This window comes from Anomaloglossus baeobatrachus, chromosome 12 (assembly GCF_048569485.1).
Source record: "Anomaloglossus baeobatrachus isolate aAnoBae1 chromosome 12, aAnoBae1.hap1, whole genome shotgun sequence".
Taxonomy (NCBI): domain Eukaryota; kingdom Metazoa; phylum Chordata; class Amphibia; order Anura; family Aromobatidae; genus Anomaloglossus; species Anomaloglossus baeobatrachus.
Window position 1 is genome coordinate 56,326,409 of NC_134364.1, and position 72,089 is coordinate 56,398,497.

A 72,089-nucleotide genomic window follows, 5' to 3' on the forward strand; every position below is an offset into this window, starting at 1 on the left:
TTTTCCCAATGCCAAGATCCTACCCTAATATGTAGCAGGTATATTAATACCTCCAGTTAGAAATGTAGTATAGTTCTCCTGATTAGCCATGTCTCTTACCTCATGTGCAGGGCATTGCAGCTTAGGTATCCATAGTTACAAACACAAGCATCTATCACTATGAGTGGATGTAACCATGGATTCCCAAGCTGCAATGCCCTGCACATGAGGTAAGAGACATGGCTATATCAGGAAGACTATATTACATTTCTAATTAGAGGTATTTGCTAATATTATTACTTTTATGCCTAGAACATATTGGGATACGATCTTGGATATGGGAATACCCCTTTAAGTCCAGATTTCAATCTGCTTGTTTTTGGTTTTCTTTCATCTTATCACCATCTTTATTGCCAATGTATGTAAAGCACTGTGGAATTAATAGCGCTATATAATGGAATAAATATTATTATATATATTATTATATTATCTTTATTAAAAATATAAATTTCACACTGTCCACTGGGTCTATTTTAGACTCTGACTTCTGGTTGTTTCAAGAAATGTACACGCACATTAGCCACATTGAACATCTATTGTAATGAAGCATCTAATGAGCGTGTGCAAGCATCATTGTAAAGGGAGAAGGGGCAGGGGCAGCTGTGATCTCGCCCACTGTGATTTGTAGACCCTGTGTTAGAGATGTTACCTGTCATTGTAATCCTGCCTCTGCTGATAATGAGGCTGCTGAAAACTTCCTGAAAGGACAGAAATTTAGAGCCTAAAATTGGTCAGTATAAGTAATGCAAGGTTCATAAAATCCTAAAGAAGAATTTACAGAAACCCCTTGATTCTGTTTAGCTCTATCTGGACGGTGTAGGATGGTAATGTTGTATATTTGGCACCGCGCTGATCCCAATAATTATATCTATGTAATGGGAATTAGTAGCCGGCTTCAAACTTGTAAATACACTACAGGGAGTGGCGACTATTAGTGATCTGTGATGTCCTTGAGATGAAAGGTACAAATGTGAAAAATGATCATTAACGCCGTCTGAACACTGACGAACAGGCTCCGAGCATTATAACATTGGGACGTTTTGTTCTCTAGTATTGTTTTTAATTTCCTGTCACCCAAACTACCAGCAAGAGCTGTATCTAATCCTGCATCCTTGCCCCCGGCTGTGCTGTAGCTAAGCCTGTGTGAATGTGGCTTTGGCTGGGTCCTGCCCATTCACTGATACAATAGGATAGTTACCAAGCGACTTGGGAGCGCAGATAAACACTGTACAGTCCGGTCTGGTGACCGTCCATGGAGCAGGTAAGGGATCCCACCCCCCGCACACATCCCGGCGATATACAGACAGCGACTGCAACTCAAATCTACTTTTATTTACACTTTTCAGTCTGAGTTCACACGTCCAGTAATCATCCGTAAGCACGGATCCGTTGGCAAAAAAGTTGTTCATACATAACTTTTTTGTCCGTTTTGAAAATATTGATTTTTGCAGCATCCGTTTTATTTTTCCTATGGAAAACGGATCCGTTACCTGATTGCTGTTAAGTCATCCGTTTTTCTTTTATTTATAAAGGATCCGTTTTTTCTTACAGGATCAGCTACGAAAGGAAGATAAATAGCGATCAGTTAACGGATCCGTTTTTTATAGAAAAAAAAACAGAATCTGCAAAAATCAATATTTTCAAAACAAAAAAGTTGTGCTTGCGGAACTTTTTTTGCCAACGGATCCGTTCTAAAGGATGACTCCTGGATGTGTGAACTTGGCCTCAGTTACATTTTCATAAATCAAATGTGATGAAATATCCTGCTTTTTATTTATTGTAGTATTAATATAAGGCTGCTTTCACACATCCGGTTTTTGCCGTCAGGCACAATCCGTTAAAAAAACTGATGCGACAGATCCAGCGAAAAAACTGATCCATCGCATCAGTTTTTTTCCATGCGTTCCTTCCGTTTTTTGACGGATTCGTTGTGATACTGAGCATGCACAGTTCAAAAAAACGGATCAGTCGTTGGATTCCGTCATATGCCGGATGACGACGGATCCGGCGCCCATAGGCTTCTATTATACAACATGCCGGACGGTGCCGGATCCGTTTTTTTGCCGGAGACAAAAAAAGTTACATGCTGCGTCCATTCCGGCCGCCAGATGAAGAAATTTCGACAGACACCGCATGCAACGCAAGACCATCCGGCACAATACAAGTCTATGGGGAATAAAATGCATCCGACGCTGGATCTGTTTTATCCGCAGTTCTCCGAATTGTGCCTAACGGCGAAAAACGGATGTGTGAAAGCAGCCTAATGGCGTTATACCTGGTACATGCTGATTGTGCTGCACGCCTAATACATGACCTTACAGCTGGCAGGCTGACACTTATGTAATATAATCTGCAAATATTTGTCACTTACATATAATATTACCCAATGGTTTCTTTTTACATAGATAAAAAATATCAGTGAATGAACAGGACCACATTCACACAGGCTTAGCTACAGCACAGCCGGGGGCATGGATACAGGATTAGATACAGCTCTTGCTGGTGGTTTGAGAAACAAGAAATTAAAAATAATACTAGAGAACAAAACGTCCCAATGTTACAATGTTAGAACCATAATCCTGTACGTCAGTGTTCGGACGGCGTTAATGATCATTTTCCACATTTGTTCCTTTCATCTCGGGGACATCACAGATCACCAGTAGTCACCACTCCCTGTAGTTTATTAGTTTATTTAGACATTTGATGCCAGCTACTAATTCCCATCACACAGATGTGATTATTGGGATCCGCGCGGAGCCAAATATACCACGTATGTAAGGAATAAATATTTGGATTGCATTAGATATTTGATTGTCATCCTGCCTGTCGTTAGGTCATTTATTAGGTGTGCAATGTCATTTACTAGGTATGTGTGTATATACAGTATATCTGCAGTATAAAGATACTGTATTTGTGTGAATGTGTATATGTAATATGTACATACAGTACCTTTCCTGGTCTTGGGGTCAGACTTGCATTGGTTAATGTCCCGTCCAATACTTTTTGCTGATTTACCCCTTTTCATAATACAATATGTTGGCCCCCCCCCAAAAAAACAGTAGAATGATTTGGCAAAAAAAAAACCACTTATGTTCAGTGTCACACAGGTTTTCATAAACTTCACCGACTGTCGTGGTGAGGTCAGATTGTGTTCAGATTACAGATCCTGACAGTGCCTGAGAAATTCTCTAGTGTCTGGGATCAACACAGGCAGACTTGGTTGTCGACCTGCTGTCTGCTGATTCATAGGCAGGATTGCAGGAGTTAATCTTTGGTAGTCTGCCTATTAGTTTCCTTTGATCACATGTAGGAGAGCCAATCACAACTGCTCCTCCTATTTATACTGGTTGAATCCTTCCAGCTATGCCAGCTATAGTTCATATTAGTTGGACTGGTGAGGTGTGGTGTTCCAGACTATCTGGTGGAAGTATTGCTTATTGCTCTGTGCGGTTGTGGAGTTGATCCCTGTTGTCTTTTGTAGCTACCTTCCTGCTCTTGTTTTCTTCCTAAATCTCTTATTGTCTAATCTTGTGTGAAGTGTGTCAGAGTTTTGGTTTTCCCTGTCTGTCTTTATCTGTGGTTAATATCACACTCCTGCCCATCCTTCCCTGGTGGGAGAGAGGGTATCAAATTAGGCCTGGTCAGGAACTGGACTGCTGCAGCAACGACACCGCTAGCTTCTAATTCTTGCTGCAATTTGTGCAGCTGGGCTGTGATTAATATTGCAACTAGTGATGAACGAGCACTACCATGTTCAGGACTCGTAACTAGTGATGAGCGAGCACTACCGTGCTCGGTACCCATAACTAGTGATGAGCGGGCACTACCATACTCGCGTTCTTGGTACTCATAACTAGTGATGAGCAAGCACTACTATGCTCAATACCCATAACTAGTGATGAGCGGGCACTACCATGCTCGGGTGCTCAGTACTCGTAACTAGTGATGATCAGGCACTATCATGCTCGGGTGCTCAGTACTCATAACTAGTGATGAGCGAGCACTACCATGCTGTGATACAATCTATCTAGGTGACAGACCAATGTCTGCCACCTAGATAGCTTCCAAGGAGCCCCGCTCCTGACCTCCTCTCACTTTTGCTTCTGTTATGTCCTGGTGGTGGATACTCTGGGCCGTGCACCGGACTCCTCCAGTGAGGCAACCTGGAGCTAACCCCTGTACAGGGACTGTCCAATCACCCCACCAGAGGGCCTAGATGCACGGTAGCCGGAGCACTAATGGTACAGGAACAGAGTCCTTCAGGAGACTGGGATGAAGATGTCTCTGGAACCACGGAGCTCCTGGAGGTGGTCCAGATGACGAGGCTCAGGTTCAGGTGCCGGGTAGAGACGTCAGGCGGGATCCAGGTCCAGCTGAACAAGAGGGCAGAGGTCAGCGGGTGAAGCCGAGGATCGGAGACGGGTTCAGGCTGAAGAAGATGGTGGGGTCACAGCCGACAGTCACCGAAAGACTTCCTGGGCGAACCGTGGTCAGGACCGGGTTAGAGTGGCAGGACGGGCTCTGCGAAAGACACAGGATTACTAGGAGACAAGGCAAGAGGGGACCTGAACACCTAGCTTAGGGAAACACGTTGAACAGGCACCGCCCACATGGAAGGAAGGTCCTAATATACCCTGTACCTGAATTTGGCAATATCCTGTTTTTGGAACGCTGACCCTTTAAGAGGAGTTCAATGACCGCGCGCGTGCCCTAATGCGCATGCGCGAAGCCCGAGTGCCGGAGACCAGAGCAGGATGCGGTGCAGAGGATGCAGGAGAGCCCAACAGTGTGTCCTGGGTCGCAAGTGAACGCCAGGAGCGGGGGACAGGAAGCATGGAGGACGCAGAGGGGGAAGAGTGAGCTGTGTGGCCGTGGGCAGGAGCACCGGGGACCGGAGCGGTGAGTGAGGAACGGCGTCGGGACCCGGGGAGCGTGACAGCTTCCCATGCTCAACTCTCTCCTTCTGAAACTCCTGACTTCCCCTCTCCAACCCCTCCTAGGTGGGTGACTCTATTCCACTCAGGCCGTCCACTGGTGTGTTTGGTGGGTGTGGTGCAGGGTGTATCTAGGGTTTGATTAGCTGATGTAGGCAACACCGTATGGTTAGGGACCCAAAACCAAGAAGGAGGTGGATACTGCACGGGAGGGCAGATTGTGCAATACCCTGTGAGGACCCGATACTCCAGGGGCGTCACACACTCATCACTAGTTACGAGTACTGAGCACCCGAGCATGGTAGTACCCACTCATCACTGGTTGTAACTATGTGCTTCAATTGATGGGGTACAGATCAATTGGTCATTTGGTACACACTTTTACAATTTTTCCAATAAGCTGCACCATTACCCACATGACAAGATCAAGGGAAAGACTTATCTTCCAATAATCGCAATTGACTTATCCTCCGTTTAATGACCAGGCAGAAGAAAATGTATTTCTCAGCTGACGAGTCTGCAGCATATGAGCAGCTAAAGACCGTGTTATGTTTATCCATCATTTTACCTATAGGTGACAAAAGTTCCTCCAGGAAAATGGTACTGGAAAGAGGAAACGAAAACACTTGAATTTACGAGGTATATATATATATATTTTTTATTATTTATTTTATGCAAGCAGTATGCTGGACAGGATCAAGTGTTCACTAAGGCTCTGTTCATTGCCCCAGGTAGTAACAGTGCACAACACAGCAGTGCCATCTTTTGGACCCCATCCAGTGGTAGTAATCTTCTAAATTCCCCCCAAAGGTACCACTGCTCCTAAAGTATTCATACCCTAACTTCCCCTTATAAAGTACAATTTCTCAGAATGCCATTTATCTATATATATAATTGCCTTATTCTGTCTGTCTGTCTGTCTGTCTTGCTCCAAAATTGTGTCCTTACGGTGACACAAAGCTGATTGGCCGCTGGGCTCGCCATGGCCCCGCCCCCCCGCACGGATTGGCCGCTCGCCCAAGCTCCGCCCAAACACGGATTAGCCGGCCGCTCGCCCAGGCTCCGCCCCCCACACGGATTGGCCTCTCGCCCCGGCACCCTGCACGTATTGGCAACTCGGCCACGCCCTGACCCCCTCACGCAATGCACGCTCGCTCTGGCCCCGCCCCCCCGCACGCATTCCCCGAAGCGACACCACGACTCCCAGGTGAGTGCTGTACCCCCGGGAGCCCACATCAGCGTACGCCGCCAACCCAGCCGACACATACCCTCGCATTGCTGGGGTTGCCGGCGTATGCTGGTGTGGGCTCCCGTGCGAGCGGGGGACGGGATATGCTGGTAACCATGGTAGCATAGTTACCAGCGCATCAAGGTCCTGCAGCGGCGGAACATACACATACGCACACACATAACAACAGACACACACACACATCAGATCACACTCACTCTCACACACACATCCCACACACATCACATCGCATCCACACACTCACAACATCCTGTGATATCGCTTGCTTCTCGGCGGCGATACTGTGCAGTGAGCTTCCAGGACCTGCCGGAGGATCACATGGCCAGAAGCATGTGGTATCTCCGGATGTTGTGCGTGTGAGCGCGTATGTGCAATATCGTCAGTGTGTGTGTGTGAGTGTATGCGATCGGGTGTGTGTGAGTGTATGCGATCGGGTGTGTGTGTGTGTGTTTGTGTGTGTGTGAGTGTATGCGATCGGATCTGTGAGTGTCGGCAGAGGAGCACGGCGTGCTGGAGGAGGCTGGGAGGAGAGAGGCTGATCCTGGGGAAGGCTGGGAGGGGGAGGCTGATGCTGGAGGAGGCTGGGAGGAGAGAGGCTGATGCTGGGGGAGGCTGATGCTGGGGGAGGGTGTAGGCTGATGCTGGGGGAGGTTGATGCTGGGGGAGGCTGGGAGGAGAGAGGCTGATGCTGGGGGAGGCTGGGAGGAGAGAGGCTGATGCTGGGGGAGGCTGGGAGGGGGAGGCTGATGCTGGGGGAGGCTGGGAGGAGAGAGGCTGATCCTGGGGAAGGCTGGGAGGGGGAGGCTGATGCTGGGGGAGGCTGGGAGGAGAGAGGCTGATGCTGGAGGAGGCTGGGAGGAGAGAGGCTGATGCTGGGGGAGGCTGGGAGGAGAGAGGCTGATGCTGGGGGAGGCTGGGAGGCAGAGGCTGATGCTGGGGGAGGCTGGGAGGCGGAGGCTGATGCTGGGGGAGGCTGGGAGGGGGAGGCTGATGCTGGGGGAGGAGGGAAGCTGAGAGAAGAGAGGCTGATGCCGGGGGAGGCTGAGGCTGGGGTAGGTTGGGAGGAGAGAGGCTGATGCTGGGGACAGAGAGACTGATGCTGGGGACAGAGAGGAGAGGCTGATGCTGGGAGGAGAAAGGCTGATGCTGGGAGGAGAGAGGCTGATGCTGGGGGCAGAGAGGCTGATGCTGGTGCAGCATGGGGGATGGAGCACGATGGGGGGTGCGCATCATGGGGGATGGAGCACGATGGGGAGTGCGCAGCATGGGGGATGGAGCACGTTTGGGAGTGCGCAGCATGGGGGATGGAGCACGATGGGGAATGCGCAGCATGGGGGATGGAGCACAATGGGGAGTGCGCAGCATGGGGGATGGAGCATGATGGGGGGTGCACAGCATGGGGGATGGAGCACGATGGGGGGTGCACAGCATGGGGGATGGAGCACGATGGGGGGTGCGCAGCATGGGGGATGGAGCACGTTTGGGAGTGCGCAGCTTGGGGGATGGAGCACGTTTGGGAGTGCGCAGCATGGGGGATAGAGCACGATGGGGAGTGCGCAGCATGGGGGATGGAGCACGATGGGGAGTGCGCAGCATGGGGGATGGAGCACGATAGGGAGTGCGCAGCATGGGGGATGGAGCACGTTTGGGATTGCGCAGCATGGGGGATGGAGCACGATGGGGAGTGCGCAGCATGGGGGATGGAGCACGTTTGGGAGTACGCAGCATGGGGGATGGAGCACGATGGGGAGTGCGCAGCATGGGGGATGGAGCACGATGGGGAGTGCGCAGCATGGCGGATGGAGCACGATGGGGAATGCGCAGCATGGGGGATGGAGCACAATGGGGAGTGCGCAGCATGGGAGATGGAGCACGATGGGGAATGCGCAGCATAGGGGATGGAGCACGATGGGGAGTGCGCAGCATGGGGGATGGAGCACGATGGGGGGTGCGCTGCATGGGGGATGGAGCACGATGGGAGGTGCACACCTCCCCCCAACACACACACACACGCGCGCACGCGCACTGCACACCACACACACACTGGGAACCACAAACACCGCCCTACACAGACACCCACACACACAGACAACGCTGCACACACACACAACACCCAACACACAAACACCGCGGCATACATAAATATACGCACATACCGCACAACACACACATTGCACAAAACATACCTCCCCCCAAAACACACACACACACCCCACACCCACACAAACCGCGCAACACACACACACACAACGCTACAGACACACAGCGCTCCACAAACAACGCAACACACGCAACACACATACAACACCGCTCTCACCCCCCGCCACACCCAGACAACACCTAGAACATGTACAGCGCCCTACACAAACACTTAGTAACTACACACAGCAACATCTATATATATATATATATATATAACAAAAATCATACATGAACTACACAATACGTAAATTCTAGAATACCCGATGCGTAGAATCGGGCCACCTTCTAGTAAAGTAATAAAGCCCTAAGTTCCCCATTGAAATTAATAATGTCCACTTAACCCCGAGAGTGCCCCCCTCACCCTACAAATAATATTGCCCCTAAAAAGTAATAGTGGCCCCTAAGAAAAGTCTAAGGTTCCAAGGATCCCCTTAATATTTAATAATTCCATAATTCCCCTCTGTGTGCCCCATTTTTAAAAAGTAATAGTGTCCCAAGTGGCTGCCTAAAATATTAATCTAACCCTCAGTCCATATGAGCCCACCAGCCAAGTTTTTTCTTTTACACAGCTAGAGATCATGTGCCCATGGCGTAATTTGTTGGTGTCATTGCCCTAGATGTAACAGCACGCTAATGTCCTCCATGGCCTCCACCCCATTTTGATGGCTGCATGCTTAATCTGACCTGAATCCTACTAGATGGTGTGAGACTGTGACCGGGGTTATCTATGACGGCCGGTATGTCTCGCCCAGGTTGTGCTCACTCCATGATAGAAAGTGAATCCACTATAGGGTTAATGCTGTTTCCCTACAGACTGAAGGAAGGGTTAAATAGAATCAGGAACGAGGGCAGGTGTGCCGGGGGTGAGGGAGTGAACAGAACTCCCTGAGTTTTCTGCTGGAGAGGACATGTATTGTGTTATGGACTTTTGTTTGGACATTAAAACCGTGTGCTGTGAACCTTAATGCCTGGATCCCGTGTCTTCTGCTGCGCAGCCGACCGTGCTACCTCACATATGGTGGAGAATGCGGGCATGACAGCCGGTGAGGTGTAGCATCCATCCCTGGTGACCCAGCTGCGCATGTCCTGGATTCGAGCGGCTATACTACAGCCCAAACCCGGCGACGCCATGGAGGACATACTAAAGCATTTGGCTCAGGCTAATGCACAGCAGCAACAGACCAATGCACACCTGCTCCAATCCTTGCAAGTGCAGGAAAAAAAACTCCAAGAACAGTTGGATCAGGCCAATGCACGTCAGCAGCAATCCTTGCAAGTGCAGGTCAAAATGCACCAAGAACAGATGGAGCAGGCCAATGCACGTCAGCAGCAATCCTTGCAAGTGCAGGACAAAAGGCACCAAGAACAGATGGAGCAGGCCAATGCATGTCAGCATCAAGCCTTGCAATTGCAGGAAAAAAGGCACCAAGAACAGATGGTTCTCCTGGCCAAGTCGATCCGTGCCGGACCGGCAGCAACAACCCCGGGACCGGGTGACGACGGCAGCGTCCGGAAAGCGGTGAGACAAGCGTTGCAAAAGATGACCCCGGGTGATGATGTGGAAGCGTTCCTGGCGGTGTTTGAGCGGGTGGCCGAGCGGGAAAAGCTGCCGACCCCGCAGTGGGCTGAGGTATTGTCGCCCTATCTGACGGGGGAACCCCAAAAAGCGTACCTGGACCTTTGTGCCGAGGACGCCATTGACTATGTGACCCTGAAAGCCGAAATACTGGCTCGGTTGGGGGTGAATACCTATGTACGGGCTCAGCGGGTAAATCAGTGGTTCTATGAGGAAGCCAAACCCGTACGCTCCCAGGCCTATGACTTGTTGCATCTTGTAAAAAAGTGGTTGCAGCCTGACACTCTGAGCCCGGCGCAAATGGTGGAAAGGGTAGTAGTGGATCGTTTTGTGCGCACTTTACCCGTCACCGTTCAACGGTGGGTCGGACAGGGTGACCCGAGTACCCTGGACCAATTAGTGTCCCTGGTAGAGCGGCATGTGGCTACGCAGGACTTGATACGGGACACTGAGACTTTGCGTACCGCCCGTCGGTCCGGCCCCTCCAAGCCTAGGGCCAAGGACCCACCGCTGACAACGGTACAGGAGTCCCCTACCATCCCGTCTGAGGCCGCGGCCGCCATTCATGAGGTCCGGAAGGTTCTGTACCCTAAACGACAACCCGTCAAGGGGGTTTCCGTCCCCATTAGATGTTGGCGGTGCCAGCGGGTGGGACATATGGAAGCCCAGTGTCCACTCACCACGGAGCCCATGGATTGTGGGGTTACCCGGCGGGGTTCAATGTATGCTCAGGTGGTGTGTACCGCTGACCTGGTCTCCCCAGAGACAGAGCCCCACTTGTGCCAAATACAGGTGAATGGATGTCCGGTTACAGGATTGTTGGATTCCGGAAGCTTAGTGACCCTTGTGCGATCCACCTTGAGAGCTAAAGTAAAGGCCACAGGACGCACCGTGGGGGTGGTTTGCATACATGGGGACCGCCGCGACTATCCCACGGGGATTGTCACCATCACAGCACCTTGCGGTCAGGTGCAACATGAGGTGGGACTTCTTAACACTCTTCCTTATGACGTGATCCTAGGAAGGGATCTGCCCTATTTTTGGACTTTATGGAGGGGACCCCCTAAGTCCCCTCAGATATTGGTCGGTCCGGGACCTGAGCCCTACAATCCTGAATCCGGGACACCTGCCGTAGGGGTCACCATGATAGGGACAGAGTGTGAACCCGATAGGTCGCCCCTAGAGGTATTGGCAGGAGAGGCTGAGACGGTCGAGCCCATCCCGGAGTTGGAGGCGTCCCCGGATACGTTTGGGACAGCCCAACTCCAGGACCCTACGTTAATACATGCCCGGAGTCGGGTGACAGTAGTTGACGGGGTGGCACAGTTGCCCGGTGCCCAGGTAAGGTACCCCCATTTCGCTCTTAAGCAGGATTTACTCTACCGGGTAGATGAAATACGGAGCGTAGGGGTAGAACAGTTGGTGGTGCCCCAGCCGCATCGCCGGCGGGTCCTCGACTTGGCTCATAAACACCTGATGAGTGGCCACCTAGGGGTCAAGAAAACGCAGGAGCGAATATTGCAAAGGTTCTATTGGCCCGGGGTCTTTGGGGAGGTAAAACGGTTCTGCGAAACCTGCCCGGAGTGTCAGCTTACTGCACCCCTGACCCATTTTCGCAGTCCGTTGGTACCGTTACCCATTATAGAAGTCCCTTTTGAACGGATAGGGATGGATCTGGTGGGGCCCCTCGTAAAGTCCGCTCGAGGGCACCAACACATCCTAGTGATCGTTGACTATGCCACCCGGTATCCCGAGGCGATACCTCTCAGACATACTGCAGCAAAGCTTATAGCTCGGGAGTTGTTTGCTGTGTTCTGCCGGGTGGGGTTGCCCAAGGAGATCCTTACGGATCAGGGGACCCCATTCATGTCTAAAGTGACCAAAGAGCTATGCCGGCTACTCCAGATCAAGCAGTTGCATACGTCTGTGTATCATCCTCAAACGGACGGTTTAGTCGAGCGTTTCAATAAAACCCTGAAAACCATGCTAAGAAGGGTGATTTCAAAAGACGGGAAAGACTGGGATATGATGCTTCCCTATTTGATGTTTGCCATACGAGAGGTGCCACAGGCATCCACGGGGTTTTCGCCTTTTGAATTGTTATACGGGCGACATCCCCGGGGATTGTTGGACCTGGCAAAGGAAACATGGGAACAAGAGCCCACCCCCCATAAAAGTGTGATTGAACACATTTTGGGTATGCAGAACCGCATAAGCGCGGTCATGCCAATTGTGAAGGAGCATTTACAGGAGGCTCAGGCCGCGCAAAGCGGCCGCTACAATAGACAAGCCACCGTGCGGACCTTTAAACCCGGGGATCGGGTGTTGGTATTGATTCCCACGGCGGAGAGCAAATTCCTGGCTCAGTGGCAAGGCCCCTACGAGATAAAGGAAAGAGTAGGGGTGGTTAACTATAAAGTATTGCAGCCCGGTAGGCGGAAACCTGAACAAATATACCATGTCAACCTATTAAAACCTTGGCAGGAACGGGAAAGCCTGATGGCTGTTTTTTCCCCACCTCCCTCCTCTTCGGGTCGTTCACATCCGGCTCCAGCGACCTCCGGAGAGGACGAACCGGAAGTAAGGATTGGAGAAGCCCTCACCAAGCAACAGAGGCGAGAGGCCAGACGGTTGGTTCAGCAGAACCCCGATGTCTTCTCCGAGCTGCCCGGTAGGACCAGTCTGATACGACATGATATTGTCACCGAACCCCACCAGGCGTATGCATCAGCGTACCTGGATGACATCATTATTTACAGCTCCGATTGGCAGACCCACTTGGAACAGGTACAAGCGGTGGTGGACGCGCTTCGAACAGCCGGATTGACAGCCAATCCCAAGAAATGTGCATTGGGACTCACGGAAGCCCGCTACTTGGGCTACGTGATAGGCCAAGGAGTGATTAAGCCCCAAATTAACAAGGTTGAGGCGATCCAGAAGTGGCCTAGACCCCTGACCACGAAGCAGGTTAGGGCCTTCCTGGGTATCGTGGGGTACTACAGGAGGTTTGTAAAGGATTTTGCGGGACTATCAGCCCCCTTGACTGACCTTCTCAAAGGCAAGAAGTCCGTCATGGTGCGCTGGACTCCGCAGGCCGAGGACTCCTTCCGGGCCCTGAAGGGGGTCCTGTGCGGACAGCCCGTTCTTGTCAACCCTGATTTCCGGAAGGAGTTCATAGTACAGACTGACGCCTCTGAGGTCGGCCTGGGGGCAGTGCTGTCTCAGGTGGTTCAGGGGGAAGAACACCCCGTCACCTTCTTAAGTAGGAAGCTCACCCCTCCCGAGCGGAATTATAGCGTAGTGGAGAAGGAGTGCCTGGCGATCAAGTGGGCCTTGGAGTCCCTACGCTATTACCTGCTGGGACGGCAGTTTCGCTTGGTGACGGATCACTCTCCACTGGTCTGGATGAGGTCCGCCAAGGAACGGAATGCCCGGGTTACCCGGTGGTTCCTTTCTCTGCAGAACTTCCGGTTTACGGTTGAACACCGGGCCGGTAGGTTGCAGGGCAACGCCGATGCCTTGTCCCGCGGCCCGTGTTTGATGGCTGGAGTTCAACCCCACACGCTTGAACTGAGGGGGGGGGTATGTGAGACTGTGACCGGGGTTATCTATGACGGCCGGTATGTCTCGCCCAGGTTGTGCTCACTCCATGATAGAAAGTGAATCCACTATAGGGTTAATGCTGTTTCCCTACAGACTGAAGGAAGGGTTAAATAGAATCAGGAACGAGGGCAGGTGTGCCGGGGGTGAGGGAGTGAACAGAACTCCCTGAGTTTTCTGCTGGAGAGGACATGTATTGTGTTATGGACTTTTGTTTGGACATTAAAACCGTGTGCTGTGAACCTTAATGCCTGGATCCCGTGTCTTCTGCTGCGCAGCCGACCGTGCTACCTCACAATGGAGAATGGTGGTACAGAGAGCCCATGACTCCCTCCTCTACCAGAGGTCTTGACTATGTCAGTGTTTGATATGCGAACAAATCAAACTATAAACATTGTCGACTGGTGTAAGGTTTCTAGATATTTATTTTTGATTCCGAACACTGGGACCACAATGTCAACCATGAATGCCAACATGTCCTGTGACATACAGAAGGAGAGCATTGTCCCCTCCCTTCATGTTCCAACATAACAACCCCGAACACCCCCAAGACAACCACTGCCTTGCTAAAGAAACTGAGGATAAAGGTGCTGGACTGGCCAAGCGTCTCCAGACCTAAACCGTATTGTGCATCTGTGGGGCCTCCTCAAATGGAAGGTGGAGCAACGCAAGGTCTCTAATATCCACCAGCTCAGTGATATCGTCATGGAGGAGGGAAGAGGATCCAGCGGCTCCTGTGAAGCTCTAGTGACCTCTATGCCCAAGAGAGATAAGACAGTGTGTGAAAATAATGGTGGCCACACAAAATATTCTCACTTTGAGCACAATTTGTCCATTTTCACTTAGGGGTATACTCACTTTTGTTGCCAACGGTTTAGACATTAATGGCTGTGTGCTGAGTTATTTAGAGGGCACCAAATTTACACGGTTATACAAGCTGCACACTGACACTGTACATTCTATCAAAGTGTCAGGTCTTCAGTGTTGTCCCACTGCCAGGACCCTCACCCATCATGAGATTGGGGAATTTTACGAGAGAATAAAATACTTATAAAATGGCACCATCTTGGGACTTCAGTTTGCACGTCGTGCCAAATAACGTTGTGCCCTTTTTTCCATTGTAGGTTATCTGATGAGTATAATATTGTATCACATAGACATTGTGGACCCAGCATTAGGGATCAGAAGTACACGATTTCTGCAGCTGAACAATGGCAGCCTTATATCAGCGCACGCTGCTTCTCGTTTGCTTTTTGCATAGCAAATAATCTTCTGGAACACATGTTCTGATCTGTCTTCTATTATCTATTCTGTTGCAATGACTGGAACATTGGAGAATTTACAGTATGATAATATCTTGGCACTGATGGATCATGGCCTGGCAGTGTTAGATTTCCAGCAGATTAGCCGGCTTTGTCAGACTACAATAGTCCATTTATAGCCCATCATCTGGCCGGACTTTACAATAGGCAATTGCTTGACGCTGACTGATATTTCGAGTACGAGGAGGAATCCTAGAGTGGTAGAGCTGGAAGAGACTTCAAGGGCCATCGGGTCCAACCCCCTGCAAGTGCAGGTTTTCCTAAATCATCCCAGCTATATGTTTATCCAGTTTCTGCTTGAAGATTTCCTTTGATGGAGAGTTCTCTACCTCTGGTAGATCATGGTAAACTTATCAGTTATCTCTGAGTTTATGGGCTTGATGGACTCCACCATGGAGTAGAGCAATCCTCCTCCCGTGGTCTGTAGAGCTGGGGGATAACCTCTATGTAAGCTGGAAGGATGACCTGTCGCGGATAGTATTTTTGGAAAGTAGAGAGAGGGACAGTGTTTCCATGTTGATTGATGAGTTTATATTTTAGCTGGTTGGGTAACGCTAGTGGTGCCAATTTTCCATGCACTCTCAACGACTTCCGGTTTGGTAAAAATAGACTAAATTAATTATTCTTTTTTTGCATTATTAATTTTGATGAACTACCAATCAGGGATTACATTATAGAATAGTGATTGACTGGAGCTCCATTGATTCGCTCAACCTTTTTTTGAAGAAAAAAAAGGGTAAATTCGGACATGTTGCCAATCCACATAAAGATTGAACATTAATAAGGATGATCGAATGCCTCAAATATTTGGCTTCACAAATATTTGCCAAACACGTCGCCGCTATTCGACTATTCGCGAATATTCGATGCGCAATGTAAGTCTATGGGAAACCCGAATATCAACTATTCGGAACTATTCGGGCTTCCCATAGACTTAAATTGCGCATCGAATATTCGCATAGTGGAGAGTTATTCGTCGAATATTCGCGAAGCCGAATAATTGAGGTATTCGATCATCCTTAAACATTAATATATCAAAGAAGACATATATGATGCCTGGGTGCAGAAGTTCCGGTCCATGAATAGCCATAGACATCTGAGAAGACACTAGTAACCAGTACCACATAACAGGTATAGGGGTCTTGTTTGTAGATTTTGCACTTGAGTCAAGGAACTTAAAATAATACTGATGATTCATCAGACCTGGGACGGACATACCATTGGTGCAATCTGTTCCATGAAGGAAGGGGCCCATTTCTACCTAAAAAGCAGGTGGAATTATGTATTATGATGAACTATTAAACTGCAAAGGGCCCATATATTGTTCTTGCACAGGGGCCTCTTTTATCTGTGTCTGCCACTGGGTTTACTCCATACGCGACAATATTTTTATGTAAAAAATTCATGAGGGGTATTTGGAAATGTTATGCCATAACCAAACCTTTTTCCAAACCATGCCCCTCCAAAACCATTTCTCGCTTCTCCAAACTCATTCTCTGCTTCTCCAAGCCCATTCCTTGGTTCTCCAAACCCATTCCTCAATTCTCAAAGCCCATTATCCACTTCTTCAAAACCCATTCCCCGCTTCTCTAAACCCTTTCTCGGCTTCTCCAAATCCATTCCTCGCTTCTCCAAACCCATTCCTTACTTCTCCAAACGCATTCCTCACTTCTCCAAAACCATTCCTCACTTCTCCAAACCCATTCCTCACTTCTCCAAAACCATTCTCTGCTTCTCCAAACCCATCCTTCGCTTCTCCAAACCCATTCCTTGCTTCTCCAAACACACTCCTTGCTTTTCCAAACCCACTCCTCACTTCTCCAAACCCATTCTTCGCTTCTCCAAACCCACTCCTTGCTTCTTCAAACCCACTCCTTGCTTCTCCAAACCCACTCCTTGCTTCTCCAAACCCATTGCTTGCTTCTCCAAACCCATTGCTCGCTTCTCCAAACCCATTCCTCGCTTCTGCAAACCCATTCCTCGCTTCTCCAAACCCATTCCTCGCTTCTTCAACCCCATTTTGCGCTTCTCCAAATCCATTCCTTGCTTCTCCAAATCCATTCCTTGCTTCTCCAAACCCATTCCTCACTTCTCCAAACCCATTCCCTGCTTCTCCAAACCCATTCCTCATTTGATTTTCCAAACCCCACTGCTTATCTCACTGATTGAAGAAACCACTTCTAATTGTGTCCATGAGGTTTCAGATAAGTTCAGCAGCGCCTGGTAGACTTTCTGATTCTTTCTGGAGAACAGGAGGTCAACCATTATTCTAGGAGCCTCCCTGATGTTCTGGAAGATTTGGAAATCATGATTTATTTATTGCATTAGAGGGAACCTGTGACGTGTAAAAACGTTATTATTATAATCTGCAGGTTAATAGTGTTTGAAACCTGCCCAGTGCCTGCACACTGAACCCCGCTGCCGGGAGGGAACAAACTTTATGCCTCCCTGCAGCTTTCCGGGTTCAGTCACGGGGGCAGTGCTGATGCAAGTTCAGTCACCGCTCTGTGTCTGGTGAGCAGCAGCTATAACTGCCCCCTGCACTGGCTGACAGCTGGGTCTACGGCTGACTGTGCCGCCCAGCTTCTTACTTCCCAGTTTAGACCAGCAGTACAGACATGCCACAGGTTTGAACCGTTCGCTTTTCCATGCCGTAAGCAGAGGCAGCTTTGCCTGTGTAGCATCAGAGAAGCACAGGGAATCGGAAGCTGTCAAGATCCAGCAATCCAAACAGCTTCAATGCAGCACTTGCAAATGGTATATTTGTAGGAGACCGGCAACACTAATAAGACTGCAGAGGTGGCCGGTAACCTAGGCACGGAGAGGATTTTTAATCAATTGCACAGTTGCTTGTTTTTACAAGCAGTTTTAACCATTTAGGAATGTGAGACAACCCCCTCAAGGCACATGCTTCATCAGCTTTCAGAACACAGTTGTCAACCGCATATTGTACATTGCAAACATTTACACAGATATAATGTCAGTGTAAGAAGCCATCTGAATTAGATCCTCTAGTCGTTGCTGGTAGGTCCACACAATTTGATCAAAATACTAAATACCTTAAAGTTAAATGAGCACAACATTAATGCAATTGAGAAAGCACTTGAATGTTCAATGTTTGGATATATAGTATCGCCTGCTGTATTTTATAATTTATTTCAAAATTGTGTGTCCTAATCCATTATTATTAAAGACGATCAGACTTCCGCTGGGGACCTGGATCCAAATCCCCCGAAAGAAGTACCACTGACAGAATGACTAAATCTCCCAAACATAAGAAGAAGCTTCATGAATTTGTGACTCTAGAGGACGTGAAGAGTAAGTGGTCATGCATCTTATATGTCTAAGATCTTCGAGGGATATGTATATGTAGATTGAAGCTTTGTTGTCCAACGGCCGGTAACCACCTGAGCTTTCTAGAGTTCCCGTTGGCTCAACGTGTAGATTAGACCAACCCTCGGTGAGTCCCAGGGAAAGAAGATGGACCCCTGTGAGAAGTAGGGTCGTATTGAAATAGCTGGGGTAGGTTAGACGGCCAAGGATGTGCCGACTCAAGAGAAGGGGGACTAGGCACCTAGTATGCCAATGGTGGACAGTGCCAAATGCAGTTAGAATTTCCAGGAGGGCACTGCCCAGGTAAGCAAGGTTATTGGTAGACAAGGTCCTGGAGGATTTGTTTAGGAGGTGCCCCATCCATGGTGCTGACATTGTGGTGGTACCCTGGACCTTGAGTCTGAGGAAGCCCAAAAAGGTCCTAAGCCACATATAAAGAGAAAACTTGAGAACACACTTTATGTATAAATCCACTGTTTTCCAGGAGTGGCATTACACTTGGTAGAAGAACAAGAACGACTTTACTTTACTTTTGGATTTTCCAACATTCTCAGGTACGTCTCTTTGTTAACTCCTTCTCCAGTCAGCAATAGACAGTACAGCACAGATGGTATTGAAAGTATCACAGGGTGTGACGGGATAACTGGAGACCATGGCTCCTAAACTGGCCCTCAGGTTAGGAGTGCCCTAGCTGTCCCTGATCCCAGGGATACGTCTGATGGTGATAATGTCTGAGCCACGTTCCTTGCCCTGCTCTTGTGTCTGCAGTAAGCCAGAAGAGTCAAGAATGGTCAGGCTCAAGAAAAGTGGGACTAGGCACCTAGAGAGCCAATGGTAAACAGTGCCAAGTGCATTGGGTAAGCAATTAGACTGGTGGGAGAGGGCCTAGAGGATATGTTCAGTAGGAGATCGTACACAAAAGTAAAATCAGCACCAGTAATGGACAAAGACCTTGAGGATATGTTCAGAAGGAAACAGTTAAAGATTGCGATAAGCGCCAGTAGTTGGTGAGGATCTAAAAATATGTTTAGGAATGGACAGTCAAAGAGTGCAATAAGCACCAATAATGGTTGAGAGTCTGGACGATATGTTCAGGAGGTGACCGTCCTGGAAGAGTGTCATAGTCACCAATAGTGGGTGAAGGTCTGGAGGATATGTTCAGAAGGTGACCGTCCAGGAAGAGTGTCATAGTCACCAATAGTTGGTGAGGATCTGGGGGATATGTTCAGGAGGTGACCGTCCAGGAAGAGTGTCATAGTCACCAATAGTGAATGAAGATCTGGAGGATATGTTCAGGAGGTGACCGTCCAGGAAGAGTGTCATAGTCACCAATAGTGAATGAGGATCTGGAGGATATGTTCAGGAGGTGACCGTCCACTTTGCAGATAAAAAAAATGAATAATTCTCATGTTTTTTTTTAACAATTATATATTCCATCCTTTTATATTTAGATCCCAACAACTTGATGATTTCCTCATGGCCCTGATTAACTACTTGTATTGTTTTTTGGTAAAACAGTCACGTAGTAAACAACCCAAATCTTTTCTTCCGTAAGTGTTGTTTTTTTTTATATGTATGATAGTTGTATGTACTGGTAAAAAAAAAGGTTGAAACATGTTCTACTAGGTTTTTGTAAATATGAGACATTTTTAAAAAGTTTGCAGTCTGAAACAACCAGTGTCACATTAGCTATCCCTGCAGAGCAAATGTAGTATACTCCCTGACAGAAGTTCTGTCGCTTATCCATGTTATGTAAATAAAAGCTTAGAACCTGACTTTAAATTCATCCATTGGTTTTATAAATTACTCTTTTGAAAGCTGAAACCCTCCCAAATTTGGTTTAGGTTGCTGCAAAGCTGAAATATTCATCATTTAATGAACACAGAAAGGTCAGATTTTAGCAAGACAAAAGTTTTGTCGCCTTGTCATATAATGCACCCAATCATAGTTTACATCCTCACCTGTGCTCACTAAATGATCGGTTAATTCGAGGGTGTGTATAAAAAGAAACCCAGCACCCTAGACCTTCAGTTGAACTGCAACTTGACCTCTGACAACATGCCAAAAATCCACCCTGCGACCAAAGCTTTGATTATCAAGAGGCTGAAGACCAGATCCACTGCAGAGGTGGCTGGCACCTTTAATGTATCTCAGCGTCAAGTACAAGGAATTAATAAAAGATTTGAAGAGACTGGGGATTTTTTTGACAAGCCCAGGTCCGGCAGACCCCACAAGACAACTGCTCAGGAGGAACGTTTGTTGGTCAGAAAATACAAAGCCAGCCCCTCTTCCACTGCAGCAGAGCTCCAACAGGCCTGGTCACCTCAAGTCCCTGTGTCAACTAGAACAGTTTGTAGGATTCTGTCTCGAAATGGCCTCCATGGTCGAATCAGTGCCCAAAAGCCAGCACTAAACAAAAGGCAATTAAAAACCGTGTGGCATTTGCCAAGTCCCACAGCCTGCTAAACAGATGGATGCTGGAAAAGTGGCAGAAGGTGGATTTCTCTGATGAATCTTCAGTTGAATTACACCCCAGCCGCCGCAAATACTGCACGAGACCTACTGGAGCCCGTATGGATCAAAAATACACACAGAAAACAGTTAAGTTTGGTGGTAGAAAGATCATGGTCTGGGGTTACATTCAGTATGGGGTGTGCAAAACATTTGCAAGGTGGAAGGCAATATCAATAGCCTAAAATATCAAGAAGTATTAGCTACCTCTTACATTCCCAATCATAAAAGGGGTCAAATTCTGCAGCAGGATGGTGCTCCATCTCATACATCCATCTCTACAACAAAGTTCCTCCTGGCAAAGCAGATCAAGGTGCTCAAGGACTGGCCAGCCCAGTCACCAGACATGAACATCATTGAGCATGTTTGGGGTAGGATGAAAGAGGCTTGGAAGACAAAACCAAAGAATCTAGATGAACTCTGGGAGGCATGTAAGACTGCATTCTTTGCTATTCCTTATGACTTCATCAATAAATTGAATTAATCATTGTTGAACCGCATGGATGCAGTCCTTCAAGCTCATTGAAGTCACACAAAATATTATATATGGCTCTAATAGCACCACAACTTCATTCGCCAATGTTATGCAACATATCTTTGTATTAGAAGTTAATTATTTGTTTGAATTTCACATTACTTTCTGTGGGCGACAAAACTTTTGTCTTGCCAAAATCTGACCTTTTTTTGTTCATTAAATGATCAATATTTCAGCTTTGCAGCAACTTTATTTTCATAACCTAAACCAAATTTGGGAGGGTTTCAGCTTTCAAAAGAGTAATTTATAAAACCAATGGATGAATTTAAAGTCAGGTTATAAGAGGTTATAAGCTTTTATTTACATAACGTGGATAAGCGACAGAACTTCTGTCAGGGACTGTATATGCTTCTCCACTTTTGCTTAATGTAGGGCTGTCCCAAGCAGGAGACCCTGTTATGTGTATCCACTTTACTTAATGTAGGGCTGTCCCAAGCAGGAGACAGTCCTATGTGATATTCACATGTCTTAAATCAGCTGAGAGGAGCTCAAAAAAGTATATATAATAGAGTTACATACTCCAGTGGGCTCACTGACAGATTCTCAATTAACTCATTCTGTAGCCAGCCATACACACTGCAGCACACAGAGGGTACATAAGGCAAATGATACCATTTTTTTAATGAAATCCAATTGCAAAAATGATTTTTAGCCCCAAATACATGCATTTAAGCAAGAAGCAAAATGTCCAAGCCGACAACCCCTTTAACTTTAACTGAGCTCTTATGATGCATAAATAGACTAATAATAAATTACAGAGCCTGTACAACAGTAAGGATAAATTGAAACAATAAATTACACTGCTTGTATAAAAGTTTCCAGAATTAAAACAATCAAAATATGGAATGTCCTGGGTGATTTCAGCTCTAAAGCTCTCAGAATTGTGAATGCAGCTCTGAAATATAATACAGGCTGTAAATCATCACCAGAAGATATGCAATGTAATGTATTTACAATAATTCTGCATTTATAGCATAGAATGGTTCTGGCACTACACCTGTATTAAAATATTTTTGCTCTTCCTAGGAGACCAAAAGTTCTAGAAGAAGAAGAAATGGCAGCCATTAACAAGACAATAGACGTTGCACTGAAGCACCTTGCTTTTAAGTACTCCATTCTTGTACTTGGAGAGGGAATGGACAAACAGCATCATTTGGCATGTGGAAAGTATGATACTCTGAGATAACAAATGTGCCATTATTTACTCCATACTATTATTTAAAGGAGAACATCAGAGCATTTCCTGGTGTGACTTATTAGCAGCCATACTATGTGTCTCTGCTGTGTACTGTGTAATGGCCGTGTCTGACCGTACAGGGACATGGTCTGATCATACCACATCTCCTGGGCCCGGGAGGATGTAAAATGGTATACAGATATTACAGCACGGGATCATAGCTGATTCTTTCTGTGAGGTAAAACATTTCCCTGACTGTTTTAAAAAAATGTTTTACCTCAAAGAAAGATTATTTGTGATCCCGTACTGTAATGCCTGTATACTCTTTTTTCTCTTCCTCCCTTGCCCAGGAGATGTGGTATGATCCGACCATGTCAGACACAACCATTACACAGTACAAAGCAGGGGAACAAAATGGATCTGAAGTAGGGGGCGTACATGAGCACATCTTGCTTAATAGCTTTCGGTCATGCAGCTGCTTCTCCCAACAACGCCCCATATATCATACATGCTCAATTCAAATGAGCGTACATGTGTTTTTAATGTGGAAAAGGGATTAAGTCACAGCAAGATACTTTGCTTCCCTTGAGGATAAAGGATTGGGCATGTTGAAATATAACATGCCCAGTCTTTGTTCCCAGTCATTTATCAAAAATACCTTAAAGTTTTTCTTAATATTGATGGCCAGGTATAGAGAGCAAACAATGAAGAAGCTCATCTTATCAGTGGCGGTGACAAGTGTCAGACCACCACCGATCTGATATTGATTACCACCATACACATGAGAGAGGTGTCAGTTGACGATCACTCAAGAGGCTGCTATATCTTCCTACTTCCCCATAGAAGCGAGCGCTTGACTCGGCCGAGCGTTCATGTGTATTCCACTGGAAGAGAGGAGGAGGTCGATGACAGACGTCTCTGGCAAGAACTTATATCCCCTGAATTAATAGGATCCGCCATTGAAATTCCAACAGCTCGATGCTTCTCATCTGTCAGAGAGGAGTCGGCGGCCCCCATGCTGGTTTACAAATCTAAATCGCTGGGTTCCTCCTCCTTTCCTCTTATGTCTATGGTGGTCTTTAGAATAGACCTAAAATATTGTGATCATTGAAACCCCCTTTAAGGCCCCCTTCACACGCACGTGCCTCCGGTACGTGCTAGGTCCGTTCCCGCATGTACCGGAGACACGGGCACATGTATACCCATTAAAATCAATGGGTCTATGTGCACGCACGTGTTCAGCCAGTGGCCCGTGCCTCCGTGTGGAGCAGACGTGAGCCCGTGTGCTCCATATGGAGGCATGTCCGTTTTTCTCCGGCAGCACGGGTGTCACGCGGCCCGCACCCGTACCACACGGATGTAGTGTGGATGCGGTCCCACGTGACACGTGCCGGAGAAACAGACGTGTCATTGTAAAATTAAAAAAAACACATACTCACCTCCACCAGCCCTGCAGTCTCTGCCGCGGCTGTCACCTGCATCGGACCCCCAGTGAATTTGAACAACGCATCTTCTTCACTGGGGGCCGGAAGCAGCATCAGCGGGGCGTGGCCTGTGCCGGACGCTGTCAATCAGCACCACAGACAGCTCCGGAAGAATCAGGTAAGGCGGGGCTTTCCATTCTCCGTGTGTTATTACGTATAACACACGGAAAACACGCATGTGCCACAAACACGGCACACGGGGAGCAAACCACCCCTTTAATACGTCCGTGAAAAAACGGTTTGTTTTTCTCACGTGCGTGTAAAGGGGGCCTAAGGCTGTAAAGTAGATACAGAGGGATGTTGTCTTTTATCTTTGTCATCATGCAAAACACAAACCCGATGACTCAATTTGGAACTACACAGCGTCTTTTGTCCATTTTGTGTAGTCCTTTTGCGTTCAGTCATCTGGATCTGTGTATTTTGCAGCATTGTCACTGTATAAAGCCCCTTTTCTTTGCGTTGGCACTGCTGTTTACAGCTTATTTTGCTGGCATTTTGTTCCCCAGTGTTTGTTAACTGTTTACATACTTGTGCACTGGCCAAACTGGGATGGTGCAAGGATGGGAGCCAGCAGCGTCTTTGTTCGTTGTAGCGAGGGGTTTACTTTTACTTGCACGGACAGTCAGGAAGACCATTTTAGAAAGGAGTGTCGGTTGGAGACGCTTATATAAGCTTTGTTTTTGCTGAGGAGTTTTTGCTCAGCAGTTTTGGAACAAGTCCTGACAGATCTGTTCATACGTCGTACATGTACTTCTGCATTCAGAAGAGTAACTTGAAGTTTCTGGGACTCAATCCAAATATTGTATCAAGTACCCCTCCTAAAACGGACCAGGTGTCTTTCTACGTGACAGAAGCAGTCTGCCTGTGCCCCCTGAAAGGCTGCTGTTTTAGGCAGCCTGTGTTATGCCTTTGTGACGCCCCTGACCTCATCAGGGTGTCACAGGGAACTACACGCCTTTCTCTTATGGTGCAGCACTCACCCTCCATGGTTCTGGGATCCTAACTATTGGTATTGCTTCTATCAGCACTCAAATCCTAGCCACACCTCCCACCACACCCTGCCAGGCACACCAGTGGGTGGTCTAGCTGGAAAAGGGCCACCCTCCTACGGGTCAGGCAGACTGGTGGGAGGGACATATTTAGTTTGAGAGTAGCCCTCAGAGAGTGAGGAGCTGAGGCAGTTGTAGCTCCCTGGGTGACTTTGGCTAGGTCGCAGAAGGTGGTCTGGGACCGGAGGAGTCGGAGACCCGGTCGCAGGGTATTGGAGAAGGGTGCCCAGACTTAGTTTTGGAGAACGGTCGGCACCGGAATATCTAGTAACCGGACCGGTACCGAGCACGGCGGGGTACAGGACCCTAGATCAGGGAGTAGCTTCATGCAACCTGATAATTAACCTGTGGAGGATAGTCTCTTTATGAACTTTCCCCAAGAGCTCAGAGATAGAAGTCACCAACACAACTAGGGGGATAGGGTTTTCCAGCTTATGCGGCCCACTGAAATCTCAAGTGTCAGCCATCAAGTGGACAGCTCCTCTATTTAACTATAGGGAGCGGGACCCCGACAGCTTCAGGCCGAAGAGTCACTCAGAAACGTCTAAACACTAGTGCATGGAGGCAGGCTCCAGACCGCCAGCAATACTAATAGGGACGGATTCCCGAACGAGCTCCCCAGAGTGGCAGCGGCACCCAGAGACTTGGTTTACTCCTGTATCAGAGTCTGCTTAATGGTCGCACCAACATCCACACAGTCTGAGTGAGTACACTGCTCTCCCCTGAGTTTGCCCGCCTGGCCTGCACCACGCTCCCCTACACCTCCACCATCCAGAGTCCCGGGGCCTCCCCTACCCGTGGAGGGAACGTTATCTGGCTGCCCCACTCCATCTCCACCGGGTACTCCCATGGGCAGCGGCGGTACTCCCCTTACCGCGAACCATGGGTGGCGTCACAAACACAAATCCCCTGTAAATAACCCCCTTTCATTTTCGAGTGGTCGCAAGCACCTGGGTCTGGAGACCCTCGAGCCACAGCAATCCCGGATCCGAGCAGTCCGACTGCTGCAGGGGCGGTACACCCTATTGTCACGCTCCCCGGGTCCCGACGTCGTATCTCACTCACCGCTCCTGTCCCCGGGTCCCCTGCCTCCAGCCACACGTCCTCCTCGGCACCGCTCCCTGCTCTGGCCTCCGGCACCCGGGCGTCACGCATGTGCATTAGGGCACGCGAGCGGTCACTGACTTCCTCTTAAAGGCCCTGCACTCCCTAACAGGATATTGCATCAGTCAGGGTCAGGTATATTAGGAGCTCCCTGCCTGGAGGGCGTCGCCTGTTCGTCAAGTTCTGCAAGCTAGGAGTCCAGGTCCCCATGTGCCTTGCCTGTGCTAACTCTGTCTCTTTCGTAGAGTCTGCTCTGCCTCCGTAACCGGCTCCTGAATCCGGGTTTGCCAAGAGGTCCTCCGGTGTCCGTCAGCGGGGAATCCCACCACCGTTACGTCTGCCTGTGCCTGTCTGTGATCCCCGGCTTCACCCGGCTGCCTCCCCCATCACATCCAGCTAACCCGGATCCCGTCTGAGCTTTCTAACCAGCACCCGTACCGGACTCCCGTAATTGTCTCCAAGAACTCTGTGGCTCTAAAGACTCCGTTCTACCCGTTCCCTGAGGGACGCTATCCCGGTCCCGCTAGTACTCCGGCTACCGTGTACCTAGGCCCTCTGGTGGGGTGACCGGACAGTCCCTGTATAGGGGTTAGCTCCAGGTTGCCTCACTGGGGGAGTCTGGTGCACGGCCCAGAGGATCCACCATCACCCGGACCTAACAGAACGAACAGGCCATGGATCCCGCCGAAGCACTAGCATCCCAACTGGCCGGATTGCAGCAGGAGCTGGTACGTCAGCGAGAGACCCAATCCCGTATGTTGGCCTTCATGACGTCAGTGGACACCCGCCTGAACACACTGCAATCCACAGCCACGTCCCTGTCCACTTCCGCCACATCCACGGCTTCCGTAGGGACAACTTCTGCGACCTCGCAACTGAGACTAGCCTCTCCGCCTCGGTTTGCCGGGGACCCCAAGAACTGCCGTGGGTTCTTGAACCAGTGCTCGCTGCACTTCAAACTGCTCCCACATCTCTTCGCTTCCGACCAAGCTGAGGTTGCCTTCGTCATGTCTCATCTGGAGGGTGAAGCACTGGCATGGATGAACCCCTTGTGGGAGAGGGAAGATCCAGTAACCACCAACATCCAGGACTTCCTGCACACCTTCCGCACCGCGTTCGATGAACCCGGACGTGCTTCTTCATCCGCCTCATCCCTCCTCAGGCTACGCCAAGGAACTTTGACAGTTGGTCAGTATGCCATCCGGTTCCGCACGCTGGCATCTGAGTTGGGTTGGAACAATGAAGCCTTGACTGCCGCCTTCTGGGAGGGGCTTACCAGTCGTATCAAGGACGAGCTGGCCGGCCGAGACGTCCCCTCCACCTTGGACTCCCTGATCGCCCTCGCAACCCGGATAGACCTCCGCTTTCAAGAAAGGTCTAAGGAAATGTCCCGCGAGCAGCGCCCTGTAAGGCACTCCGCTTCTCCACAGAGCCTATCCTCTCCTCATCCGGGCTCTCTGGCTCCTCCATCCATGAGCCCATGGAGTCCATGCAAGTGGACCAGCTACGGTCCTCCGAGCAGCGTCGAGCGGAACGAGCCGCCAAGGGTCTCTGCTTCTATTGTGGAGACGGCACACACCAAGTGCGTGCCTGCCCAGCGAAACCGGGAAACTCCAAAGCCTAGGGTTGGTAGGAGAGGCCACCCTAGGTACTGGGAAGCTCTCTGACCCAGTGACATGGACTGTACAGGTGACAACAGGAGAAACCCGCTTCACGGCAGAGGCATATCTCGACTCCGGGGCAGCGGGTAACTTCATCCACCAGGCCACAGTTGACAAGTACCAGTTACCTGTCACCCCGCTGCAGACACCGCTGGTGATAGCCTCTGTGGATGGGAAACCCCTCTCTGATCCCGTCCTGTTCGTCACTAAACCTGTGAAACTGCGTATCGGTGCGCTACACACCGAAGAAATCGCCTTCTATGTTCTGCCACGCATGTCTCATCCGCTTCTGCTGGGTTTACCCTGGTTACGGGTACATGAACCTACGGTCAGCTGGCGTACTGGAGAAATCATCCGCTGGGGCCTGTCTTGTCATGAGAACTGCCTCCAGTCAGTCCAGCCCGTCCGTCGTCCTCCGGCCCCGGACTCCTTACCTGGTCTTCCTCCAGCCTATTGGTCCTTCGCGGATGTGTTCGATAAAAAGGAGTCGGAGGTATTGCCTCCACATCGACCCTACGACTGTGCCATTGACCTTCTGCCGGGAACCACACCCCCTCGGGGACGGATATACCCTTTGTCCCCTGCTGAAACCCGGGCCATGTCTGAATACATCACCGAGAACCTGGCACGGGGGTTCATTCGAAGGTCCTCGTCCCCGGCTGGTGCGGGCTTCTTCTTCGTCAAGAAAAAAGAAGGCGACCTACGGCCCTGTATCGATTACCGGGGACTAAACCAGATCACAGTGAAAAACAAATACCCCCTGCCTCTCATCCCTGAACTCTTCGATCGGCTCCAGGGAGCCCGTATATTCACCAAATTGGATCTCCGTGGGGCCTACAACCTGGTTCGCATACGCTCCGGGGACGAGTGGAAGACCGCTTTCAACACCCGGGATGGGCACTATGAATATTGCGTGATGCCCTTCGGCCTTTGCAATGCTCCGGCAGTCTTCCAGGAGCTGGTGAACGACGTGTTCAGGGACCTCCTCTATGTCTGTGTAGTCGTATACCTGGACGACATCTTAATCTACTCCCCAGACCTACGTACCCACAGAGAGCACGTGCAAATCGTGCTACAGAGGCTGAGGAAGAATCGCTTATACGCCAAACACGAGAAGTGTGTGTTCGAACAATCATCCCTCCCCTTTTTGGGCTATGTAATATCGGACACCGGACTGCAGATGGATCCCGGGAAGGTCTCTGCTATCCTCGACTGGCCTCCTCCTTCGGGACTAAAAGCCATCCAACGTTTCCTCGGTTTTGCTAACTACTATCGCCAGTTCGTCCCTCACTTCTCGACCCTAACTGCTCCGCTCTCCGCCCTGACCAAGAAGGGGGCCAATCCGAAGGCTTGGACACCCGAGGCCGAAGCCGCCTTCTGCTCTCTGAAGCGGTCCTTTGCTTCTTCTCCCGTCCTTCACCGTCCTGAGTTGAACCGTCAATTCACCCTGGAGGTTGACGCCTCCTCCGCAGGGGCAGGAGCCGTACTTATGCAGAAATCCGCCACCGGGAAGATGGTCACCTGCGGCTTCTTCTCCAAGATCTTCTCAGCCCCAGAACGCAATTATACCATTGGTGATCGAGAGCTCCTGGCCGTTAAGATGGCGTTGGAGGAATGGCGATATCTCCTGGAGGGAGCGGTTTACCCGGTGATCATCTATACTGACCACAAAAACCTGGAGTATATACGCTCCGCTCAAAGGCTGAATCCGCGCCAAGCACGTTGGTCTCTCTTCTTCGCCAGGTTTGACTTTCAGCTACACTACCGGCCTGCGGACAAGAACGTACGGGCAGATGCCCTGTCTCGGTCCTTTGTTCCGGTAGACCAAGAGGAGGAGCCAAGCCAGCCCATCATCTGTCCTAGCAAGGTCATCCCGGTGGCTCCCGTCTCCCTGGCACAGATCCCTCCTGGGAAGACGTACGTCACGGAGACCGACCGACTCAAGGTCCTCCAATGGGGACACTCCTCGAAAGTGGCCGGACACGCCGGCCAGAAGAAAACCTGGGGCGTCATCGCCCGTCACTATTGGTGGCCGTCTCTTCGTACGGATGTCACCGCCTTCGTCTCTGCATGTTCCTCCTGTGCCCGGAACAAGACGCCTAAGCACCTGCCCTTTGGTCCTCTTCTCCCTCTGCCGACTCCTTCCATTCCATGGCAACACATAGCCATGGACTTTGTCACGGACTTGCCCTTGTCCTCCGGTCATACGGTCATCTGGGTCGTGGTGGACCGATTCTCGAAAATGGCTCATTTTGTTCCTATGGCTGGATTGCCCTCTGCTCAAGAGCTTGCGGACGCCTTCATACAGCACATCTTCCGGCTGCATGGCTTTCCTGCCCATATCGTGTCCGACAGAGGAACCCAATTCACCTCACGCTTCTGGAGGGCTCTCTGTGAACACCTGGGGGTGTCTCTGGACTTTTCCTCTGCCTACCACCCTCAGTCAAACGGACAAGTGGAACGAGTCAACCAGATCATGACCACCTTCCTTCGTCACTACGTCAATGTCCACCAGGACAACTGGTCCACGCTCCTTCCTTGGGCTGAATTCTCTCATAACCACCGGGTCAGCGAATCCACCTCCAGTTCTCCCTTCCATATTGTCTATGGTCTCCAGCCTTCTGTGCCGTTACCAGTCTCTCCAGCTTCCGATGTACCTGCAGCAGATGCCCTGGCCAGAGCCTTCTCCGCTATATGGGCCTCAGTCAAGACCTCCCTGGGACATGCTGCTGCTCGAATGAAGAAACATGCGGACAAGAGACGTCTTGATCCTCCTTGCTTCTCTCCTGGGGACTTGGTCTGGCTTGCCTTCAAGTACGTCCGACTCAAGATTCCTTCGTACAAGCTGGGTCCGCGGTACATCGGTCCCTTCAAGGTCCTCAGGAAGATCAACGAGGTGTCCTACAAGTTGCAGCTACCGCCCTCCATGCGGATACCCAACTCCTTCCATGTGTCCTTGCTGAAACCTGTTGTCCTCGGTCCCTTCTCCTCTGATGCCTGTCCTCCTCCTCCCATAGCCGATGATGACATCTATGCGGTAAGAAATATCGTGGCCATGAAGACCGTCAGGGGACGGAAGTACTTCCTGGTCGACTGGGCAGGTTATGGTCCCGAGGATAGGTCCTGGGAACCTCGGGAGAACGTGGGTATGTCGCGGGCGGGGAGGAGGGTGTCAGCACACCGCGCTCACCCCTTCTGCTCGGGTCCGGCAGTTGCTCCTGGTGGCTCGAGCTGCGGGCCGGATCCCGGGGTGTCTCGAGCGACACTCCTCGCCCGTGAGTGAAAGGGGGGTGTTTGTTGGGATTATAGTTCGTGACGCCACCCACGGTTGTGGTGATGGCACCACCGCTGCTTTGGATGGGGAGCCCGGGGATGGTGATGGGAGCAGCCAGGTGTTGTGTTGCCCCTCCGTGGGTAGGGGTTGGTGATCCCGGGGCCCGGTGAAGAGATGTGAAGTGTAGGGCCTGGAGGGCGCAGGGATGCGGGGGCAGCGCTGTGCCTTGCGGCACTGTGGTACTCACTCAGCCTGAGACACGGACACAGTTTGTACGGTAAACCAACGGCTGGTAGGACGGTCCCACAGACGGTTGCACCTGCACTCCCGGTAGTTAACGGTGTTGCCACTCTTCCCTGCACCTTGTGTTCTGATGGTGGTAGCGGTGGATTCCCTCCGGTTACCCGCTCCCCGACTGCAATCTGGGCCGGAGGAGCTCTACACTTTGCCCGCAGGCGCTGGCCCTGGGGAAACTGGTGCCTTGGCGGTGGCGGTGTCTCCCCGGTAATGGTCGGGCTGTTGCCGTCAATCGGGACTTTGTTGCTGGGAGATCTACGTCCCCTTCACTAACGGATTTAGCAGATCTGACGACTCCTAGCCCTGCTGGGGTCCGAAAGGCCCCTGTCCTGGTGCTGACTGTCCTTCGGAACACTGCTCCAGACCACCGGGCACACAGCCAACGGGGTCCTTCCAGGAACCTCCGAACCGTCCCACTCCGGACAGCCACCGTCGTTGTCAACCTTGCTGGTTCCGTCCGGACACACAGTCACGGACCTTCAGGCTTTTCTGTCACTTTCTACTTTCTCCTTTCTACTTTCACTTCTGGTTGTTCACTCTAGCCCTTCACTGGACTTCACTCTTGCCCTGCCTGGGCTTTCCGCCTGGTAACTTCCTGCCTCCAGATCTGTGAGCTCCTTGGTGGGCGGAGCCAACCGCCTGGCCCACCCCCTGGTGTGCATCAACAGACTGCTGGAAGAGGGCAACAAGGGTTTGTGTTTTGACTGTGGTGTTCCTACCTGGGATGTGGGGTGTGGGTGTTGTGTTCTGTGTCCCCTGGCTTGCCCAGGGCGACACATTCCCCCTTAGCAAAATGCAGACCGTCCGCGGGCTGCCGTCCTACACCGGTTTTATTTTTCTGTAAAAAGGGGATAACAGGGTTAAACAAAACATAAATACATTTTTAATCAATCTTCCCAAGACGGGAGGCACATTTTACTTTTAACGTTACAACGGTGTACGGTCACGGTTTCCGCTCTCTCCCACCCAAGCAACCTGGCCCTGATGCTGCCCCTAAAACCCAGGCAGCACCCCTTGACCCACAGTCCAGCACACGGTACCCGAGCGGGATCTGTCCTTCCCTCCAGAGGGTAGCCACCGGTCCTTTTGGTGGCTGGGCCCTGGCCTGCTCTGCTCAGGGCCCTCCCTCCAACCTGCCTCTCCGGAGGCGGCATTGCGGAAACGGTAACGGTACCCAACATATTTACAAGCCACTAACGTTTGTGGTTGCCCTGCAGAGTTCACGGGCTTGTCCATGGATAGTTCCCATGCATTTTTAAACTTTGAACGGTCCCCACGGGGACAACGGTGCCGGCTCCAGCCGGTTCAAATCACAATGGCAAATCAGGTGAAAACTCGGTAATCATTTTTCATTTTTCAAAACTTTCAACAAACTTTCAAACAAACAAAGTGCTGGTCCCTACGGGGACGGTGCTGCGGGCCTCCATTGCCCTACTCCGGTCCTGCTGCTGCTTCATCCGAGGGAGGGGGTGCAGAGCTCATCTTGCTCTCCGGGCTGCCCCTCAGCTTTACATCCAGGGCAAACCACCCCCTCTCTCCGCAGTGCCGAGTGTACCGCACCATGTCTCCCGGGATAAGATTGCGGCCAGGATGCTCTTCGGGCAGGTGATCATGCACATCCCGCCGGGCTACAAACACCTCGGCCTCCAGGCCCGGTTCGTATATGAACCCGTAGCCCCGGCGGATATCAAACCGCCTCACCTGCCCCTCGTAGAACGGGCCCCGGACACGGAAGGTCGCTCGCCGCAGGTTCTCCTTTTCCCGGATGGCTCGGGCTACCAGCTCGGCTTTCCTCCGCTCCCTCTCCGCGATCTCCAGGCCCAGCTTGGTCGGCTCCCTGTCCCAGTATGGCTCCGGCGCACGGGTTGAGCCCCGCGGGACTTCCAGTACGTTACCCACTGTCAGGAAGGTGGGCGGCGTATCCCGCGGTGTCATGGCCTTGGGCGCTGCCTTGCAGCAACAACCCGGCGCCACCTCAGCCGAGGTGTGGGGGATGGGCACAGGGGCTTTCCGCAGTTGGGCCTTCGGCTCGGAGCGGGTCATCGGCTCCGGCTCGGGAAACTGCTCGGGGACTGTCTCTGGCACAATCTTCGGGGCCCTCCATGGCAATGCCTCCGGTTTGCTTCGGGCTCCGGCTACAGGTCGGTCCGCTGGGGCGGACGGGCTGGGTATCGCTGCCGGTTGCGGTGGCAGCGGGCCTAGTGGCGGGGTCACGGCCTCCGAGACGGGTGGCGAGGGAGGCAACGGGGGGAAAGGGCTTGGACCGGGTCCCTCAGCCGCAGCGACCGGTCCCTCCGGGACATAGGGGCGTGGGTCACTCACCCTCCCTTCCTCCGCTTCCTCCTCGCGTCTCCGCACGGCTGCCAAAACGTCCGCCATGTCGGTCTCCCACTCCTCCAGGAGGAGCTGCATTTTGACCTGCAGCCTTAGATGGAGCTGCGCGGTCCGGATCTCCACCCACGCTGCGGTTCCCGGTGCGGGGGCCACGGTGTTTCGGGACGGCATCCACATGATGTCTTTGCTGTTTGTTTCCAGGAACGGTTTTCTGGCAAGGTCCTGGCGTCCTTGCTTTTATAACGGCGACTACATGCCGCCAGCCGCCATCGCGTCCCCCTTAGCTCTTTCCGGCCCCTCCTCTCTCGGGGCGGGGTTTTGGCCTTCGCGCCTCTACTGCTCGAGAAGACGCTCGAGCGGGAACTTTTCGCGCCAAAGATGGCGGCTTCTGAAATTTTTCTGCCGGATACCTCCGGCTGTAACAAGGCGCACCTCTACCTCACGGCAGAGCGGTAAGATCCTGTTCGTGACGCCAAGTTGTCGCGGGCGGGGAGGAGGGTGTCAGCACACCGCGCTCACCCCTTCTGCTCGGGTCCGGCAGTTGCTCCTGGTGGCTCGAGCTGCGGGCCGGATCCCGGGGTGTCTCGAGCGACACTCCTCGCCCGTGAGTGAAAGGGGGGTGTTTGTTGGGATTATAGTTCGTGACGCCACCCACGGTTGTGGTGATGGCACCACCGCTGCTTTGGATGGGGAGCCCGGGGATGGTGATGGGAGCAGCCAGGTGTTGTGTTGCCCCTCCGTGGGTAGGGGTTGGTGATCCCGGGGCCCGGTGAAGAGATGTGAAGTGTAGGGCCTGGAGGGCGCAGGGACGCGGGGGCAGCGCTGTGCCTTGCGGCACTGTGGTACTCACTCAGCCTGAGACACGGACACAGTTTGTACGGTAAACCAACGGCTGGTAGGACGGTCCCACAGACGGTTGCACCTGCACTCCCGGTAGTTAACGGTGTTGTCACTCTTCCCTGCACCTTGTGTTCTGATGGTGGTAGCGGTGGATTCCCTCCGGTTACCCGCTCCCCGACTGCAATCTGGGCCGGAGGAGCTCTACACTTTGCCCGCAGGCGCTGGCCCTGGGGAAACTGGTGCCTTGGCGGTGGCGGTGTCTCCCCGGTAATGGTCGGGCTGTTGCCGTCAATCGGGACTTTGTTGCTGGGAGATCTACGTCCCCTTCACTAACGGATTTAGCAGATCTGACGACTCCTAGCCCTGCTGGGGTCCGAAAGGCCCCTGTCCTGGTGCTGACTGTCCTTCGGAACACTGCTCCAGACCACCGGGCACACAGCCAACGGGGTCCTTCCAGGAACCTCCGAACCGTCCCACTCCGGACAGCCACCGTCGTTGTCAACCTTGCTGGTTCCGTCCGGACACACAGTCACGGACCTTCAGGCTTTTCTGTCACTTTCTACTTTCTCCTTTCTACTTTCACTTCTGGTTGTTCACTCTAGCCCTTCACTGGACTTCACTCTTGCCCTGCCTGGGCTTTCCGCCTGGTAACTTCCTGCCTCCAGATCTGTGAGCTCCTTGGTGGGCGGAGCCAACCGCCTGGCCCACCCCCTGGTGTGCATCAACAGACTGCTGGAAGAGGGCAACAAGGGTTTGTGTTTTGACTGTGGTGTTCCTACCTGGGATGTGGGGTGTGGGTGTTGTGTTCTGTGTCCCCTGGCTTGCCCAGGGCGACACATTCCCCCTTAGCAAAATGCAGACCGTCCGCGGGCTGCCGTCCTACACCGGTTTTATTTTTCTGTAAAAAGGGGATAACAGGGTTAAACAAAACATAAATACATTTTTAATCAATCTTCCCAAGACGGGAGGCACATTTTACTTTTAACGTTACAACGGTGTACGGTCACGGTTTCCGCTCTCTCCCACCCAAGCAACCTGGCCCTGATGCTGCCCCTAAAACCCAGGCAGCACCCCTTGACCCACAGTCCAGCACACGGTACCCGAGCGGGATCTGTCCTTCCCTCCAGAGGGTAGCCACCGGTCCTTTTGGTGGCTGGGCCCTGGCCTGCTCTGCTCAGGGCCCTCCCTCCAACCTGCCTCTCCGGAGGCGGCATTGCGGAAACGGTAACGGTACCCAACATATTTACAAGCCACTAACGTTTGTGGTTGCCCTGCAGAGTTCACGGGCTTGTCCATGGATAGTTCCCATGCATTTTTAAACTTTGAACGGTCCCCACGGGGACAACGGTGCCGGCTCCAGCCGGTTCAAATCACAATGGCAAATCAGGTGAAAACTCGGTAATCATTTTTCATTTTTCAAAACTTTCAACAAACTTTCAAACAAACAAAGTGCTGGTCCCTACGGGGACGGTGCTGCGGGCCTCCATTGCCCTACTCCGGTCCTGCTGCTGCTTCATCCGAGGGAGGGGGTGCAGAGCTCATCTTGCTCTCCGGGCTGCCCCTCAGCTTTACATCCAGGGCAAACCACCCCCTCTCTCCGCAGTGCCGAGTGTACCGCACCATGTCTCCTGGGATAAGATTGCGGCCAGGATGCTCTTCGGGCAGGTGATCATGCACATCCCGCCGGGCTACAAACACCTCGGCCTCCAGGCCCGGTTCGTATATGAACCCGTAGCCCCGGCGGATATCAAACCGCCTCACCTGCCCCTCGTAGAACGGGCCCCGGACACGGAAGGTCGCTCGCCGCAGGTTCTCCTTTTCCCGGATGGCTCGGGCTACCAGCTCGGCTTTCCTCCGCTCCCTCTCCGCGATCTCCAGGCCCAGCTTGGTCGGCTCCCTGTCCCAGTATGGCTCCGGCGCACGGGTTGAGCCCCGCGGGACTTCCAGTACGTTACCCACTGTCAGGAAGGTGGGCGGCGTATCCCGCGGTGTCATGGCCTTGGGCGCTGCCTTGCAGCAACAACCCGGCGCCACCTCAGCCGAGGTGTGGGGGATGGGCACAGGGGCTTTCCGCAGTTGGGCCTTCGGCTCGGAGCGGGTCATCGGCTCCGGCTCGGGAAACTGCTCGGGGACTGTCTCTGGCACAATCTTCGGGGCCCTCCATGGCAATGCCTCCGGTTTGCTTCGGGCTCCGGCTACAGGTCGGTCCGCTGGGGCGGACGGGCTGGGTATCGCTGCCGGTTGCGGTGGCAGCGGGCCTAGTGGCGGGGTCACGGCCTCCGAGACGGGTGGCGAGGGAGGCAACGGGGGGAAAGGGCTTGGACCGGGTCCCTCAGCCGCAGCGACCGGTCCCTCCGGGACATAGGGGCGTGGGTCACTCACCCTCCCTTCCTCCGCTTCCTCCTCGCGTCTCCGCACGGCTGCCAAAACGTCCGCCATGTCGGTCTCCCACTCCTCCAGGAGGAGCTGCATTTTGACCTGCAGCCTTAGATGGAGCTGCGCGGTCCGGATCTCCACCCACGCTGCGGTTCCCGGTGCGGGGGCCACGGTGTTTCGGGACGGCATCCACATGATGTCTTTGCTGTTTGTTTCCAGGAACGGTTTTCTGGCAAGGTCCTGGCGTCCTTGCTTTTATAACGGCGACTACATGCCGCCAGCCGCCATCGCGTCCCCCTTAGCTCTTTCCGGCCCCTCCTCTCTCGGGGCGGGGTTTTGGCCTTCGCGCCTCTACTGCTCGAGAAGACGCTCGAGCGGGAACTTTTCGCGCCAAAGATGGCGGCTTCTGAAATTTTTCTGCCGGATACCTCCGGCTGTAACAAGGCGCACCTCTACCTCACGGCAGAGCGGTAAGATCCTGTTCGTGACGCCAAGTTGTCGCGGGCGGGGAGGAGGGTGTCAGCACACCGCGCTCACCCCTTCTGCTCGGGTCCGGCAGTTGCTCCTGGTGGCTCGAGCTGCGGGCCGGATCCCGGGGTGTCTCGAGCGACACTCCTCGCCCGTGAGTGAAAGGGGGGTGTTTGTTGGGATTATAGTTCGTGACGCCACCCACGGTTGTGGTGATGGCACCACCGCTGCTTTGGATGGGGAGCCCGGGGATGGTGATGGGAGCAGCCAGGTGTTGTGTTGCCCCTCCGTGGGTAGGGGTTGGTGATCCCGGGGCCCGGTGAAGAGATGTGAAGTGTAGGGCCTGGAGGGCGCAGGGACGCGGGGGCAGCGCTGTGCCTTGCGGCACTGTGGTACTCACTCAGCCTGAGACACGGACACAGTTTGTACGGTAAACCAACGGCTGGTAGGACGGTCCCACAGACGGTTGCACCTGCACTCCCGGTAGTTAACGGTGTTGTCACTCTTCCCTGCACCTTGTGTTCTGATGGTGGTAGCGGTGGATTCCCTCCGGTTACCCGCTCCCCGACTGCAATCTGGGCCGGAGGAGCTCTACACTTTGCCCGCAGGCGCTGGCCCTGGGGAAACTGGTGCCTTGGCGGTGGCGGTGTCTCCCCGGTAATGGTCGGGCTGTTGCCGTCAATCGGGACTTTGTTGCTGGGAGATCTACGTCCCCTTCACTAACGGATTTAGCAGATCTGACGACTCCTAGCCCTGCTGGGGTCCGAAAGGCCCCTGTCCTGGTGCTGACTGTCCTTCGGAACACTGCTCCAGACCACCGGGCACACAGCCAACGGGGTCCTTCCAGGAACCTCCGAACCGTCCCACTCCGGACAGCCACCGTCGTTGTCAACCTTGCTGGTTCCGTCCGGACACACAGTCACGGACCTTCAGGCTTTTCTGTCACTTTCTACTTTCTCCTTTCTACTTTCACTTCTGGTTGTTCACTCTAGCCCTTCACTGGACTTCACTCTTGCCCTGCCTGGGCTTTCCGCCTGGTAACTTCCTGCCTCCAGATCTGTGAGCTCCTTGGTGGGCGGAGCCAACCGCCTGGCCCACCCCCTGGTGTGCATCAACAGACTGCTGGAAGAGGGCAACAAGGGTTTGTGTTTTGACTGTGGTGTTCCTACCTGGGATGTGGGGTGTGGGTGTTGTGTTCTGTGTCCCCTGGCTTGCCCAGGGCGACACAGGTACTCCTCTGATTCATGCCTTCATGTCCCGGTTGCGGGGAGGAGGGCCTGGGGGGGGGTACTGTCACACTCCCCGGGTCCCGACGTCGTTTCTCACTCACCGCTCCTGTCCCCGGGTCCCCTGCCTCCAGCCACATGTCCTCCTCGGCACCGCTCCCTGCTCTGGCCTCCGGCACCCGGGCGTCACGCATGTGCATTAGGGCGCGCGCGCGGTCACTGACTTCCTCTTAAAGGCCCTGCACTCCCTAACAGGATATTGCATCAGTCAGGGTCAGGTATATTAGGAGCTCCCTGCCTGGAGGGCGTCGCCTGTTCGTCAAGTTCTGCAAGCTAGGAGTCCAGGTCCCCATGTGCCTTGCCTGTGCTAACTCTGTCTCTTTCGTAGAGTCTGCTCTGCCTCCGTAACCGGCTCCTGAATCCGGGTTTGCCAAGAGGTCCTCCGGTGTCCGTCAGCGGGGAATCCCACCACCGTTACGTCTGCCTGTGCCTGTCTGTGATCCCCGGCTTCACCCGGCTGCCTCCCCGTCACATCCAGCTAACCCGGATCCCGTCTGAGCTTCCTAACCAGCACCCGTACCGGACTCCCGTAATTGTCTCCAAGAACTCTGTGGCTCTAAAGACTCCGTTCTACCCGTTCCTTGAGGGACGCTATCCCGGTCCCGCTAGTACTCCGGCTACCGTGTACCTAGGCCCTCTGGTGGGGTGACCCTACAGTCCCTGTATAGGGGTTAGCTCCAGGTTGCCTCACTGGGGGAGTCTGGTGCACGGCCCAGAGGATCCACCATCACCCGGACCTAACACCTATCAAAGCAATGCCAGTGTATAGTGGCGCAGGGCAGTAGTCGTGGGCGAGCGATTTATTCCGGACGCCCCAACACGCTACATAAAAGACATTGTCCTGGCTGGGTGTGGGGACTTGTGTTGTGTGGGCTGTATGCCCGTGTAGGCCGCATGTTGCAGTTGACGCCGGCTGGCCAAATGACAAATCGCTTCCGCAAGGAGACCACTTGTCTCAACAACAACTCTTTACTTTGATCATTTATCTTCATCAACTTCACACATCAAATAGCAGGCATATACAGTATCTTCCAGCACATTTCAGTTGTGCAGAGCATATTCAGACACATTATCAGTTCCCACTGGGTTGTTTCCGATCTTTCTGGTCTTGTGAGACCCAACACAACCCAGCCTAACACTGCAGTCCAATTTGTGAAGATCACTTTCCCTTTCTGCAGCTCCTCGTCTCTTCTTCTCGTAGAGGAAGGTGAAGGGGTTTGCCACAATGGCCTGAGTAGAGCCTTTTGCGCCCAGTCGCTTCCGTATCCACGTCTCTTTTTCTCATAGAGGAGGGGGTCAGGGCTTTTGCCCCTATGGCCAGAGTACAGCTTTGTGCTCCCAGACATTTCCGTATTCACATCTGTTCTGCTCATAGAGGAGGGGGGTCAGGGTTAGCCTGTAGTGACAGAGAAGAGTCTTGTGCTCTCAAACACTTCTGTATCCACTTCTCCTCTCCTCGTAGAGGAGGGGGTCAGGGCTTTTGCCACTATGGCCACTTTAGAATCCACATCTTTTATCCTCGTAAAGGAGAGAGGTAAGGGGCAGCCAGTAATTCCACAGAAGAGCTTTGCGCTCTTGCACGCTTGGGGACTTCACCTGGGAAAGCTGACTACACTCACAAACTAGATAATCCTGACTCGTTACCTTCTTGGCTTGGGGCCTTGTTGCTAAAGTCCCGTCCTCTAGACCCTTCTGCTAGGGGCCGTTCCATTTGAAGGCCAGTCTCCGTCTCAGTGTTGTCTTGCATTCTGTGACTCCGTCAACACTTTAGGATCACGCTATCTTGAATCTGGTCTCCTCTCTCTTTCTTCCGCCACATGTCACCCACTGCATGCAGCCTTGATGACCTACAGACTATACGTCCGTATCTATTACACACTGAGTCTTCACTAACTCTCTTGAAAGAACCGTCTCTTATCCTACAAACTAACCCCTCTCATTGTGGGCTAATCCCAACTTAAACTATCTCTTACCCTATAGTCTGGCAACTACATATAAAAGTGCTATACATTGTACGGGAACACATTACAAGACATCAAATTGCCATCTGAATGAGACAAGACATTTCACACTTTGCATTCCATCACATTTCACATATGACATTATATACAAAGATGCAGGACACAATTCACATGATAACGCGATTGGTATCCTCAGGGAAACAAAAGCGACAGCAATAGTCCACCTCCTTACACCCTCATACACTATTGTAGTGTTTTGGGGTTTTTTTTGTTTAAATTGACTCTGAATTTGGTAAAGTATCTGCATACACTTGCTTAAATTTTTGCCCCTACAGGACGTTAGCTGCCACCAGCGGGGTCTTTATGGACTTGTCTCTATCTTCCTAATGAAAGACATGCACACTCTGGAGGAGGCAGGAATAGGGGTCTGACTTAAAATTGTTTTACTGTAGGTTTTTTTTAGATAAACCATCCCATGTACAGTAGAATTTTTTGCTTGCTTTTTATATGCTTAGTCATAAAATCAAACTAAAAATATTTCACTAGTCCAAAATCTCATTGTAGCTCCCATATATCTGTATTACAGAGGCCGAGCGTCTTCTACACTGAGAGACCGCAGATTCTTTGAGGTACGCATATCTTCCCTGCTGTTACATGTCAGCTTCAGGCTGGGACATTCTTCGCCCTTTGAGACTGCGAGAAAAGGAAAATACTGTATAAACTGTATACTATAATCATTTCCCATTCGGCGCCATCCCAAATGAGGCATAATCCTATGTGTATGAGCAGAAGCTATAGTTCCTTGCTCTCCGCTTCTAGTTTTTGTTCCTCTATTCACATTTTGCAAGTCAAAAATTAGATTAGGATAGATAGATGAGAATATTGCTGATGTATGTAAAGCGCTGTGGAATTAATAGCGCTATATAAATGAATAAATATTATTATTATGAGAAGGCCACACGCCAATGAAAAATACAAAAAGTGGGTTTATTTATTAGCCCATCTTGCCTGGTGACATTTTAGTTATCAAAGATAAAGGTTTGATGTAACCCAAACGTCGCCATGCCAGATGAGGTACTAAATATGTCCACTTTGTGCATTTCTTTGGAGTTCTGCCTTCTATTATTTTTTGTATATATTGAAGAGTTGGATATTGTTTGGGAGGCTTTGCACCCATTGACTACTTGTTTTTGTGCCGCTCTATTATTTTTTTGTAGCTAGACAGATGTGGGATACATACAGTGCTGGCCAAAAGTATTGGCACCCCTGCAATTCTGGCAGATAATAATCAGTTTCTTCTTGAAAATGATTGCAATCACAAATTCTTTGGTATTATTAACTTCATTTAATTTGTCTTCAATGAAAAAGAAAAAAAAATTGTCATGAAGTCAAATTGGATATAATTCCACACCAAACATAAAAAAGGGGGTGGACAAAAGTATTGGCACTGTTTGAAAAATCATGTGATGCTTCTCTAATTTGTGTAATAACAGCCCCTGTAACTTACCTGTGGCACCTAACAGGTGTTGGCAATAACTAAATCACACTTGCAGCCAGTTGACATGGATTAAAGTTGACTCAACCTCTGTCCTGTGTCCTTGTGTGCACCACATTGAGCATGGAGAAAAGAAAGAAGACCAAAGAACTGTCTGAGGACGTGAGAATCCAAATTGTGAGGAACTATGAGCAATCTCAAGGCTACAAAGTCCATCTCCAAAGACCTGAAAGTTCCTGTGTCTACGGTGCGCAGTGTCATCAAGACGTTTAAAGCCCATGGCACTGTGGCTAGCCTCCCTAGATGTGGAAGGAAAAGAAAAACTGCCGAGAGATTTCAACGCAAGATTGTGCGGATGGTGGATAAAGAACCTCGACTAACATCCAAACAAGTTCAAGCAGCCCTGCAGTTTGAGGGTACAGCAGTGTCAACCCGTACTATCCATCAGCGTCTGAATGAAAAGGGACTGTATGGTAGGATACCCAGGAAGACCCCACTTCTTACCCCGAGACATAAAAAAGCCAGGCTGGAGTTTGCCAAAACTTACCTGAGAAAGCCTAAAACGTTTTGGAAGAATGTTCTCTAGTCAGATGAGACAAAGTAGAGCTTTTTGGGAAAAGCCATCAACATAGAGTTTACAGGAATAAAAAAGAGGCATTCAAAGAAAAGAACACGGTCCCTACAGTCAAACATGGCGGAGGTTCCCTGATGTTTTGGGGTTGCTTTGCTGCCTCTGGCATTGGGCTGCTTGACCGTGTGCATGGCATTATCAAGTCTGAAGACTACCAACAAATTTTGCAGCATAATGTACGGCCCAGTGTGAGAAAGCTGGGTCTTCCTCAGAAGTCATGGGTCTTCCAGCAGGACAATGACCCAAAACACACTTCAAAAAGCACTAGAAAATGGTTTGAGAGAAAGCACTGGACACTACTAAAGTGGCCAGCAATGAGTCCTGACCTGAATCCCATAGAACACCTGTGGAGAGATCTCAAAATGGCAGTTTGGAGAAGGCCCCCTTCAAATCTCAGGACCTGGAGCAGTTTGCCAAAGAAGAATGGTCTAAAATGCCAGCAGAGCATTGTAAGAAACTCATTGATGATTACCGGAAGCGGTTGTTCGCAGTTATTTTGGATAAAGGTTGTGCAACCAAGTATTAGGCTAAGGGGTACTTTGCACATTGCGACATCGCTAGCCGATTGTAGCGATGCCGAGCGCGATAGTTCCCGCCGCCGTCGCAGATGCGATATCTTGTGATTGCTGCCGTAGCGAACATTATCGCTACGGCAGCTTCACACGCACTTACCTGCCCTGCCACATCGCTCTGGCCAGCGACCCGCCTCCTTCCTAAGGGGGCGGGTCGTTCGGCATCACAGCGACGTCACATGGCAGGCGGCCAATAGAAGCGGAGGGGCGGAGATGAGCGGGACGTAAACATCCCGCCCACCTCCTTCCTTCCTCATTGCAGGCGGGACGCAGGTAGGAGATGTTCCTCGCTCCTGCGGCTTTATACACAGCGATGTGTGCTGCCGCAGGAACAAGGAACAACATCGTACCTGTCGCTGCAGCGAAATTATGGAAATGAACGCCGTGACACAGATCACCGATTTTTGATTGCTTCACGCTCGTTCATGTTCTCTCATAGGCTTTACACGTTGCGACGTCGTTACTGGTGCCGGATGTGCATCACTTTCGATTTGACCCCAACGATATCGCAGTAGCGATGTCGCAATGTGGAAAGCAGGGCCGGCTCCAGGTTTTTGTGGGCCCTGGGCGAAAGAGTCTCAGTGGGCCCCATCCACACATAGACATGCACAGATACATACAGGCATACGTACACATACTTATTTAAAGAGAAATTCACAAAAACACATAAATAGACATAAATCTAGACACAGTCATATACACTGACATACATAGATACACATCATCCATGCGCACACACACACACACACACACACACACACACACACACATTTTTATATATTTATCCTGTATATATATTTCTAATATTGGGAAGCCAGCAACAGCCTCACTCACCTCCCGGCTTGTCTAACAGACATGGCCGCACATAGAGCACACTAACACTGCTGTATATACATCACAAGAGAGGCTGGGGACAAACACATTACTGGGGGAATATATATTACTGAGGAAAGGGGTATACAGCAATGGGGGGCATACAGCTCTAGAGGAGGGCAGTGACTGAGGTGGGGGGGACAAACAGCTGTGAGGTGGGGGGTGACATGCAGCTCTGGGGGTATACAGCTCTGGGGTGGGGGGGGACATACAGCTCTGAGGGGGTATACAGCACCTGGGTGGAGGGAACATACAGCTCTGAGGGGGTATACAGCACCTCGGTGGAGGGGACATACAACTCTGGGGGTATAGTAGTTTGCAGCACCCATATTGTGTTATGAAGCCCCATTGTCCTCCATATAGTATTATGTAGCCCACATATGCACTATGCAGCCCCCATATAACATTAAGCAGCCCCCATATAGAACAATGCAGCCCCCATATAACATTAAGCAGCCCCCATATAGCACAATGCAGACCTAGATAGCATTAAGCACCTTCATGTAGTATACAGCCCACATATAGCACAATGCAGACACATATAGCATTAGGCACCTTCATGTAGTATATAGCTCACTTATAGCACAATGCAGACCCAGATAGCAATAGGCACCCTCATGTAGTATACAGCCCACATATAGCACAATGCAGACACATATAGCATTAGGCACCCTCATATAGTATACAGCCCCTAAATACCACAGTGCAGAGCCAGATAGCATTAAGCACCCTCATGTAGTGCAGAGCCCCTATATAGTACATTGCAGAGTCAGATAGCATTAGGCACCCTCATGTAGTATACAGCCCCTATATACCACAGTGCAGAGCCAGATAGCATTAGGCACCCTCATATAGTACACAGCACCTATATAGCACAGTGCAGAGCCAGATAGCATTAGGTATCCTCATGTAGTACACAGACCTATATAGTACAGTGCAGACCCAGACAGCACAGTGCAGAGCCAGATAGCATTAGGTACCCTCATGTAGCATACAGCTTGTATATAGCACAGCCTGTATATAGCTCAGTGCAGAGCCAGATAGCAATAGGCACCCTCATGTAGCATACAGCTTGTATATAGCACAGCCTGTATATAGCACAGTGCAGAGCCAGATAGCAATAGGCACCCTCATGTAGCATACAGCTTGTATATAGGCTATATACAAGCTGTATGCTACATGAGGGTGCCTATTGCTATCTGGCTCTGCACTGTGCTATATACAGGCTGTGCTATATAACATAGCACAGCCTGTATACAGCACAGTGCAGAGCCAGATAGCAGTAGGCACCCTCATGTAGAATACAGTGATTAATACTCAGTGGCGTAACTAGAGTTTGATGGGCCCAGGTGCAAAATTTGGACCGGGGCCCCCCTCCACGTACACCGAGACTTAGGGTACGGAATAATGACACTGACACTTGGGGTACAGGATAATGACGCTGACACTTGGCTCTTACCCTCAGCACCCAGGTTTCCCATGATCTGAAATCCCTCTATCAGTACCCTGCTTTCCCATGTTCTGATATCCATCTTGTCCTCAGCACCCAGCTTCCCCATGCTCTGCTATACATCTTTCCCTCAGCACCCAGCTTTCCCATATCAGAGCATGGGAAACCTGGGTGCTGAGAGATGTACAGCAGAGCATGGGAAAGCTGGGTGCTGAGGGAAAGAGCCTTTTTCCCTCAGGACAAAACATTTCCATCCCATACTTGTATCTTTGTCCCCCCTTGTATATAGATCTCCAAATACTATAATGGCCCCCACATAGCCTTCCGTATAATATAAAGGGTCCCACATAACCCTTGATATATTAGAATGCACCCCCATAGTTCTCCATGTATTACAATGCATTTCCCCATAGTTCTCCATGTATTATAATTCACCCTATAGTTCTCCATATATTATACTGCACCACATAGTCCTCCATATATTATACTGCACCACATAGGCCTCCAGTTTTATAACGCACACCCTTGTGTGTCCATGTATAAGGTAGCCTCCATATTCCTCCATATATTATAATGTAGCCCCCATAGTCCTATATGTATTATAATGTAGCGCCATAAATCATCATATTGTATTATGCAGCCCCATACTCCTCCATGTATAATGCACCCCTAGTCCATGTATAAGGTGTCCTTCATGTTTATTATGTAGTCCCATAGACCTCCATGTATCATGCAGCCAGCACCCCCAGGCCTCCATGTGTCATGCAGCCAGCAAAATAAAAAAACAAGTACCTCTCTTCTCCTTCCGACCCCTGCGACCGCGGTAGTTACTCCCCTGCCCCCATATCTCCCACACCCTGCTCCCCATACAGCCTGCACCCCCATATCACACACATTACACCCCCATATCTCACACACCCTGCTCCCCATACAGCCTGCACCCCCCAGATCACACACACTACACCCCCATATGTAACACACCCTGCTCCCCATACAGCCTGCACCCCCCAGATCACACACACTACACCCCCATATGTAACACAACCTTCTCCCCATACAGCCTGCACCCCCCAGATCACACACACTACACCCCCATATCTCACACACCCTGCCCACATATCTCACCCTGCCTGTACCCCAACTTACCCCTCTCAAACACTCTGCACCCCTTCACATCCTTCTGTCACAGTCTGCACCCCTCACATGCCACTCACCCTGCATCCCCCTTTCCCCTCATGTTTCCTCTTTTCTTATTACCAGTCATGTGTCCAAATCTCCTCTTGCTTTCTGCCCGGTATCCTGTGTCTCCTCCCACACAGTCACATGGGCGTGACATCATCGCAGGTCCTGCAGGATGGATTATTCCGTCTTCTGTGCAGGTCAGGACTAGCACTCCTGCAGCTCAGAAACGGCTGGTGGCCTCTCCAGTTCAGGGGCCCCTCTACTGACACTGGGCTCCCCTGACTCACAGGCCGGCCCCCTGACGGTTGCATTGTCGGCCACTACACAGCGGCACTACACATAGGGGCCCGGCAGCCGGCTCTGCAGAGCGGCTGCCGGGCCCCTATGTGTACTAGTGCCGCTGTGTAGTGGCCGGCCTGTGAGTCAGGGGAGCCCAGTGTCAGTAGAGGGGCGGCTCACTAGTTCCCCCACTAATCCGGTCTCCTCGGCGCGTTGTCCATTGCTGTCGCTCGCTCTGACCTCTCAGCAGGCGCGCAGTGATGACGTCACCGCGGTCCTCTGCAGAGCTGTCAGAAGAACGCCGACAGTCACAGCGGGGAGAATGATAATAGAGGGAGCGCGCCGCTCACTCTCTCATCATTGCTCTCAATTGTATCGGCACCTGCGATGCCGAAGCAATTGAAAGCGCGATCCTCGGCGGGGGGCGGTGACAGCGCGGCCACCGGGCCCCCCTGAGTAGCGGTGCGCCACTCCTGCCACCGCGAGTGGGCCCCCCCGGCAGCTCAGGGCCCCGGCATTTGACCGGGTTTGCCGGGTGCTGACGCCGGCCCTGGTGGAAAGTACCCCTAAGGGTGCCAATACTTTTGTCTGGCCCATTTTTGGAGTTTTGTGTGAAATGAACAATGATTTGATTTTTGTCCCATTCTCTTTTGTGTTTTTTCATTGCAAGCAAAATAAATGAAGTTAATAATATCAAAGAATTTGTGATTGCAATCATTTTCAAGAAGAAACTGAGTATTATCTGACAGAATTGCAGGGGTGCCAATACTTTTGGCCAGCACTGTATGGTAGAGATTAAATAGATAGTAAATTAGCAAAATATGTAGATAATAGATATAATAGACAAATTTATAGATATTAGGTAGATAATGATATACAGTATACATATTCTGTGTTTAAAAATATAACCCCCATTATAAAAATAAGCCATACTTGCGCATCATAATACTAATAGTATCCTGAAATAGGGCTTGGGCAGCCCTTACAGGATATGTAACTTTTATTGGTGTACGTTGCCCCGTTTGTGTTGCTGTAAGCCCTTGAGGTTTATAGTAACATGCCGGCTAGTTAATGGAATGAATATTCACCCCTCTTCCTGTCTTCAATCCCACCCACCCCTCTGCCGGTGTCAGTGATTGGAACTTGTGTTAAGAAAAAAAATGAATATTCACCTCCTTTCCCGGCCACCCCTCTGCGCGGCGTCAGTGATTCAGTCAGACTGCTGTATTACTGCCCGAGGATCACATCGCAATACTTGGACTGGCCGGTGGCTCTTCTGATCTGAGCATGTCGGCGTGTATTTTTATGCAGCTGTCATGCTCAGGTCAGGAGAGCCGCCGACCAGCATTACGCTGCCATCCTCGAGCAGTAATATGGCTGTCTGAGTGAACCACTGACACCCAGCATAGATTTGTGGGTGGGGGAAGGGGGTGAATATTCATTTTTCATTAATGAGCGACCCAATTACTGACGTCTATACAAAATATAAGACATCACCTAAAAATAAGCCATAGCGCATCTTTTTGAGCCAAAAATAAAATAAGTCACAGTCTAATTTTTGGGGAAACACAGTATATATTAGATAAACGCCAAATATATACTGTGTGTATATATATATATATATATATATATATATATATATATATATATATATATATGTATATATATAATATATGTATATATATATATTTTTTTTTTTATATATATATAGTTAGATAAATATATATTTTCTAGATAAATAAATAGATATAAATCAATTAATAAATATTAGATATAGATATATAGATAGATAGATGAATTACATAGGCCAGTTTTTATACAATTTCACCTACAGTTCAAGTTCCAAAAGAAAGTCTGAATTTCTGCAAGACTTTGTAATCAGGAGGAGATTTATATCTACAGTGGCCCTGGGGCAAAACATTTCATGAGGGCTCCTCCTTTTTTTAGACGGAAGGGTAGGGAGAGAGATAAGCTAAAAAAAATATACAGACCTAAGATAAAAATGTATCCAGTTACAATATATTATTAGATTACAAACAGAAACAGGATTACGGCAGAAAAAAACGTAACATTACATGATATCCCCATATTGTGTATGAATCCATACTATACCACTATAGTGCCCAAATAATACCGCAATGTGGACACCGCCAGACACTGTGCAATAATAAGGATATATAGTGTCTATATAATGATATCAATGTGGTATGCCGCCCAAATAACAAGAGAGTTTATAATTAGGGTGGTTCAGTGAAGCACGTTGGAGGCCCCTATATTTAAGGACTCCTGGCCAGTGCCTCCTTTGCCCTCCCAGCCTGATTGCGGCTCTCATATCACTGATGCCTGACTTATCGTAGTATCATGCCACTTTATATTGTCATTAGGAGTCACTCAGTTATGGTCTTTTGCATATAATTTATTCCTTACAAGTAGGGTAAAATTCCATTAGTCCGGAATCTGATAATCCACAAGAATCTATGATTCTGCCACTTATTTAAAGCTATGTCCTGGAGTGATGCAGAAGTTACATATAGAGGATAGGCTCCTTTCTTATGCCGGGTCTCCTATTTGTCTTGGCTGGTCTCCCATGTTGCCGTATCTGTTCCTTTCCAGTGCTTGTACAGCTTCTGCATTCAGGTTGGCTGGGTGGTGTTCAGACGCAAGAAACTGGAAGCAATTCAGGAAGAGGTTGGCAGAATATTGCGTACCGATAATTTTAATCCTGCCCTAAGGGTGAAAGATATTGTGCCAAGCAGAAATCTGTCTGGGAATAAGAAGAAGAAGATGGCTACATACGCTGATGAAAGGTACAAGAAACTATTACGCAAGACTCGCCAATGGGGTCAGCATATATTTACCGTGATGGTGGGAAACCAGGCACAGGTCTATATACTGGTCATTATATGACTTGTATGCTGCATTTTCCACCAGTTCCCCTCTGTACGATCTGTCTCTAGTTTCCAGCTCTCTCTGTTAGTGGATGCAGACGAGCAGTTACGTCTCCCATACACGGCACACTCAGACGTGAGGGATTTCTGCTCTGCTATATCTATGTAGCTCAGGGGTAGACAGATAGAAGAGAGTCCTGTGCAAGAACAATATATGGGCCATTTGCAGTCCAATAGTTCCTCATAATGCACAATGCAACCTGCTTTGGAGGTGGTAGTGAGTGACCCTTTACTACTTGGGCCCCTTGTCACGCACAACAGGAGGGGTACACCGGAGAAGATGTAAAGGAAGGCCCTGGCAATAGAGAGAGGAGAGAGAGGTCACCACCTCACACTCACCTGTTTGTTATCTCTGAGCTCCCTAACGTTCATAGATGGGTCCTTCCCCCATGTGCGATCATATGCCTAGACCCTGGACTTGCCCTGACTAGTGAGCAGGCCAGCAAGACACTAGTTTTACTACTAATGTAAAGACAACAAGAGGAAGAGGAGACAAACAAGAGAGACAGATACAACAAAAGAACTTACATTCTTCTGCAGAGAGGAAAATCCACCACATCCACTGGAAAGTTAAGCACAGCTTTCTGCAGAGACAACTTCTTCACAGGTCAGCATAGAATGAACTATCACTGGCAAATGGGTTTAGCCAGGAGGGAGTTTAATTAATGAACAAGAGGGGCATTAAGGTGGAGCAGCTGAGATTATAGCTAAATGGAATCTCAGCAGAATCGACAAGGAACCCTTAACCCCTTCAGCACCAAATGAAGTTAAATCCACTCATGTTAAAGAGAACCTGTGATCTGCAAATCACATGTGACCATCGAATTACACTTACTGCAACAGTCTCAGCAGAATGCGACACACTTATCACACCCTCACTAGCAGACACAGAAAAGGGCCCCTGTGAAAGAACAATATATAAGCCCTTTGCAGCCCAAGAGATCATAAAAATGCAAAATTGCACCTGCAGAAGGGGATAGAAATGGGCTCCCCCCCTTTTGCACCCCAGGTTGCACCAATGATATGGACACCCGTGTAATTGCACAGGTTGCACCGATGATATGCCCGCCATTATAGTAACACATTTTTAGAAACAGCAGCATAAAGGACATTATAGTCAGCTGTGTAGCTGTTAATCTGTTAGGGCCAGGTGGACGGGCAGACCCAGGAGGTGGATCCACTGGGCCGAACTCCTTGAGGATGGTAAGGGGTCCGGTAGCTGGAGCACTACAGGTAGCAGGGCAGTCCGTGCACAAGAGTATAAAGGAGAAGTCCCTGGGACCACGGAGTCACTGATGGTAGTCCGGGTGACGGAGCTCAGGTTCGGAAGCCGAGATGATGTCAGGCGGAGTCCGGAACCGTTGGAGCGAGATGACGGGTCACCACAGGGATCCGAGATGGTACGGACTGTCAGGATGGCAGATAAGCAGCGTTTGGGGTGCGGGATGCGGCAGGACCGGATGGCGAGGCAGGATCGGCTCTAGAAGAGAGATACGTAAGTATGGCAGAGAGACACAAGGAGACCTGACTCCTAGCTTGGGAAACACGAAGATCAGGCCCCACCCACTTGGACATTAAACCCCTTTATACCCTGTACCTGTGTGCTTCATTTCCTGTCAATGGACGCTGGCCCTTTAAGAAAGGGTCAATGACCGTGCGAGCGCCCTAATGCGCATGCGCGCGGCCCGGGTGCCAGAAGCCAGAGCAGGAAGCTGAGAGGAGGAAGCAGCAGAGCCAGGCTGGGGCTGAGACGCCGACGGGCGCCGGGAGCGGGGACCAGGACGCCTGGGAAGCGCCGGCAATGGATGCTGGAGCGCGGGGAGCGGTGGAGACCGGACTGAGGAACCGCGGAGAGAGGCAGGGGAGCCGGGGAGCGTGACAGGTGAGCCGGGGAGCAGCGCAGGGGACCCGGGGAGCGTGACATAATCCAGCACAGTGGTGAGATAAACATTTACTACAAAGCAGTAGCACTTCCTCCTCCTCACCTGTCCTAAGTTTAAATAGGCAGCGATAATAGGTTTCCCCAGGGAGCTGGAAGTTCGTCTTAATTTGACTAAAGATTGATTTTAGTAGTTCATCAGAGTGAATGGTGTATACAGAAAGCAAAGGGAGGAGGAGAAGTGGCTCATAAATGGAGAAATAAGCTTATTTCTCTAAGTTATACTGTATTACAGAGTTTCTTATATTCGTTTGCACTATTAATTGATGCAAAGTTTGGGTTGATCATGTATCTCTTCCCTTGTGATAACTGCGCTCCTCCGGCTGCCAGCTTTATCTTTTGACTACATTTGCATTCTGTATGCTAAATACAGGATAAAACCATGCCAGAGTGTATTGTAATGGAGACTTCCTGCATGTCTTCTACTACACACAGAACATGAGGTTTGCAGCTGTTGAAATAGCATGGGAGCCGCACCTTGAACTACAGCTATGATACCGCAGGGTGAGATATATGTGATTGATAACACACCCATCATATATTACTATCATATACTAGCATGATTTTAATGACAACCTGTCAGTAAGAATGTTCCCAGGAACAGTGCAGTAGAGAGCAGGGTAACAGTCTGAAATTAGGCTTATAAATGCATCAGGGAGCATATAAGTGCACTTGCAGTCCTTGCCTCTTCTTGTGGACACTGGTGACCCCTTCTGCTTCTTGGTTGACAGCAGGGAGAGAGGTGACTTTATGCGGTGGAGTCTCTGTCAATCAAGAAGTGAGGAGCGATAGGTGGATGAAGATGAGCTGAGGACTGCAAGTGCACCAATACTGCAAGTGCCCTCGGGACGAATTTGTATATGAATAAATTAATAAAATGGATTTAGCCTGGATACACAACTGATGAAACATGCCATATTGTATTACTACCTCGAACGTTATGGACTTCTGTATTTTATTTATAACAGATTTCTTTTTGGAACAGGAAAGCTCATGCCAGGAGGCCCCCCATAAAGAAAATGATCACCCAGCGCTCCCCCGTGCTTAGTTCCTTGATTCCAACTCCTAAGGAAAGATCTCTTTACCTGTTCCAGCAGCATGAGCTTCACCCCAAAGGCAGCGATCACCTGGACATGGAGGAGCTTCTGGATTACAACATCCCAGCCTGGTAAGTGAAACATCATGCAAGTTATTCTCCCATCTTGGCACCCTTCAATGTATTGGCAAGTTCTGTCTTGTAAAATTTCTGTCTTCTTGCAGCCACCACTAGGGGGAGCTAATAATAGACAGATGTATACAGAGTGTAACTTGTGCACTTCTGTATGCAATAAGCTCCCCCTAATGACAGCTACAGGTAATAAATGATTGACTAATCCAGAATTCCAAAATCACAGTATAAATTCTGTGTGATACGCTTTTCTGTGAAATGTGCACACCAGGGCTGAAAAATCACATTGGAAAATCCATGCATTTTTCCATACTTTTTTTGGTGATCTCAGTGGGGAGAAAGGCAGTAAAAAAATATGAAGATTTAAAAAAAAAAAAAACCAACCAAACAAACAAACAAAAACCCTCAATAAAATTGAAAAAAAAGAACAAAATAATGTGCTGTGTGAATGACATTTTAGAAATCGTATTTATTTTTGTGTAGCTGCAAAATATTGTGGTTTAGCTGAAAAAAAAAAGGATAGAAAATGCGCATTAAAAATTCGATGCGTAAACAAGGCTTAATTATTTAATTTAGCATTTCTTGACTCTACAATGGCCTGAATCAGTTACTGTTAGCGGAACATCCCTTAACCTATGATACCTTACAGGAGTAATCCAGTCCCCTGGCTGACAAATGAGCTTTACTCACCCTCCCTGGGTCCAACGCTGTCTCTGCCCCTGCTTCCTGTGTCTGTTACTTTTTCACGTTGAGAGCGCTGCAGACAATCAGTGAGCTCAGCGGCTTGTGCGGTCAACTTGAGCATAGCTGTTGAGCTCAGTGATCGGCTGCAGTGCTGATGTGATGTCGGCGCTGCAGACAATAACAGGTACTAGGAGCAGCAGCAGAGACTCAGTGCTCGACCTGGGGAGGATGAGTAAACACAGTTTGTGTTCTTAAAGCAAACTGCAGACAGGGAACAGGGGTTTTCTAAAATTGGAAAACCCCTTTAAGGTCCTGCTGCTTTTTATCTTATATCCACCCCCATCTTCATTTGGAGCACATATATTGCTACACTTACAAAGTGAGAGGGCGGCCGTATATTGGAACATAAGGGTAATATGGGAGGAGAGGTTTGTGTACAAGCTAAACATCAGAAAACAAGAGTAGACGTGAGCGCAGCTCTTCATCTCCCACTCTTCTGTCTCCTCAGTGTTGGGATAATCGGAGAACCTCTGAAGCAATTCTACTTCCATGACCTGACACCGTTTGGAGTTGATGAAGAAGAGGAGCCAGATCTGGAGAAACACCACTCATCATCCATGGACTTCCAAAGCTTTTCGGGTCATCACTCCCCAGTACGACCTGCTACCGGCCGCCAGAGCCAGGTTATATCGAGAGCCACCACGGAGGCCACATACTCTGATACCTACTGAGGACTAACTACCCAAGCTATGGACTACACGAGCTAAAGATTTACGGACTCATCATATTATGTCACATCCATCATTTACATTCTATTATTTAACATTAAAGCCATTCATCTTTTTCATGATCAAGTTACATCATTGTGTCGTGATAATGGTTGAAAAGTCCCTAACTACTGTCTCCTTCAAAGGCGGCCGCCGTGAGTGACCTGAAATCATAGAAATACTATCTGTGCCCAGTTTACGAGGTGGGGTAAAAGTAATTTGTGTAATTCATTAAAAAAACACAGTACCTGTATATGGGGTGTATTCTCAAGGGTCGGTAAAATCCAGCCATGGCAAAAATTCTGTAGGAAAATGCACATAGTTTACTGGGAATTTCTGCACTTTTTGCAATAAAGTGGAAACAAAGGTTTTAAATATGTTTCACCAGTAAAACAAAAATGTGCAGCCAACTACCGGATCATGGGAATAGAGCCGAGCCGTGCTGCTCTGTAATACGTCATTTTCGACACAGAACAGTATGGATGGATTAGATGGATGGATGGATGGATGGATGGAAAAATGCATTGAATGGATGGATGGATGGATTGGATGGATGGATAAATGCATTGGATGGATGGATGGATGGATAAATGCATTGGATGGATGGATGGAAGGATGGATGGATGGATAAATGCTGTCAGGGCAGGGAGGACTGGTAAGCCCAGGAGGTGGATCCACTGGACCGAGTACGCCACCAGGTGGCAGAGTACACGGCAGCCGGAGCACTGACGTGGCCGGGACGGTTATAACCGGGTCAGCAAGATCACGGAGTTCTATGGGATAATGCAGGAAACAGGCACAGGTACCCGGTAGCAACAGACAAACAGTCACAGGAGAGAGCACAAGGGGACCTGAGCATCTAGCTCTAAAGACAAGCTAAAGGACACGTTGATCAGGCCACGCCCCTATGGAAAGGCAAGTCTTATATACCCAGCACAGCCTCATGTCATTTCCTGCTGCAGGTGTGCTGGGCCTATAAGACCAGGAGAGTGGGCGCGGCCCGGTCCTATACAGAATCCTGAGGCCAATACTCAAAGTCAGACTCCTGAGACCAGGAGCAGGACTCAGGGGAGCAGGAGCGGGAGCGGCAGCCATGACTGGTGGACACATGGATTGGATCAGTGGGTAAGGAGTGGTGCTGGGACACGGGGAGCGTGACAGTACCCCCCCCCTCTAAGCCCCCCCCTCCGAGCACAGAACCCCAGGGGCACCCCGGATCGAGACACCGGATCGGGACCCAACGCAAAGGCGGGGAAGGACCGCTGACCCCGTACCGCCTTCTTAGCTGCACGGCGCTTAGCCGATCTCCCAGCAGTGGCAACGGGGGCAACGGGAAGAGGAGGACCGTCAGAAACAGGACTGGCAGCGTGGACAACCGGCCCGGGCGTCTCGGACCGGACACAGGACAGGGACTCATCCCCGGCAGCCGTTGGCATCAGAGTCTCAATCGTCAGAGACGGTGGAACGACGCTGGAGAGCGTCGTCACTTCCGGTTCTGGTGGCACCACAGGCACAAGTGCCAGGAGCTGTGGTACACCGCAGGACTGCGTAATATTCCCCTGTTCTTGTGCCATGATAGGGTCAGGTGCCAGGGGCTGTGGTACAACGCTGGATTGCGTCAGATTCTCCTCTTCTTGTGCCATGATAGGGTCAGGTGACAGGGACCGAGGAACAGGCTGTAGGCAGGTATCATGGCACGAGGGACTCCAGCGCGAGATTGCCCCAGAGCGCCAACTGATGTCAGGGTCATGTAGTCGCAGCCAGGGCAGACCCAGCAGGAGCGCAGGAGTCATTCTCGGGATGACGTAGAACGCAAGAGTCTCAGTGTGCTGGGTACCAATACAAAGTCTCACGGGTTCGGTGGTGTACCGGACAGGTTCGTATAATTGTTTTCCGTCCACGGAGGCGAACCAGAGGGGTTTTGCAAGCGGGATGACCGGTATCCGATAACGATCCACGGTAGCTTGTCGGATGAAATTAGCCGCTGCTCCCGAATCAATGTGAGCCTCCGCCGTGAACTGGGTCTTCTCGGTCGTGACCTGGACAGTCTGTGTAACCGGGACTGAAGGAATTCCGGTACCAAGGGTGGCGGTTCCCACCATCCCTTGGACTTGGGGTCTACCTGGTCTCTCCGGGCAAGAGCGGAGCAGATGAGAACCGCTTCCGCAGTAGAAACACAGGCCCCGGGCGAGTCGCTCTGCGCGGCGTTGCTCGGCTTGGCTCAGCCGGTCTATTTGCATGGGTTCCGGGAACATGTCACAGGAGGGCAGGGGCAAAGGAGCGGTAGGCCTCTGCGGGGACAAGGCGTGACGGGGTGGTAGCTTCTCCCGGAATACCTCTTTGGTTCGCTCCTGGAAACGGAGGTCAATCCGGGTGGCTAAAGATATTAAGGCGTCCAAGGTGCGTGGAACGTCACGGCCAGCAAGCTCGTCTTTGACGCGGCCAGAGAGTCCTTCCCAAAAGGCCGCCGTCAAGGCCTCATTGTTCCAGCCCAGCTCAGAGGCGAGCGTGCGGAACTGGATGGCGTATTGGCCGACGGTCAGGGTCCCTTGGCGTAGCCGGAGGAGCGAAGAAGTCACTGTGGTGGTACGTCCGGGTTCATCGAATGTACTTCGGAAAGCGTGCAAGAATTCCCGGATGTTAGTGGTCACTGGATCCTCATTCTCCCACAGGGGGTTAATCCAGGCTAGAGCTTCGCCTTCCAAGTGTGACATCAGGAATGCCACTTTAGCCTGGTCTGAGACAAACAAATGAGGAAGTAACTTGAAATGCAGGGAGCACTGGTTCAAAAACCCCCGGCAGTTCTTGGGGTCCCCAGCATAGCGAGGCGGAGCAGCGAGGCGAAGTTGCGAGGTTGCGGAGACAGCAGGTTCAGATCCGGACACCGTTTGCTGCGTGGACCGAGACGAGGCGGCAGTCTGTAATGTGTACAACCGGTGGTCCACAGACGTCAGGAACTTTAGTATGCGGTGTAAGGTGTCACGCTGTTGCACCAGTTCCTGGCGTAGTTCGGCCAGCTCAGAGGTTTGTGCTCCAGCGGGATCCATGGCCTGATCAATCTGTCAGGGCAGGGAGGACTGGTAAGCCCAGGAGGTGGATCCACTGGACCGAGTACGCCACCAGGTGGCAGAGTACACGGCAGCCGGAGCACTGACGTGGCCGGGACGGTTATAACCGGGTCAGCAAGATCACGGAGTTCTATGGGATAATGCAGGAAACAGGCACAGGTACCCGGTAGCAACAGACAAACAGTCACAGGAGAGAGCACAAGGGGACCTGAGCATCTAGCTCTAAAGACAAGCTAAAGGACACGTTGATCAGGCCACGCCCCTATGGAAAGGCAAGTCTTATATACCCAGCACAGCCTCATGTCATTTCCTGCTGCAGGTGTGCTGGGCCTATAAGACCAGGAGAGTGGGCGCGGCCCGGTCCTATACAGAATCCTGAGGCCAATACTCAAAGTCAGACTCCTGAGACCAGGAGCAGGACTCAGGGGAGCAGGAGCGGGAGCGGCAGCCATGACTGGTGGACACATGGATTGGATCAGTGGGTAAGGAGTGGTGCTGGGACACGGGGAGCGTGACAAATGCATTGGATGGATGGATGGATAAATGCATTGGATGGATGGATGGAAGGATGGATGGATGGATAAATGCATTGGATGGATGGATGGATGGATGGATAAATGCATTGGATGGATGGATGGAAGGATGGATGGATGGATAAATGCATTGGATGGATGGATGGATGGATGGATGGATAAATGCATTGGATGGATGGATGGAAGGATGGATTGGATGGATGGATAAATGCATTGGATGGATGGATGGAAGGATGTATTGGATGGATGGATAAATGCATTGGATGGATGGATGGATGGATGGATTGGACGAATGGATGGATGGATGGATTTGACAGATGGATTGGATGGATGGATGCATTGGATAGATGGATGGATCGGGTGAATGAATGAATGGATGGATTGTACATGTGGACGGATGAACTTGATGCATGGATTGGATGGATGAATGGATTGGATGAATGGATGAATTGGATGGATGGATTGGATGAATGGATGGATGGATTGGACAAATGGATGCATGGATGGATGGATGGATGAATGAATTGCATGGATGGATTGGATGAATTGATGAACTAGATGAATGGATGGATTTGATGGATGAAGGGATTGGATGGGATGAATTGGATGGATTGAGGTGAGAGTGATAGATAGATACATACATACATACATAAAAAAGGCATAGGCAACTCTCCATTTTTTCAATCGGAAAATATAGACTTTATTGAGCCCACTCACTGGGCTCAAAGTCCGTATTTTCCACTTAAAAAACTGGAGTGCTGCCTATGCCTTTTTTTTATTTATATATTACAACTTTTTGGATGGTTGTGGTAAGGCCTGGGATCTAGTATCTGCAATAGTGGTGCTGTTCTAAAAAATGTTTTGATAGATAGGTAAACAGAGAGACAGACAGACAGATAGATACAGAGGTGTATAAAAGGTTTTCACTTTTTCACATAGAGGCCTGTAGGTTTGAATTACTTTTTCCCTTAATAAAGACTTTCATTTATAAACGGCATTTTGTGTTTATCTGTCTTATCTTTGTAATGTTAATATTTACATTTGTTTGATCTGCAACATTTAGGTGTGACAAACACGCAAAAGAATAACAAAACAGGAAGGGAGCAAACACTTTCACACCACTGTAGATAGATAGATGATTAATTGAGTGATAGAAATATTGGGGAGGCTCCTGGAAAAAAGTGAGAACTCTTGGACTTTTGGAAGAGTAACCAAATCTCCTGGTTCGCCTTTAAAGAAAAGAATTGCAGAAAATATATTTCACACAAGTAATACCATATGCTTGACGGTTACAGGTCATGATGGAAGGCACAATATGCTTGATGGTTACTGATCATGATGGAAGGCACAATATGCTTGATGGTTACTGGTCATGATGGAAGGCACAATATGCTTGACGGTTACAGTTCATGATGGAAGGCACAATATGCTTGATAGTTACAGGTCATGATGGAAGACACAATATGCTTGATGGTTACTGGTCATGATGGAAGGCACAATATGCTTGATGGTTACAGGTCATGATGGAAGGCACAATATGCTTGATGGTTACAGGTCATGATGGAAGACACAATATGCTTGATGGTTACTGATCATGATGGAAGGCACAATATGCTTGATGGTTACTGGTCATGATGGAAGGCACAATATGCTTGACGGTTACAGTTCATGATGGAAGGCACAATATGCTTGATAGTTACAGGTCATGATGGAAGACACAATATGCTTGATGGTTACAGTTCATGATGGAAGGCACAATATGCTTGATGGTTACAGTTCATGATGGAAGGCACAATATGCTTGATGGTTACAGTTCATGATGGAAGGCACAATATGCTTGATAGTTACAGGTCATGATGGAAGACACAATATGCTTGATGGTTACTGATCATGATGGAAGGCACAATATGCTTGATGGTTACAGTTCATGATGGAAGGCACAATATGCTTGATAGTTACAGTTCATGATGGAAGGCACAATATGCTTGATGGTTACAGGTCATGATGGAAGGCACAATATGCTTGATGGTTACAGGTCATGATGGAAGGCACAATATGCTTGATGGTTACAGTTCATGATGGAAGGCACAATATGCTTGATAGTTACAGGTCATGATGGAAGACACAATATGCTTGATGGTTACAGTTCATGATGGAAGGCACAATATGCTTGATAGTTACAGGTCATGATGGAAGACACAATATGCTTGATAGTTACAGGTCATGATGGAAGACACAATATGCTTGATAGTTACAGTTCATGATGGAAGACACAATATGCTTGATAGTTACAGGTCATGATGGAAGACACAATATGCTTGATGGTTACAGTTCATGATGGAAGGCACAATATGCTTGATAGTTACAGGTCATGATGGAAGACACAATATGCTTGATGGTTACTGGTCATGATGGAAGACACAATATGCTTGATGGTTACAGGTCATGATGGAAGGCACAATATGCTTGATGGTTACTGATCATGATGGAAGGTACAATATGCTTGATGGTTACTGATCATGATGGAAGGCACAATATGCTTGATGGTTACTGGTCATGATGGAAGGCACAATATGCTTGATGGTTACTGGTCATGATGGAAGGCACAATATGCTTGATGGTTACAGGTCATGATGGAAGGCACAATATGCTTGATGGTTACTGGTCATGATGGAAGGCACAATATGCTTGATGGTTACAGGTCATGATGGAAGGTACAATATGCATATGCTTGATGGTTACAGGTCATGATGGAAGGCACAATATGCTTGATGGTTACTGATCATGATGGAAGGTACAATATGCTTGATGGTTACTGGTCATGATGGAAGGCACAATATGCTTGATGGTTACTGGTCATGATGGAAGGCACAATATGCTTGATGGTTACAGGTCATGATGGAAGACACAATATGCTTGATGGTTACTGATCATGATGGAAGGTACAATATGCTTGATGGTTACAGGTCATGATGGAAGGCACAATATGCTTGATGGTTACTGATCATGATGGAAGGTACAATATGCTTGATGGTTACAGGTCATGATGGAAGGCACAATATGCTTGATGGTTACTGGTCATGATGGAAGGCACAATATGCTTGATGGTTACTGATCATGATGGAAGGCACAATATGCTTGATGGTTACTGGTCATGATGGAAGGCACAATATGCTTGATGGTTACTGATCATGATGGAAGGCACAATATGCTTGATGGTTACAGGTCATGATGGAAGGCACAATATGCTTGATGGTTACAGGTCATGATGGAAGGCACAATATGCTTGATGGTTACTGGTCATGATGGAAGGCACAATATGCTTGATGGTTACTGATCATGATGGAAGGCACAATATGCTTGATGGTTACAGGTCATGATGGAAGGCACAATATGCTTGATGGTTACTGATCATGATGTAAGGCACAATATGCTTGATGATTACAGGTCATGATGGAAGGCACAATATGCTTGATGGTTACAGGTCATGATGGAAGGCACAATATGCTTGATGGTTACAGGTCATGATGGAAGGTACAATATGCTTGATGGTTACAGGTCATGATGGAAGGCACAATATGCTTGATGGTTACTGGTCATGATGGAAGGCACAATATGCTTGATGGTTACTGGTCATGATGGAAGGTACAATATGCTTGATGGTTACTGGTCATGATGGAAGGCACAATATGCTTGATGGTTACTGATCATGATGGAAGGCACAATATGCTTGATGGTTACAGGTCATGATGGAAGGCACAATATGCTTGATGGTTACTGATCATGATGGAAGGCACAATATGCTTGATGGTTACAGGTCATGATGGAAGGCACAATATGCTTGATGGTTACAGGTCATGATGGAAGGTACAATATGCTTGATGGTTACAGGTCATGATGGAAGGCACAATATGCTTGATGGTTACTGGTCATGATGGAAGGCACAATATGCTTGATGGTTACAGGTCATGATGGAAGACACAATATGCTTGATGGTTACAGGTCATGATGGAAGGTACAATATGCTTGATGGTTACAGGTCATGATGGAAGACACAATATGCTTGATGGTTACTGGTCATGATGGAAGACACAATATGCTTGATGGTTACAGGTCATGATGGAAGGCACAATATGCTTGATGGTTACTGGTCACGATCGCTGGTACAGAACACCTGAACATTCTAGTACTGTAGGACTAAAAATGACACAAAACCTGATAAATCTTATGAGGTCGACTTGCCACATAGACTAAGTGATGGCACATCCCCCTTCATAACACAACACATCTCCAGACAGGACTCACCATTGTCCTATAGATGACTTTTCCATTGTTGAGGACGCAGTCAGTCCTCCCCCTATACTGACCGTCCAGACAGACTTTGCTAAGCTGTTCTCTCCCACACCGGAGGTACTTTCAGCGCAATACCCTCTTTATTCTATCCATTTTTCTGTGACTTTCTAGACCTTCTTACACAGTTTGGTGATAGCCCTTCCAGGACTCCACAGAGCTGTAGATAATCCAGAGAGCAGGGTTTTCTCATGCACATTGTCACTGTCGCTGGCCACCGGCTCACCAAATCTAACCCAGGACTAATGTACAAAGGCCGATAACAGGATCACCAGGTCATCAGATCAGGGCTGCACCAAGAAATCCCTACCAATCCCTAGGAGGAATGGACGGCTCAGAAACCGCTTTCTAGTGATCCTTGGGTCTCAGCCATGTGGGCTTCAGAGATCTGTTGATTATCTGTGTAGAGGCAAGAAATGTCGATTGTGTAGACACAGCATTAAAATCCCAGGACATGTTCTGTTATTGTGATCATTCATATTCCTTGTCTTCTCTGCTGCTTCATTCAGACATCAGTCATTTTTCTTGTACCTGAAAAAAAAATTGAATTGGCTTCATTCAATTTTCAGTTTTTACCATCGATATTTCATCAGTTATTCCTGTATACAATATATATATATATATATATATATATATATATATATATATATCCTCCACAATATATGGAATAAAGCTAGGATACCATGAATGATAAAGATCATATAATGAGCAGCAGTATTCAATGTCAAGTAGCATCTGCAAAAGCCAACAAAGTTTTAGGGTGTATAAAAAGAGACATTGGATCCCTTGATCCCAACATATTATTACCCCTCTATAAATTTCTTTTAAGGCCACACACACACACACACACACACGTACACACACACACACACACGTACACACACACGTACACACACACGTACACACAGACACACACACGTACACACGTACACACACACATACACACACACGTACACACACACACACACACACACCACAGAAAATAGGTTATTTGAATAAAGACTCCCCCCCACACGCTCTTGTTCACCAATTGAATGAATTAAAAAGAAATCATGGAAGTTCCGATGTATGTTGCACGACACCCATCAATTCCTATGGAGCTTCGTTTTGAGAACGTTCTCAGAACAAGGCTCCATAGGTCAATCCCGATCAGTGGCGGGCACAGGCATGAGAAATTCCGGGTCTGCCGCTAACCGCGAATGATCTATGGAGCCCCCATACTCAAAACGTTCTCAGAATGAAGCTTCATAGAAATCGAAATCCTGAAAGTTCCAATGTAATCCAATAGCGTAATGCCACGCCCATGGGGCATTACGCTATTGGATTACATTGGAACTTTCAGGATTTCTGTTTAATTAATAAATTGGCAAATGGCGGATTGTGGGTGAGTCCTTATTCAAATAAACTATTTTAGTCGTGTGTGTGTGTGTGTCTTTTTTTAACTCTACACTTGCCGGGTTAGTAAAGAGGGTGTCTGTAACGCCTGCCTGGATACACAGACTCAGATGGGCTGTAACGGGGAGGCTCGAGGGACGCCTCGACCAAGTAGGACCCCCAGAACTCTGAAACCCTTTAAACCCTATACAGGGATTTGGAATTACACAGGGAACTGGAGTTCACTACCTGTGGAAGGCTGCAGTCCGATGAGAGAAGTAGTCAGGCAGGGTCAAACCAGGAATAGCGGAACAGGGACAGAATCGGCAGGCAAAGACGTAATCAGAAAACGTAGCAGAGGTCAGATCCGGGTTGGGCAGCGAGGTACAAAAACAGTAGGCAGAAGAGTAGTCAAAACACGCAGAAGTCAACACAGGAATCACCAACAGAATAGGACGTAACAGGAGCCAGGAAAATCAGAACTATATCTGGCAGTAATCATGTGACAGGAGGGGAAATAAGAAGGGTGTGGTGTCTTCCCATTGGCTGTAGCTGAACGCTGGCAACTTCAGCTGGAAAACACATGCCACCCACAGTCAGCCAGCGGTACTGCAGATCCCAAGCTAACCCAGCCCAGTGGATGATTGGAGCCTGCGCCCACTGGTGCTGCTGGCATCGACTTCTCTCCCATCACCAGCACCATCCACGGCAGGAACACGGCGTCGCCTGGCGATCGGAGCAGAAGTCGCTGGAGCAGACTCCAGCGGTGACGTAACAGTGTCTGATTGACCCCTGGGCTTGATGCCAGCTGTCACTTCACAGCTGACATCAACCCCAAAATTATTGCCCCGATTGCCACTGCACCAGGCCAATCGGCGGGAAGAGCTGAGGCAAAGCTCCAGAATTGGCGCATCAAATGGATGCACCATTTCTGTGGAGACTATGGGCTGCTATTTTTAGGCTGAAAAGGGCCAAATAATCATGGGTCTTCCCAGACTAATATTACCAGCCCACAGCTGTCTGCTTTACCTGCACCGGTTATCAAAAATAGGCAGGAGCCCATTAATTTTTTATTCTTATTGTTCACAGCAGCGTACAGGTATCTTACGCACGCAATAAAGCTTGTTGACTGGTTGTGCTGCAGCCTTTCCGAACTTCGAACTCGGACACAGACTTTTTTTTTTTAAAAAAAGTCCATGTTCGAGCTCTAGCCCGGACACCCGGTGTCCAATACAAACCCCGAATTTTGCTCATCTCTATCGATGACCCTGAAAATGTGCAACATACACACTGTCAGGATTCCCCTCTATTTCCAGCTTAAGTGGCCAATCATATAATCTTGGAATAATAATAATTTCCACAATTGGATGTGTTTATAAAAAATGTTCCTGTGCTGAAATAATCTTATATATATGTGTCCCTGCTATGTACTGTGCAGTGGCCGTGTCTGACCGTACAGGGACATGGTCTGATCATACCACATCTTCTGGACCAGGGGAGGACACAAAAGAGTATACAGACAGCACAGCATGGGATCATAGCTGAATCTTTGGTGAGGTAAAACATTTCTCTGTTTTTTAAAAATGTTCAAAAGTAGAACTAAAAAAATAAGCTCTCATATGGCTATATTTAAGGAAAAAAAATGTATTTCTCTCGGAAGAAAGGAAAGAATAAAACGAAATGAAGAACGGGTGAAGGGGTTAATTTGGTATCAAACCAATATCATGGCGACCGGCTCCAGTGGAGGCGACAAGTCAGTCCTCTGTGGCATAGCTAGCTGTATTAGGGCGACATCTAGCGGTGAATTTCCAGAATGACGTCGCGTGTATGGCTAACTGTAGACTGGGTTTGTAGTCACGCGAGATTTGTAGCGGGAAGTGTCCGGCGGCAGCGCCGCTGTGTGCAGGCCGTGACTGGGGCCGGCTGGAGGCTGCTCCGCTCTCAGCACATGTGAGGGTTAGAGTCGCCAGCAGTCACCATGAGCAGCCGGGTGTGTAAGAGCTGCGGCTGCACGGACATAGATGTGGACGCGGCCCGCGGAGATGCGGTGTGCACGGGCTGCGGATCGGTGCTGGAGGACAACATCATAGTGTCCGAGGTGCAGTTCGTAGAGACCGGAGGCGGCGGCTCCTCGGCGGTGGGACAGTTCGTGTCCTCAGAAGGTGAGAGACAGACTGAGGAGGCACGGGCACTGCCAGAGAAGGGGGGCACTGCCGGGAGAAGCCTGGAGAAGGGGGGCACTGCCGGGAGAAGCCGGGAGAAGGGGGGCACTGCCAGGAGAAGCCGGGAGAAGCCTGGAGAAGCCTGAAGAAGGGGGGCACTGCCATGAGAAGGGGGACACTGCGGGAGAAGCCTGGAGAAGGGGGGCACTGCCGGGAGAAGCCGGGAGAAGGGGGGCACTGCCAGGAGAAGCCGGGAGAAGGGGGGCACTGCCAGGAGAAGCCGGGAGAAGCCTGGAGAAGCCTGAAGAAGGGGGGCACTGCCAGAGAAGGGGGACACTGCCGGGAGAAGCCTGGAGAAGGGGGGCACTGCCGGGAGAAGCCGGGAGAAGGGGGGCACTGCCAGGAGAAGCCGGGAGAAGGGGGGCACTGCCAGGAGAAGCCGGGAGAAGCTGGAGAAGCCTGAAGAAGGGGGGCACTGCCAGAGAAGGGGGACACTGCCGGGAGAAGCCTGGAGAAGGGGGGCACTGCCGGGAGAAAGCCGGGAGAAGGGGGCACTGCCAGGAGAAGCCGGGAGAAGCCTGGAGAAGCCTGAAGAAGGGGGGGCACTGCCAGAGAAGGGGGACACTGCCGGGAGAAGCCTGGAGAAGGGGGGCACTGCCGGGAGAAGCCTGGAGAAGGGGGGCACTGCCGGGAGAAGCCGGGAGAAGGGGGCACTGCCAGGAGAAGGGGGACACTGCGGGAGAAGCCGGGAGAAGGGGTGGGCACTGCCAGAGAAGGGGGGCACTGCCGGGAGAATCCGGGAGAAGGGGGCACTGCCAGGAGAAGCCGGGAGAAGCCTGAAGAAGGGGGGCACTGCCAGAGAAGGGGGACACTGCCGGGAGAAGCCTGGAGAAGGGGGGCACTGCCGGGAGAAGCCGGGAGAAGGGGGGCACTGCCGGAGAAGCCGGGAGAAGGGGGGCACTGCCGGGAGAAGCCGGGAGAAGGGGGGCACTGCCGGGAGAAGCCGGGAGAAGGGGGCACTGCGGGAGAAGCCGGGAGAAGGTGGGCACTGCCGGGAGAAGCCTGGAGAAGGGGGGGCACTGCCAGGAGAAGTCGGGAGAAGGGGGGCACTGCCAGGAGAAGTCGGGAGAAGGGGGGCACTGCCAGGAGAAGCCGGGAGAAGGGGGGCACTGCCGGGAGAAGCCTGGAGAAGGGGGGGCACTGCCAGGAGAAGGGGGACACTGCCGGGAGAAGCCGGGGGAAGGGGGGCACTGCCGGGAGAAGCCGGGAGAAGGGGGCACTGCCAGGAGAAGCGGGGAGAAGGGGGCACTGCGGGGAGAAGCCTGGAGAAGGGGGGGCACTGCCAGGAGAAGGGGGACACTGCCGGGAGAAGCCAGGGGAAGGGGGGCACTGCCGGGAGAAGCCGGGCACTGCCGGGAGAAGCCAGGAGAAGGGGGGCACTGCCGGGAGAAGGGGGACACTGCCGGGAGAAGCCGGGAGAAGGGGGGCACTGCCGGAGAAGCCGGGAGAAGGGGGGCACTGCGGGAGAAGCCTGGAGAAGGGGGGGCACTGCGGGGAGAAGCCTGGAGGAGGGGGACACTGCCGGGAGAAGGGGGGGCACTGCCGGGAGAAGCCTGGAGGAGGGGGACACTGCCGAGAGGGGACGGAAGGGGGGGCACTGCCGGGAGAAGGGGGGGCACTGCCGGGAGAAGGGGGGGGGGGCACTGCCGGGAGAAGCCTGGAGAAGGGGGGCACTGCCGGGAGAAGCCTGGAGAAGGGGGGGCACTGCCGGGAGAAGCCTGGAGAAGGGGGGGGCACTGCCGGGAGAAGCCTGGAGAAGCCTGGAGAAGGGGGGCACTGCCGGGAGAAGCCTGGAGAAGCCTGGAGAAGGGGGGGAGACTGCCGGGAGAAGCCTGGAGAAGGGGGGCACTGCCTGGAGAAGGGGGGGCACTGCCGGGAGAAGCCTGGAGAAGGGGGGGGCACTGCCGGGAGAAGCCTGGAGAAGGGGGGGCACTGCCGGGAGAAGCCTGGAGAAGGGGGGGCACTGCCGGGAGAAGCCTGGAGAAGGGGGGGCACTGCCGGGAGAAGCCTGGAGAAGGGGGGGCACTGCCGGGAGAAGCCGGGGAAGGGGGGGCACTGCCGGGAGAAGGGGGGGGCACTGCCGGGAGAAGCCTGGAGAAGGGGGGGCACTGCCGGGAGAAACCTGGAGAAGGGGGGGCACTGCCGGGAGAAGCCTGGAGAAGGGGGGGGCACTGCCGGGAGAAGCCTGGAGAAGGGGGGGCACTGCGGGAGAAGCCGGGGGAAGGGGGGCACTGCCGGGAGAAGGGGGGGGCACTGCCGGGAGAAGCCTGGAGAAGGGGGGCACTGCCGGGAGAAGCCTGGAGAAGGGGGGGCAACTGCCGGGAGAAACCTGGAGAATGGGGGGGCACTGCCGGGAGAAGCCTGGAGAAGGGGGGGCACTGCCGGGAGAAGCCTGGAGAAGGGGGGGCACTGCCGGGAGAAGCCTGGAGAAGGGGGGGCACTGCCGGGAGAAGCCTGGAGAAGGGGGGGCACTGCCGGGAGAAGCCTGGAGAAGCCTGGAGAAGGGGGAGACTGCCGGGAGAAGCCTGGAGAAGGGGGGCACTGCCTGGAGAAGGGGGAGCACTGCCGGGAGAAGCCTGGAGAAGGGGGGGGCACTGCCGGGAGAAGCCTGGAGAAGGGGGGGGGCACTGCCGGGAGAAGCCTGGAGAAGGGGGGGGCACTGCCGGGAGAAGCCTGGAGAAGGGGGGGGGCACTGCCGGGAGAAGCCTGGAGAAGTGGGGGGCACTGCCGGGAGAAGCCTGGAGAAGGGGGGGCACTGCCGGGAGAAGCCGGGGGAAGGGGGGCACTGCCGGGAGAAGCCTGGAGAAGGGGGGGCACTGCCGGGAGAAGCCTGGAGAAGGGGGGCACTGTCGGGAGAAGGGGGGGCACTGCCGGGAGAAGCCTGGAGAAGGGGGGGCACTGCCAGGAGAAGGGGGACACTGCCGGGAGAAGCCAGGGGAAGGGGGGCACTGCCGGGAGAAGCCGGGCACTGCCGGGAGAAGCCAGGAGAAGGGGGGCACTGCCGGGAGAAGGGGGACACTGCCGGGAGAAGCCGGGAGAAGGGGGGCACTGCCGGGAGAAGCCGGGAGAAGGGGGGCACTGCCGGGAGAAGCCTGGAGAAGGGGGGGCACTGCCGGGAGAAGCCTGGAGGAGGGGGACACTGCCGGGAGAAGGGGGGGCACTGCCGGGAGAAGCCTGGAGGAGGGGGACACTGCCGGGAGAAGGGGGGGCACTGCCGGGAGAAGGGGGGGGGCACTGCCGGGAGAAGGGTGGGGGGGCACTGCCGGGAGAAGCCTGGAGAAGGGGGGGCACTGCCGGGAGAAGCCTGGAGAAGGGGGGGCACTGCCGGGAGAAGCCTGGAGAAGGGGGGGCACTGCCGGGAGAAGCCTGGAGAAGCCTGGAGAAGGGGGGGCACTGCCGGGAGAAGCCTGGAGAAGCCTGGAGAAGGGGGGGCACTGCCGGGAGAAGCCTGGAGAAGCCTGGAGAAGGGGGAGACTGCCGGGAGAAGCCTGGAGAAGGGGGGCACTGCCTGGAGAAGGGGGGGCACTGCCGGGAGAAGCCTGGAGAAGGGGGGGGCACTGCCGGGAGAAGCCTGGAGAAGGGGGGGGCACTGCCGGGAGAAGCCTGGAGAAGGGGGGGCACTGCCGGGAGAAGCCTGGAGAAGGGGGGGCACTGCCGGGAGAAGCCTGGAGAAGGGGGGGCACTGCCGGGAGAAGCCTGGAGAAGGGGGGGCACTGCCGGGAGAAGCCTGGAGAAGGGGGGGCACTGCCGGGAGAAGCCGGGGGAAGGGGGGCACTGCCGGGAGAAGGGGGGGGCACTGCCGGGAGAAGCCTGGAGAAGGGGGGGCACTGCCGGGAGAAACCTGGAGAAGGGGGGGCACTGCCGGGAGAAGCCTGGAGAAGGGGGGGGCACTGCCGGGAGAAGCCTGGAGAAGGGGGGGCACTGCCGGGAGAAGCCGGGGGAAGGGGGGCACTGCCGGGAGAAGGGGGGGGCACTGCCGGGAGAAGCCTGGAGAAGGGGGGGCACTGCCGGGAGAAGCCTGGAGAAGGGGGGGCACTGCCGGGAGAAACCTGGAGAAGGGGGGGCACTGCCGGGAGAAGCCTGGAGAAGGGGGGGGCACTGCCGGGAGAAGCCTGGAGAAGGGGGGGCACTGCCGGGAGAAGCCTGGAGAAGGGGGGGCACTGCCGGGAGAAGCCTGGAGAAGGGGGGGCACTGCCGGGAGAAGCCTGGAGAAGCCTGGAGAAGGGGGAGACTGCCGGGAGAAGCCTGGAGAAGGGGGGCACTGCCTGGAGAAGGGGGGGCACTGCCGGGAGAAGCCTGGAGAAGGGGGGGGCACTGCCGGGAGAAGCCTGGAGAAGGGGGGGGGGCACTGCCGGGAGAAGCCTGGAGAAGGGGGGGGGCACTGCCGGGAGAAGCCTGGAGAAGGGGGGGGGCACTGCCGGGAGAAGCCTGGAGAAGTGGGGGGCACTGCCGGGAGAAGCCTGGAGAAGGGGGGGCACTGCCGGGAGAAGCCGGGGGAAGGGGGGCACTGCCGGGAGAAGCCTGGAGAAGGGGGGGGCACTGCCGGGAGAAGCCTGGAGAAGGGGGGCACTGTCGGGAGAAGGGGGGGCACTGCCGGGAGAAGCCTGGAGAAGGGGGGCACTGTCGGGAGAAGGGGGGGCACTGCCGGGAGAAGCCTGGAGAAGGGGGGCACTGTCGGGAGAAGCCTGGAGAAGTGGGGGGCACTGCCGGGAGAAGCCTGGAGAAGGGGGGGGCACTGCCGGGAGAAGCCGGGGGAAGGGGGGCACTGCCGGGAGAAGCCTGGAGAAGGGGGGGCACTGCCGGGAGAAGCCTGGAGAAGGGGGGCACTGTCGGGAGAAGGGGGGGCACTGCCGGGAGAAGCCTGGAGAAGGGGGGCACTGTCGGGAGAAGGGGGGGCACTGCCGGGAGAAGCCTGGAGAAGGGGGGCACTGTCGGGAGAAGCCTGGAGAAGGGGGGGGCACTGCCGGGAGAAGCCTGGAGAAGGGGGGCACTGCCGGGAGAAGCCGGGAGAAGGGGGGCACTGCCGGGAGAAGCCTGGAGAAGGGGAACACTGCCGGGAGAAGCCTGGAGAAGGGGGGGGCACTGCCGGGAGAAGCCTGGAGGAGGGGGACACTGCCGGGAGAAGGGGGGGCACTGCCGGGAGAAGCCTGGAGAAGGAGGGCACTGCCGGGAGAAGCCTGGAGAAGGGGGGCACTGCCGGGAGAAGCCTGGAGAAGGGGGACACTGCCGGGAGAAGCCTGGAGAAGGGGGGGCACTGCCGGGAGAAGCCTGCAGAAGGGGGGGCACTGCCGGGAGAAGCCTGCAGAAGGGGGGGCACTGCCGGGAGAAGCCGGGGGAAGGGGGACACTGCCGGGAGAAGCCGGGGGAAGGGGGACACTGCCGGGAGAAGCCGGGGGAAGGGGGACACTGCCGGGAGAAGCCGGGGGAAGGGGGACACTGCCGGGAGAAGCCGGGGGAAGGGGAACACTGCCGGGAGAAGGGGGGGCACTGCCGGGAGAAGCCTGGAGAAGGGGGGGCACTGCCGGGAGAAGCCTGGAGAAGGGGGGGCACTGCCGGGAGAAGCCTGGAGAAGGTGGGGCACTGCCGGCAGAAGCCTGGAGAAGGGGGGGGCACTGCTGGCAGAAGCCTGGAGAAGGGGGGGCACTGCCGGGAGAGGCCTGGAGAAGGGGGGAGAAGCCTGGAGAAGGGGGGGCACTGCCGGGAGAGGCCTGGAGAAGGGGGGGCACTGCCGGGAGAGGCCTGGAGAAGGGGGGCACTGCTGGGAGAAGGGGGCATGCCGGCCGGGAGAAGGGGCACTGCCGGGAGAAGCCTGGAGAAGGGGGGCAGTGCTGGGAGAAACAGTGCTCAGAGCTGAAGTTGTCACTGATCTCATATGTCTTGTATATTGTGCCAGGGGCTATGTACTGTGGGCAGCTGGGCACAAGGCGGCCTGTGTCCAGAGG

At 51.5% G+C, this 72,089-nt stretch overlaps 2 protein-coding genes across 2 annotated transcripts in view; both read left to right on the forward strand.

Annotated features, from left to right (window-relative positions):
* The first annotated feature begins 1,255 nt into the window (after positions 1-1,255).
* On the forward strand, positions 1,256-55,179 carry PPP1R36 (protein phosphatase 1 regulatory subunit 36). Its single transcript, XM_075329610.1, has 10 exons — positions 1,256-1,300; positions 5,548-5,612; positions 18,116-18,240; positions 18,740-18,809; positions 19,707-19,805; positions 22,328-22,468; positions 41,199-41,241; positions 49,708-49,901; positions 52,967-53,149; positions 54,342-55,179. The coding sequence occupies exons 1-10, from the start codon at positions 1,292-1,294 to the stop codon at positions 54,562-54,564; spliced, it is 1,152 nt and encodes a 383-aa protein (XP_075185725.1). The 5' UTR covers positions 1,256-1,291; the 3' UTR covers positions 54,565-55,179.
* Positions 55,180-65,787: 10,608 nt separating this feature from the next.
* BRF1 (BRF1 general transcription factor IIIB subunit) overlaps positions 65,788-72,089 on the forward strand; it is a 358,870-nt gene continuing 352,568 nt past the window's right edge. Inside the window, exon 1 of the mRNA XM_075330967.1 lies at positions 65,788-66,087. Within this exon, the coding sequence (XP_075187082.1) occupies positions 65,904-66,087 (184 nt within the window). The 5' untranslated portion in view covers positions 65,788-65,903. The remainder of the gene's footprint in view (positions 66,088-72,089) is intronic.

Excerpts from the sequence above, each read along its gene's own strand:
- PPP1R36 (XM_075329610.1), top strand. Across the intron at positions 19,806-22,327 it reads CAACCCAAATCTTTTCTTCC|GAGACCAAAAGTTCTAGAAG; the intron begins GTAAGTGTTGTT and ends TGCTCTTCCTAG. Across the intron at positions 49,902-52,966 it reads GCTACATACGCTGATGAAAG|GAAAGCTCATGCCAGGAGGC; the intron begins GTACAAGAAACT and ends TTTTTGGAACAG.